Genomic DNA, 71,529 nt, shown 5'->3' on the forward strand with positions numbered 1-71,529 from the left:
GTTTAATGAGAAATTTTGTTGAATTTTTAATTTAAACTAGACCAAACTATGTAAGGTTTTAAATGGAGTGAACCCCAAATGAGATTCTAATTTTATAAAACTTAAATTCAGGTTTAAGAATATTTTATGGTAACAATATATCATTATATAACATTTGTTCAAAAAGGAAGAAAAACATACTCTATATTGTTATAAGACCTTCTCAAAAGTTATATTGTTATAGACATCGAAAAAATAGTAACACGCATTATTAGATACTCCCTCTGTTTTTTAAAGATGTATGTTTTAGAGTTTTCACACATATTAAGAAAACACATTAATCATGCATTGTTTTTAGAAAATATCAAATTTCAATGCATTTTAACCAATAGTCTTTCAATAAATTCAATTAATTTTATTGAAAATTGCAATTTTTATATAGAAAACATAAAAAATACATCTTTTTGAAACAAATATTTTTTCCAGAACATGCATCTTTTAAAAACAGAGGGAGTATAAAATAAATAATGATAATTCTAACTAGAAGGTAACAGTAGCATATTTATATATGAAATATTCACAAAACAAAAGCGATTGTTACCATCACTTGAAAAATGGTAACAAACACAGGTCAGCCTAATCAATTAACTGATCAAAATTGGATTGTAATAATTTAAAATTAATTCAAAAATGCAAATATAATTAAGATAATTTATTTTACAACTAAAAAGACAAATAATAGTTAACGCTTATATGTAAGAAAATATAAAATATGAATTTATGATATTTACAACAATGGGTTATTTATAGAAACATTTAAATTAGATTTTCAAATTGGAAAAATTATGCGCTGTGAAAGTGAGGGTTATTGTCTAGTAACATTCATTAAATAGAAAAATAAACTATCCTCAAATAATAAATTTAATCAATATATTTAAATTATCCTCAAATAATAAATTTAATCAATATATTTAAAATATTTACCAATATTCTATGGAAAATAAGATAATATTTATAGTTTTATTTTGTTTCTTAATTTAAAAATAAGTACTTCTCAATTTATTTTGATTCATAATTTTAAGATAACACTAATTGCTAAACTGGATTTGAGGTTGGTTCTGTAAAATGATAATTATGTATTAATTGAAATAAGTCTAAAACTAAGTTATTTAAGAATAATAAAGACTGATTACCTTAGCTATTTTTTGTTATCTTATATAAGTTTTGTGTAAAAGAATTATCCTATATCTATATGTCTTACAATTTTTTTCCTTAAGATGATTATTATTTTTACTAATTTACTATGATTCAATGACCATTCTTATAGGTCAAATAAAATGCATATATTTCATGATTCATGAATTTGCTTTTCAAAGAGATTGATACACATGTTATAATATTCAACTAGGTGATTACCCGCACCATGTGCGGAATGAATTTATAAAAATAATTATATTTGGTGATTATAAATTATACTATATATTTTTGAATTTTAATAATAATTAACAAATATATACATTCCGAATATTATACAAGATAAACGTTGTATATCCAAATTATTTTATATATTATTACTTATTTTACATTCTTTTACATTATATAATAATAAATATATTGAATAATTGAAAAACATTAATCATTAAGTATATAATTAAATTGGTGCAAACAAAAAAATTAGACAAATCACTTTTGTTTATTTACTATCGTTTTATGGTAAGTAAATCTAAATAAACATGTTTATTTATTTTGTATATAATTAAATTTAAATGATAATAACATAGATATATAGTATATTTTAATATGGCTATCTATTAAAACTGAGACTTCATAATCACGAGTTTGTGATCATTTGTATCTTTTTGATAAAATTTTAAATCATTTATACAACATTTTCAATGTGGGAATTTTAATAAGTTTATAATTTATAAATGTTGTTGAAATTCATTGCAAAGTTTGAAATTAAAATATTTATTTATTCTTATATGATATATATATATATATATATATATATATTACTCCCTCCGTTTCATATTAAGTGTCGTTATAGAGAAAAAAATTTGTTGCAAAATAAGTGTCGTTTTAGGATTTCAATAAATAATTTATTAACTTTATTCTCCTATTTATTTTTCTATTGGTTGAAATATGAGTAGGTATATGGGTAATGATGTTTTGTATTGAAAATATGAAAAATTAAATGATTTCTTAATACGTGTGCAGAAGTCTAAAATGACACTTAATATGAAACAGAGAGTTTTTAAATATCTATTAAATGAGACTTTTTTACTCATATGGTTTTAAGATCATGTGTATCTTGTTAAATAAAAATGTTAAACCATTGATCATAAATTTTTACATAATAATTTTAACAATTTTAGTAATTTATAGTTTTTTAAATTCAAAATATAATATATACAAAAAATCTAAATTTTAATTTTATAGTTAGTTTGATTGTTTAATTTATTTTAATAATATAAAATTAAAAAATGATGGAGGAGACACAAATTGTTATCAAATCTTTATTATTAAGATCATTAATTGTCATATATATATATATATATATATATATATATATATTTCATATTTGCTAATTCCATAGGTTTTATATAAGGAAAGAAAGGAAAATAGTAATTGTACACTTTTAATTAATTTTATGATTAGTTTAATGAAAAGTATAGTATATATTTAGATGGACCATCTTTGATAAAAAAAAAATTTAGATAGACTCTCATATTTTTTTAAGAATTTTGAAAATCATTATGTTGATGACACGTGACTACACTCAAAAGTTGTAATGCTCCTTAATTAATATATAAAAGATTTATCTTAAAGTATGATATAGAGTTACCATACATAGGAAAAAAACTAACAAAAGAAGAAGAAAAAAAGAATCCATTTGAAGAAAAGAGCATAACTGTCTTGAGAGTAATAACTTAGAATTTAGATCTCTATAATATTACTTGAGAAATCATTTTTCTACATGACCTGCTCACGTTAATTCTCACAATAGTCAATTACTTTGATAATGTAGTTACCTTTATCAAAATCTATATTTTTTTTTCTAAAATAACAAAAAAGGAAAATATCAAATTTTAATTTATTTGGTATTATCTTTTCATACCTTATTTTTTTCAAAAGTCAATAATATATGTATACTAGATTAATAAGAATTAGTTTAACAATATGTTATTTTATAATATTTTCGATTTTAATATGTAAATATGTACATATGTATATAAATAAATTATACATACAAAAATATATTAATTATTATTTCATTAATTATGATATTTTTATTTGTAAAATATTTACAGATCAAAAACATTTACTATTTTCTAGATAACATATTATCAAGTTATATAATTTTATAAATATACTTAAAATGTAAAATGAATAAAAAATAAATTGAAAGAACAAAAACTATTCACAACTTAGCCTAATTAGAAATAGGAAAACAGTTAATTTAATTTAGTTGGATTGTTACAATTAAATATTTTGAAAATAAATAATTAAATTGGTCAGAGTTTTATACAAAAAATTATATGTCAAACTAATTTAACAATAAAAATAAAATTTCTATTTAATTTTCAAATATATAAATTATAAACCAACTTAATTTTTTTAAGCCAGGGAAATCAAAACGTTAATCAGTTTTTAATGATTTAGTTACTTATAAATATTTAAATAAGTGTATGACACTTTATAATAGCAATGATCATATGAGTTAATGCAACTCTATTTAAATTAACACTTAATTTTTTATTTCTTATACTACTTCAAGAAACAAAAAATATAAATTATTAAGATTATTAAAAACTAATAAGATGAACTGAACTAATTATAATCTGATTTTAATATATCTAAAACCAAAATAAATTATAATTCAGTTAAAAATAGATATAATCTAATATACCGAAAAATTGAACCGGTAGAAACTGTTATATATGAAATCACATATTTAATTTGTATAGCAATATAATGTTCTTTAAACACAATATGTATTATATTTACTCTATATATATATATATATATATTGTAAAATGATTTAAAACTTATCAACAAGTACACGACACATTTATTAATTATAGTTTGATTATTTTGTAACCTTTTTGAAAATTTACTTAGTATTTACATATTCAATAAACGAAAAAAACATATTTGAATTCCTTCTTAGTTTGAGAAAAAGCATTTTCTACATCTTCAAAGAAGAAGAAAAGTCCATAAATAAATTGACCCACTTTAAGGCCAGTTCATCAGTCCCGGTTTAAACAAAAGTTGATTTTTAATTAGAATAGACAGAAAAGAAGGATGATTCTTTCTACTCTTTAAAATAAAGATTAGGGTTGCGACTCCGCTAATTAAAAGCCCAGGAGAGGTAAACACGAAGCTTTCTTGTTCATTGTTTCAAGATTTCACTTTCCATATATTCTTCTTTTGTCTGATTGCTTTTTCTTTACCTTCTTGGTGTAAAATATTCCTTATCCATCCTTGTTTTTCTTCTTTAGTTTTAGCGAATCTCGACAAAAGCAGCAACGGTCTTTGCGAGTTATCTAATTAGTTTACCAGATTTTCCAAAAGTTAATATATGACTAATTTCGGTGTTAGTTTTCCAAATCAAGAAACCATTTCTTGATTTTGACTTTTGGTTTCGTTTCAGTGATCTGTTTTTCTTGGTAGACAAAGCAAACTTTCAACTTTAGTTAGGGTTTTAATCCCTTAAAAGATCTCATTCTTGGGGTTCGATTTTGTAAGAACACATTAAAATGGTGAGAGGAAAGATCCAGATCAAGAAGATTGAGAACACCACAAGCAGACAAGTCACCTTCTCTAAGAGAAGGAAGGGCCTCTTTAAGAAGGCTCATGAGCTTTCTGTTCTTTGTGATTCTCAAGTCGCAGCAATAATCTTCTCTCAGAAGGGAAGATTATATGATTTCGCCAGCTCCGAGTAAGATTCTTGACTTCAGATTGATTAATTACGCCAGACTATGTACTATTCAATATACTTTTCTCATGTTAAGTTTGTTGTCAAAAAGAGTATACGTATGTACTTGAATATCTCTCTGACCAAATAGTACTAGAGATTTCTCAATATACAGGTAAAAGATTTTGCTCGATTTTTTTTTGTCAATAGCTTGTTGCAGTTGATAGATATGTTTTCCCAAAAATATGCCTCTTTAAAGTCCATATATAGTTCAACTTCAACGTGAGGTCCATCTTATGAATTAATTAGGGTTTTTCTAAATACGGTTTTTTGAATATTGAGCCTTTTATTTACGTTGAAACTCAAAGTGAAAACAATTTTATTTATCCAAAATGACTTTTAAAAATCAAGAACATAAGCCAAACCAAACCAAATTAATCATACATTACAAATCCTGTTGTTGTAAAACAAAAAAGACACCAAATGTTTTTCCCCTAAATTATAAATTTGTCTATATGATTTCTTTTTTGAAGTGTATTGTTGTTTCTGAGTCCAAGTTCGATATTTAATGCTTTCAGTGGTCTAATTTGTTAAGGTAGGACGACTCACTATGTATGCATACAGAGCCGTGCCTTATGCATATAAAATGAGGCAATTACTCCAGGCCCCCTCTAAATTTGTTAAATTTAAGGCCCTTCATTTTCCTATTATTTAGTTTAATTAGTTAAATAAATTACATCTAATTCTATAATTTAGTTACATTTTATACGACATGGTAGTTTGTACAAAAAAATCTTTAAGACAATCTTTTTACTTTTATTTGTCTTATTTATTATAAACTCATTTATATGCTAAAGTTATATATGTGCCTTTTTAGTTATTTTTGTTCATACTAATTTTATCTATTTATATTTGTGAGTTAACTATATAAATTTATAAACATATACATAGTTTTATTTATCATGTTTGTAGATAAATATAAATATTAAATATTACTATTTTATATTTATTTTATTTTATTTTTAATATATATTAAATTAAAATTATATATTTTATTTTATAAATAAATTTTTAAAATTTTTGAATCTAGATAAAACTATATTATTTGCCTCAGGCCCCCAAACTCCTTCGCACGGCACTGTATGCATAGGGTCGGTTGAGAATACTATAAGTCTATGACATATACATATATCAATTCATCGATTGTGGATAGCTGATTTATTTGTAGCTAGCTGACATATACATATAAGTCTATGACATATATATATTGTCCAACAAAAGCCTTGTTTTTCTAAAGAAAGATATAAGACATGTGTATGTACTTATAAAGAGCCGTAATGGAATATGATTAGCCATGGGAGAGAGTATTTCGCATATTTTCCAACTAAAGTTCACAAATTAACAGATGAACTGTTCATGTCTTGACTCTTGAGAATTCTCTTAGTATCCAGAAGACGATCAACCGATATGCCGAGTATAAGAGAGAGTATTTCGTTGCAGAAAGTCACCCCATTGAGCAATATGTGCAGGTTTCTTTCCGTGTACCTACTATATACTCACTAATTTTTCGTCCCATTACATACAAACCTTTTGTATTATGTCACTCAAGTTGAAAATACGGCGGTCATATTTCATTTGATTTTTCTGATATTGGACTTGGCACAACCACTTCGGGTTTACAGGGACTAAAGAATGACATGGTGACAATGGTGGAAAAGATTGAAATGCTTGAAGTGCATAACCGGTTTGTATCTCAGTTGCCATATATGTTTTCTACATTGTTTATTAACGGCATGGATTTTCAAGTGGTTCCTAAGGAATTGTGTTGATTTTGAAAATGTGGCTTTCATAGGAAGTTGATGGGGCAAAACCTGGCTTCTTGTTCGGTGAAAGAACTCCAGGAGATAGCCACACAGATAGAGAAAAGCCTTCATATTGTTAGATCAAGAAAGGTAAGAGACAAAAACATACACTAAAGGAAAAAAAATTCAAATATAAAATGAATGAAATATTTTTTCTTTGTATGATCAATTACTTTTGGATCCTATGTTGTACTATTTGTAGGCTAAGTTATATGAAGATGAAATAGAGAAACTAAAAGCCAAGGTTAGAATAATAACAATTTGATTTTGTTTGATTTTTTTTTTGTCCTTTGCCGAATGATATTTATTGAACTCCCTTCTTTGAAAATTAGGAGAGGGAGCTCAAGGACGAGAGAGTCAGGCTTTCTGGAAGGGTATGTACCCTATGGTCCATATCACTAAATTACCTATATGTGCATATATAGACATAGAGTCGTCAGTACGTACTTATTGATTTACGCATTGCAACTTGAACCCACTACAAAATCAATACTCCCTCCGTTTCATAATAGATGATGTTTTAGAAGGATAGTTTTGTTTCAAATTAGATGAAGTTTTGAGATTTTAAGATTACTTTAACTTTATTGGAAACTGTTCAACCAATTAGATTTCACAGTCTTTTTTATTATTGGCTAATTGATTTTGAATTATATCTTTAAAATATTTTTTTATTAAAGAAATATAATTTTCTTAATCTTTGTGCATTAAGGTAAAACATCAAGTATTATGAAACAGAAGGAGTATAACTTAAGAAGACTCAGTGGAATATGACATATTATGCATTTGCTATATCTTTTCACCAAAGAATGTTTTGTTTTATGGTTAGTTACTTAAATATGTACATGAGAATATTAGATAATTGTAAGTAATTATTTCTCTCTCTTTTTTTCCTTCCTTATTAACCCAAGTCAATGTAATAATTTATTCTTATGTCAGGTTGGAGAAATACCAATGGGGACGCCATCAAGTAGCAAAGAGAAAGAGGATGTGGAAACTGACCTAGTTATCGGATATCCGAAGAGCCGACCATAAGATCTTTCTTGTTCGTTTAACATGATTTTAGCTACTTATTATCTCAATTAATGTCTGTAAATTAATAATGTATCGATCACACTTATTAATGTTATATACCCAAAATAATGTGTCAGAGTGTACTAACTATATTTTTTTCTTTGTGGATGTAAGGTTTAATTACTTATTTCTTTATGAATATACTATATCCGGATTTTTGTTGAAGGTTTTGATTTTATGGTAGTTAAGCAGTTGACATATGGTTGTCAAAAAAAATCAGTTGACATATTATGGAACACACTAATTTAAAATTGTTCTTTGTGTGAAGAATAAATATAACAGCTCAGTGTTCTAATAGTGTTCTAATTGATGGACGTTCCATAGCTACTCCTTGCTACAGAACAAAAAAAATCACCTAAATTAGATCTTAGTTATTGTATAGCTCGGCACCAAATAACTCTTTTTATTAATAACGATTTCAGGCATTCTTCGTCAAAAAAAAAAACGATTTCAGACATTCAATTTATTTATAAAACATGTAAATGTTTTGTATGCATCTTAGTAATACTATATTCCTTTAGTTCATAATAAGTGTCATTCTAAGTTTTTTATTTTTTTGTGTAAATGTTTTGTGTATTACTAAGATACATACAAAACATTTACACGTTTTATAAATAAATCGAATGCCTGAAATCGTTTTTTTGACGAAGAATGCCTGAAATTATGTACCATATAACTCTTTTTATTTATTTCAGGCATTCGATTTATTTATGTTTTGTATGTACATTAGTAATACACAATGGTTTGTGTATAAATGAAAATAATCGTTAACGTTTTATACAAATTGGTAAATTTGTATGGTACTTTGGTTCATTAATGTGTGTGTTTTGAGTTCTTTCCCCCCTATATGCTACATATACAGAAACATAGTTATCATATAAAAGATTGTTCTTTTGCTACATCTTTCATAACATAACGATGAAACTATACACTTTTGGTTGAAATGTGCTTATCAATTAATCTTATTTTAAAGAGTCAAAGAGATTTTTGTTGAACCATAATTGTTAAAAGAGATTAGTGGTATCATCACGTAGAGTAAGGAACTAGGGTTTGAATTCAGTGATTTTTCATCATTTTAAATAATCCCCTTAAAAATCGGTGATGGTGGTCTAATGGCGCTTGAAGGATTTAAAAAGCCCAATAAGACGAGCCCGGATTCAAACCCCACCGACCACACGGATATGAGTTATTGCTTTCGGCTCATTTGAATGCTCAGGAAAAGGTCTATCCGTGGGCTGTACCTCCAGCCGGGGGTTAGACTTCTGTCATCAGTGACCCGGATTTAACCCTTTTATTTTCAAAAAAAAAAAAATCCCCTTAAAGAACCAAACGTACTACACTATTCCAAATATCGCCTCAGAAAATAGTATTCGTTTTGATTTGAGATATTGGCCATGCTCGTTTTCATGACGAAGCTACTTACAACTGCAATATGTGGCAAATTTTGTTCTCTTGATTGTCGCAAGTTCTTTCAACTTGTGATCTGAGATCATCGATAAAGTATTGTCCGTTTTGTTGTCACCAATTTGAAATAGTAACTTCTAACTGGTCACGTTATCAGTTATCAATCATGCAACAATAAAATCTCACTAATAATTAACCGAGAAGTCACTTAAGTGATTTTTGATTATGTGTCATGCATAAGGGTGGGCGTTCGGGTACCCGTTCGGATTCGGATCGGGTATTTCGGATTTTCGGGTATTTCAGTATAGGAATATAATACTCGTTCGGGTATTTCTGAACTTCGGATCGGGTTCGGGTATTTTTAGTTCGGGTTCGGTTATTTCGGATCGGGTTCGGATATTTAGATTTTAAAAGAAATAAAAATAAAATTTTCTTTTTTAAAGTTTTTTATATTTAAAAATATATATTTTACTTAACTGATTTTTTTCTTTTTATAGATTGAATGATTAATAGATTTGGAGATAACATTTCCAAAATAAAAATATTAATTTCGCTATTGTTTTTAAACTTTGGATGTAACTTTGGTTAATACATGAAATAAAAAGTTTAACATGCATTTTAAATGAATATCAAATTATTTTCTCCATAATTATATATATACTATATGATTTTAAAGTATGTCTAACATCAATATAAATATTTTAAATAAAATGAGAGATGTAGACTAGAAATATAAGGATAAGTATACACATGTTTGGTTATTTTCGGATATCCATTCGGGTTCGGGTATTACCCGTTCGGGTTCGGATATCCAATCTCTCCTAACTTAATACCCGTTCGGATATTTTACTACTTCGGTTCGGATTTCGGTTCGGGTTTTTCGGGTCGGGTTCGGGTGTCACTTCGGATATCGGATAAAGTGCCCACCCCTAGTCATGCATGTAGAGAATTTAAGAAAATTGTTATAATTTGATTGGTTGATGACTTTTTTTAATTATGTTTTAAATAGGAAAGTATAAAACTAATTAATGTTAGTGGCCAAATAACCCAATGATACTATACTTACTAATTTATATGTTGATAAAAAATCATGATAATCAATTAATTGTCTTAAACATCGTTATAGTTTGATTAATTGATTATCAAACCAAATAATATAAAGAATAAAAATTATATTCTGAAATTTATTATCAAACATATCAAATAATATGATTAAAAACTTGGTAATAGAACAATAATAGTGAAAAAATTGATTTAAAAACAAACTAAATTTAAAGAAAAGTAAATTATCTCCATCAAATATTTTATATCTTTCAACATTTAAAAAATAATCATCTTATTATTTTCTCGAAATAAAAATTTGATATAATAGAAATGAAAATAAAAACATTAATGTATCTGAAGAATTTACACTTATAAAAATTCATCAAAAATATAATATCAGTTATACAGTTTTAGATTGTAAATATTACTAAAAATATTAGAACTATGTGGTATGATTTCATGGCAAATATATAGGTATTTTCCGATAAAATATGTTGATTTTGAAAATAAACTTGTAATAAAAATGTTTTAAAATTATTTGATCTTTGGATTAAATAAAATTTAAATCCAAAATTATTTTTTGTAAAATTTAACGTTACTCAAATTCATAATATTTATACTTACAATGAACATGTAGAGTTGACGTATGTAATTAATAAAAAACAAATTGAAAAATCTGAAAATTGAAAATTATATTTAATATTTCAATTTAGATACAAAATATAACATCATATTTAAAAATTTCTAAATATATTTATATCCGCAAATTTGTGGGCGTCTACCTAGTAAACAATAATAGCGCGGCCAAGACAACAAAACAAACAAAATCTGCTATATGTGACTGGTCACAGCAACATGTAAGCGAGATAGGTTATTTTGGTTTATAAAAATTAAAGACTTGTAATATTTATTTACTCTTTTTGTTTCAAAATAATACTTTTCCAAAGAAAAAAAATACTTTATTTATTACCTTAAAAAGATAATACTTTTTGAACAAATTGTTTCAAAATAATACACATTTTAGGTTTTTTACACATATTAATAAAATATACTCATTTGTCTTAAATAATGCTTGTTATAAAAAGTTACATATAATAACTAAGAATATTAAATTTTAATTATTAATGCAAATTTGTTTTTGTGATATCTATTTCCTATAATTCTAAACCAATAAGAATTCAAAAAATGATACTAGTGTTTTTAAAGTTTACAATTAATTATTATTAATTTATAAGACTATCTCCAATATATTTTGTTATTTTTATCTCTAAAATAACAATCTCTAGTTATAGAGTAAAAATAGAGGATTGCTATAGTTCCCATATTTATCGAAGAAAAAATAGCAATTTTTATTTAGAGAAAAAAATAGAATTGAGTTAAAGTAGATTTGTGTCTAAATGCTATTATAAAAGAATATATATGGGTGGAATGGAGATACTCTGTAACATGCACTCAGAACACAAAAATGTACTTTAAAAAAAAAATCTAAAATATGCATCTTTATGAAATTGAAGAAGTAATAAATTTTATATTTTTTTGTCAACTCTTAAATTTTAGCTATAATGCATATTTTGTGGTTATCTATTTCCAATAATTCTAACCAATAAGAATTCACAAAATGCAATTTTTTTTAAAAAAAAATTACAATTAATTATTATTAATTCATAAAATATATTAAAATATAGATTTATTAACTTACATTTCTTCTTTCTAGAGAAAATATACTGATTCATTTTTGTAAAGAAGATATAAATAATTAATGGACTTGGCGAATTAAAAAATTTATATTATAATAGGAGAGCTTCCTATCTCCTAAGACTATCCACCTCAGCATCACGTGGATCCCACAATTTTATTTTTTTGGGTTACTGGATTAACATTTTCAGTGATTTATCAAATTGGCTACAGTAGTTTACTGGTTAAGGTTTAAAGGCTTCTACACTCAGTTTTGGGGTTCGAATCCCAAACATGGTCTCTTTGTAGACTTTTTTTTAAATCCCTATAGACTAATCTAAACACATACGACTGTTTGTGTTTCCATGAATCAATTTCTCTTGCTCTACCTCTACGTCTCCCATCTTTACTTCATTAATAAACTAGGGTAAACCCGCCCTACGGGCGGGCGAATAAATAAATTAATAATGCAAATTTATTTCAAATTTACTTTTAAAAAAAAATACCATTAAAGTTCACAATTTATGTTAAATTTTCTTTATCTATGTATTTTAAAATTCATTCTAAAAATTATTAACTTGTATAATTATAAATTTTAAAAATATATAATTATTTAATTTCTGTCAATGTTTATTATATTTTAATTATAGCATTAAGAACCATAGAATTTTTTTAATTACAAACACTATGAATCATTAGATTTTTTTTTAAACAATTATGTTCACTATTAGTTTTTTACTATATATTATTTTAAATAGTTATTTCTTCTATTTCTTTTTATGTTTATCAAGTTTTACGGTTAAAATTGTTTGATGGAATGATATCCAACCTCAGTGTTGTTGCGGTTAACTAAATTTCACGATATAATGTTAGAGTTTACTGGGCTGTTTATATTTTGGTGGTGTGAATATTTTGATATTATTATTTTATTTAGATCATCTAGTTTGATTTCTACTTTTATTGTCCTTATCATTGTTAGGTTATTTTGTTTCATTGTTTAAACAAATATATGTTTTGCTTTGTATATATCTTTCGTAGTTGTTTTCGCTTGTTTTTTAAATGTTATATATAATTATATTTTTATTGAGCTTGTCGTTGTTGGTTTTTTAAAAAAGGTCTTATGAGATATTGTGATTTCATCTCGACAACGTGATTTTGGAGAGTTTTGTTGATAAACTTAATAGATTTCATTGATTTCCCATTTCCAGACTGCTAATTGCAATTTCTAAATCTATTGATTTTGTTAGAAGTGTCACTAAAGTCATGAGAGCTATGTGCTGATATGTGTAAATGTCTATCTTTAAATTTTGTGTTTTCAAAATGCTTATTTGAAGTATAATAAAAATATATGAATCACTGGTTTTCTTTAAAAAAATGTTTAGACGAATGGGAGTAACATATCATTGTTCTATTGTAGCATGTTTGTTAAGGATCTTTTTCAAAAAAAAAATGTTTGTTAAGGATGTCTTGCTTCGAAGCCAAGCTCGAATATTTTCACTTCATTGTTTCAATTGGAATCAACTTTTTTATCTTTTTTTCTATCACAAATCAACTTTCTTCTAACCAACCATTGAAAACAAATGACATTTAAAATGTCTTGAATGCGTATGACGACTTTTATGTACTTGTAATATTTAATGCAAACATATATATATTCACTACAGTTTTCATCTATTCTCAAGTAACAGCTTCTATTCGAAAGAGAAGAAAACGCCATCTTTTCTTCCATGGATAAAAAAACAAAAACAAAAACATTCAATGAAAGCTTCATGTTCTAGACGGCTCCATCAACCTTCCGGATATAGCAATCGAAAGAGCAACAGAAAACTTTGAATCAGTAGGTAAAGAAGTCGCCAATTTCTGAACCAAAACCTCTTCGCATCATTCCCCTTTTGTTCTTCTCCAAAGCTAATACATGCCCACCATGAACCATATCCAAAGTCACAGTGCTTGATCCTAAGCGCTGCAATTCACCTGAACAACAACAACATAAGCCAAAGATTATCATAAGACAGCTGAAGAAGCAGAGATATACAAAATGAAAATCAAACCTTTCTTTTACTCTCTGTAAAGTAATTCGACAACATAACAACATTTACTGTCTGTCTTTGATAGTTGTTTGATCATATCTGTTTCATGGCTTCTTTGACTCTAAAGCTTCTCCAGATGATGATGTAATGCGTAGTAGTTGTCATAGACTGTTGCTAGCATTTTTATTAGCTTCTTACTCACTGAGTTCTCTGTTTAACTCCTCCCTTAACTCACTTGCGCTCATTAAGATTAGAAATCACCTACACTCACTGTAATCGGCTACCTCTGCTTATACTGCACCCCAAACCCCTGCAATAATGAAAGAAAAGGAAAGTCATATCAAATCGCATAATGTCTTATGTGCTTATTTTTCAGGAAGGTAGACCCTTTTGATAGTGAAACCTGGATTATTTATTGTGAATCATTGTTATGATCCGAACTCAGAACTCAAGATCAACAAAGTACTTTATTGATACTGTAATCGAAAATCTCCTGAAACGATTACAACTTGCTACTGATTAACTCCAGTTAATCAGAGCTCGACAATCACCAGATCATCGCCATTGAAGAGCCCAGCTCAATCAACCCCAAGGTTTTACAACAGAAAATGCATAAAAAACAAAAGAGAACAACTGATGCTATATAAAGCTCTTGCTTCCTCTAACTGAAGACCCTCCCGTTAAGTCAGGGTCTTTCTCTTCTTCGATAGTCTATAGGACATATCAATCATCCCAGCAAACAAAAATTCCAAGGAGGAATTGGAAAGGCGAAAGTTTTGGGCACACCGTGTAATGTCGAAATCAGACACGGAGTAGATCTTCCCGGCGGTGAGCTTATGTCGGAATCTGTTAAGGCGGCTAGCATTGATCGTCGCTTGCATGACCGTCGCCTGCAAAAAAAAATACAAAAAAAATCTCATCATCGACGGGAATAAGACTGAACGACGAACAAACACAAAGATAGAATCAGATTCAAGTGAAATAGACGAAGAATGAGTAGGTTATCGCCGGAATTATATGAATATGAAAATCAAATTAAAATGGTTCTTACGTTGACGTCAACCACATGTCGACCCACATAAGCTCGCCGCCCCGTTTCAGGTTCTTAGCCTCCCAAAACCTCAATAGTCTGGCCTCTACGGCGGAGGAGCACTTTCCGGCCTTCAGATGAGAGAAAAAAACGCTTCAGTGCCTGGAATCAGCAAGAGAAACCATTATCAGATAATCTGAAAAAAAAAATCAAATTGACAACACTGAACAGAGTAGCGGCGATATCATGAAAAAGGAACAAAAAAACTGCATACTCGACTTTAATACGGAAAAAAGTAATGAGGCTGCAGCGTTTTTGATTGAAACCGAATCGATCTGTTGATGATTTAAGACGAATAAAACACTTACAGAATCTGAATCGTCCCTCTACCGATCGAGGAAACGAAGAACACGAAGGAGAGCTTGTGGTTGATGGGCCAGACGAAGCAACACGAAGCCCAACGCCAAACCCAAAAAATAGAAAGCACACTTTAGTGAAACGGTGAGTTTCTGACGTGTCGACGCGAAAGGGCTTGAGTTTCCAGCCTGGCATCCTAGGTGGACACCCTAGGAGTGATTCAAACTCTACTTTATATATAAAGATAATGAAATGTTCATAGCACCTCATGCATTCCGCTTTATATATACTCTATCTAAACAAAGGAACCATTCATCTCTGATTCTCTTATAAATTCTTCTTCAAATAGAATTTTATTACATCTTCTCGAAAATTACCTCATCTGCTGCTTCAGTTGCTAAAGTCGTTGTCTGCCACTCAACTTTCGATTCTCTCCGCCTTGGTCGAACTGCTCGGTTCGTGGTTGCTCGCCTACTCCATTTCTGAGATTCCCAGAACATAAAAAATGGCGAGTTTATGGGAATCACGCTTATTTTTCTTGATGAAAAGGTAAATAATTTTTTTAATTTACCACAACCTGTCTACTAAATCTGTTTCCAATCGAATATCTAACATTTACTTCAAATATCTCATCTGATTGAATCTGCAAAATTATGTGATAGATGGGAGAGAAGAACAAGAAATGGATTAGTCCTGACAACACTTCCTACACGTTTTTGATCAGAGGGATTTTAGATGAATGGAAGTCGAGAGAGACATGTAGATACAAAGAGGAGATGCTTGACAAAGGAATAAAAAACCATTTGATTGATTAAAACAAGTTTTCTCAGGATTTTCGTATAGTAGGACAATTGAGATGTTTGAGGAATTGGCACAGAGAGCTAAGTTCACTGGTAAGTTTGATACTCCAGTCATACTTACAAGGAATTTCAGAGAACTAAGCTAAAAGGTCATTACGAGATATGCCTTTATACACAATATATTTCTTACGCATATCAGTATGAACTCTCAAAAAATAACATGTTACAATTTGTATTTTACTATTTTATTTTCGTGGTACATAGGAACCTTCCCCTTCGAAAAGTTCAACGGATTCTTCGAGAAGTAAAAATCTACAAGAAGGTAACACACATATACACAAACTCCATTTGCTTGGAATAAATTATAGCTTTGAAGTGATGCATTCTGCTTTCGGTGAGTCTTGCAGGCTTATACAGCAAACACACAGGTTTGTATACCGTGAACTAGCTGTGGCGGATGATGAATCACACTCCGGCTGCAACTAAGCCAACCGGATCATTCCGGTTATGAGACCCCACCAAGAGCAACCAATATCACCATATGGGAGGAAGGTATGAATGGAATGTAGGGCATCAAATCCACCTGAGATTGAGGACGTCGTAAACACCCGCACACACCTAAGTGAGTGATAGGAAATTATAATTCTCATCAGTCCGTCAACCGTAGTTTCAATTCGTAGTTTTTAAAGTTGCCATCATCTTTGTTTCTCACTTAAAACTTTAGTTTTTTTTCCTACCAAGTATTTATTTCTTATGAGGTTTTCTTTATCTTTTAAATTATTAATGAAGTGTTGACGGGTTTTCATAATTCATCATATTCTTAATCATTCCATTCGAACATGTTCATAAAGAAACACAAAATGCTTTACCATTAATAATGGAAAATGTTACTTATGCATCTTCATAAGATCACATTTTCTGAAAAAGATTGGCAAAAACTTTCGGCATTTTAAAAGACTGGATATTGCTTACCATATCGCTATTTTAGAGTAATGTATCTTTAATTGTTTCCTCTCACAACTCAAGTTAAAATAATAATAAAAACATTCATAAAATCGTCAATTAATAATTAACATTGACTCACAGCCAATATTTTGGAAAATAAATTTGAACATAAACAAAATATAACCTAATAAATTGCTAGAACTACCCCAAAACGATTGAATGATATAACTTACATATGTAAATTTAGTGTATCTAATAAAATATATACAATATAGTCAGCTTATTTTTTAATGAGTAAATAGATACGACAACATAAATCAAAATCTATATATTATTAACATTTTTAAAAAGTATACAGAATACATTAGCACATATAGGAAAACGAACGAGAGTACATATTAAATCCATTTTAAAACTTAAAAATATATCCATTTAAAACATGCCACCAATAAACTACAATTATTAGAAAGAAATGACATGCAATAACAAAAAAAAAGAAATGACATGAAAAAGTATAACATGTTTTTTGAAATAAATAATCTCCAACGACGTGCGCACGCACAATTTCCCACAAAGAATTTCGAAGTATAGAGAGTTCATTTTAAACAAGTTCGATCACAGACGTGTAAAATAATCTCAAAACTACGTTTGTATTTTTTTCTCCACAGTCTATTTTACTAGTTCAAATGATAGTAAAAGTCAAAAAAATAAGTAAAAACAAAAGCCAACATAAAAATTTACCATAACTCCTTATTCCACCATAAATCAACAGTAAATTTCAAATACTCACATTCCAAAGACCACTTAAAACACACCATCTTCGCACCTCTTCACACAAAGAAACAATTCCATCAACATCCCCGCCGAGATAGTTAATACAAATGAACAAGTATAAGAAACATCAACATCCCTACCTAACGACTAAGTCTTTTCTCCGACGTCGTTTCGCTTCGTCTCCGCTGAATATTCAATTCAGACACCGTTTCTTGCACGAGCGCTTCGACGATACCCCGCTCAATCTCCGCGACGATATCTTCTCCTTCTTCTTCTTCGAGCTTCTTCGTCTCCAGAAGACGATCAATCTCTCCGAGATTCGAACAACAACGCTTACTGCTATAACTAGCAACAAAGGAACAGAGTTCCGATCCATGATAGTTCCTCGCTGCTGCTTCAGTATCAGTCTCTTCAGTTTCATTCGCTTTTAGTCCTTCTCTTTCGTTTACCTGTTTCTGAGGAAGTTTTGTGACAAAGATGTTGTTGTCAACATCACTTGACTTTGGTATTTTCTTGAACTTCTTCTTGTGTAAGGGATTGGTAGCTTTAGCGTCTGTTGTAGATTCAGAGAAGAAACCCTTGTTTCGAGTATCTGGTGTCTGAGAAGGTTTTAAGGGACGTTGAGTGAACCTTGTTTCACTCTTTGTCTTCTTGCATTGGTTGACGGGTCTCAGCTCCGTATGTTTTACTCTGTTCTTGCTCTGTTCCTCCCCAGAGGCTTTTGACACGGAAACAAGGACCACCTTCGTTGTCTTTGGCCTCGGCTTCGGCTTAGGTGTGGTTTGTTCTGGTCTGAAAGAAGATGGTTTGTTTTCTTTATTTGAAAACCTGGTTCTTGGTGAGCAAGAAATCGTTGTGTCTCTTCTAAGCTCATTACTCTCTCGCAATGGTTTTGCTTCTCTGTTCTTCACTGAGTTTGCTATATCCATACCCACGACTCTTCTGGTGACGACTCTCTCTTTGATTTGTTTCAGAATCTGCCTTGGACTCTGAATCTCCTCTTGATCTTGCTGTTTCAGCCTTGAACAGCTATACTCTTCACGCTTGTTCTCTTTGTTCAGCTGGAGAGAGAGGCGATGGATGTCGAAATCAGATCTCCGAGCAGATGAGACTCTAGGGCTCTCCGGTAAAGATCTAGTACCGCCCAAGCGTGTGCCTTTCTTGGAAAGTATGTGGTTTGTGAGACGACTTGTTCCATGATGGGTCATTGTATGAAGACTTGAGAGTGACTTGTTAAGGTCTGTTTTCTCAGGAAGAAGATCAAGACCCATTAGCCTAGCCACCAAGCTCGGTGTTTTGCTGCCTGGTGAGCTGCACATTTCAGATGAAGAAGTGGAATTATCTGTCGCAATAGCTTTGAGTCTTAAACTCCTTGTCCCTGTCTCTGTTCTCACTAGCATGCTTACCTGTAATTTCCAAGGTCATTTATCAGATATACTAGTAAACTTAAATCCATTTAAAAAAAATAAAAAAAATTTACTTACGGGAATGTTCAAAATTTGTTTGTCCTTGTAGGTTGTTGGTGGGGGAGACTCTTCTGTTAACTTCAAGCCTGCAAATTTCAGAATAATAACAACTCCTTTCTTTATTATCTTCTGGTCTAACCATTTCTCTAGTGAACTTATGTTTGAGAGGGAGAAGGAACAAACACCTTTTGACCTTGAAGGAGAATCAATGGTGAGATCACGATGAGAAGGGAAGTAGAGATGTTGGAAATCAAACAAGTGATAAAAAGCAGCCATGCATCCATTTGATTTTCTCTTTGACTTAGTGGAAAAGATTGCTCCACCACCGTGGCCGCAGTCTCGTCCCATTTGCAGTAACGATAAAGCTTACTACAACCTTCAAAGCTTTAACCTTATTTCACCTCTTCACACAGTGAAAACTGACTTGTCAGAAAAAAAGTTTACAAAAGAATCAAGAGCTCTGCCTGAGCAAAGAATGGTTTTTGTATTTGTGCAAGCCTACCTCTTCCTTCTCTCTCTCTCTCTCTCTCTTGCATTGGGAATCGAACAGAAGAAGATGGTGAAGAATATTTAATGTGACAGAAATGTTAGTATTTCAAATAGTTACTGATAATGAAGTTGTAGATAGTTAAGAGTGTAGTGTATTTATTAGATAACGATGGCCACGCATCTCTCTATGAACAGACAGCTCGAGTATTTACATTATCATTATCCTCCCACATTTCATGTCTCTCTCTTCTAATTTTTGAACTTCAAATCTTTTTGACAAAAAATAATAAATATTTTTAATTATTCTTTGGGATTTTCAAACTCGTGAACCCTTTTTCTTTCTTAAACATTGCATATTGGACAAAAAGATTTTTTTGGCTTACGTAACAGAATATTCTCACTATATGTAAGCAGTTTGTTTCATGGTACCAAGATATGGTTAGTTAGGTTAATGTACAATACATCATCACTAAGTTTCAACTACTGTAGAGCTTCGATGATTTTATCCATATTCTGAGTGTTTTAGGGTGATCCTTTTGTTTTCTTTGGGACACAAGTTCTACTAACATTCATACCAAAAAGGTTATCTTAAAGATAGTTAGATTTAATTAAAGATGTTTTAAGGCTCCTTTGCTAGGTGTATATAAAAATCAAAATGATATCAGTTCGTCCCACTGTACCATTGAACTATTAATGATGGAATTGAGAGCGTTGACAATAGTTAAAGCTTTGTCTAAATCGTATCTAACCTTTTTTTTTTTTTTTTTTTGCTAAAAATCGTATCTAACCTTTGAATCTTGTTTCCACGCTTTTAGAAAATTTTATTATTTTTCTAGTTTTTTTTGTTCAAGTCATAAATTTACTGTCTCTTATTTGATGTTCTTATTTTTGGAAGTTGAACTATTTTTTTGTCTGATTTTAAAAAGTCATTTAGCACAAAGTTACCTGTTTTTTGGATCATTTATTTTTATTTTTTTTTATTTTGATTATGATGAAACAATGGTGCAACACGAGATCTTTTTGTTTCTTCCACAATTAATATTGTATCATAAAAAAAATATTGTATCATCCAGTTTGTATTAATACAAGTAGAGTAGCCCTACAATGGCTCTAATAGAAGAGAGCCAGCCAGCCAATGCTTTAATATAATGTAGTAAAAGAAGAATATAACTTTCGTTTTCGTAATTGCTAATCTTTTTATGATTAAAAATGAGAATTTTGAGAATTCTGCGTTACAAAAAGTTTAACAGAGGAAGTTTAACATTTTATATTTATATATATACAAAAATTAGACATATCATAAGATAATATTTCTTAACCAACGTTTAAATTAATTATGAATACATAATATATAGAACTTTAACAATTTTAATTAAGAACGTATACAATGTTTGAAACGGTCTAAGTATTACCCCATAGCAATACTTAAAAGTGCAGGAAAAATGTTTTTGGGGGTTATGTGGAAAGGACAATACGGCATAAAATGTCAGATTCAGTTTGTAGCATGGGTATGTATGTGGGAGGGTTTCACATGATGGATACTTATACATATAAAAAGATGGTACACAAAAATTGTTTAAGAATTAACCAGACTGATTTGCCTTCGTCAACTCTTGCCCTTTTTTCAATTAAAAAAAACAAAGATTCTTTTAGAAATCTATTTAGTGTATTGATAGGTCCAACTTTTAAGCTCTAAACAGTCAAATGTGAGTTCTGAAATATGATTGTTTTTATCTTTTAAAAGTGATCAAGAATGAGTTGATAATGATCCTATTTATACGAAATATGTCAGTGCCTAAATAATTAGAAACAAAAGGCAAGAAAACATGTTTTGGCACGTGAGCGGGAACCTCTACATAAAAACTGGCTCGTTCTGTCATGTGTTTTTTTCTTCTTCTTTCTTTTTCTTAAATTGTAAACATGTTAAATTTGATTACTATTAGTGACTAATTACTATAAATTACAGAGATTTACAGGTAGCGGAAACAAAATCTCTATCACAACAACGAAAAAAACTGAATGTAAAACACAACAACTAAACCTAAAGCTGAGAGTCCGCTAAAAAAGTAAAAGAACATCACAAAGTTACTAGGAGCGTGCGAAATGCGTAATGGAGAGAAAGTATTGAGATGACATTGAAACAATATGAGTTATGAGCCGGAAATTTTGGCATCCCCAAGCTTGCATTTTATAATATTGCTATTTAGACTACATTTGGTGTCCGTACTTAGTTCAAACCATTTCAACCAAAGGTCTACATGACTACATCAATGTTTAAATCCAAACAAGCTTTTATCCTTCATGTTTATAATACTTAAACATGTTCCGAACAGTTACCACTATTTGTTACAATCCGTCAATATTGTAACATAACCCACGTAAGACCATCTCCATCGCGGACTTATTTGAGCTCCTTAGCTCAATCTCTTAGGTGGGTTGGATTAAAAAACAATTTAAAGTTATTGGGCTGGGTAGAAGTGCCCCTTAATTAGGAGTTTTAAGAGGCAATCCTTAGTGACGTGGCACGTCCTGTGCGTCTGATTTTCGCCAAATCTCGTTAACCAAAAAAAAAAAAATTCATTTACGCGAGAGAGAGAAAAAGAAAACCACCGAAGGCGATTTTTGGCGATTCGAAATCGAAAGCTTTTCTTAGGTAAATCGATAGGAAAATCATATATTGGAGTTGTTTAGGGTTCGATTTAGTGATTACTCGTTGTTCCTTGATGTTTTCGTCTCAGTTGTGTTCGATTGTGGGTTTAAAATCGATTTTGGGATCAATTTGAAATTAGGGTTTTCGTCTGGGTTCGAAGCCGATTTGGGATACGAGTTTTGATTCGGATTTGGGGGTTTCTTCTTCGTTTGTGGTTGTACTCGAGATGGTTTCCAAATCGATTTATGGTTGGTTTTCAAAATAGGGTTTTCTTGAATCGATATATGGTATTGGTTACTTCTTGTTACTGATGCGAGTAATTGTTTTTGACACTATTGGAGGTTAGGTCATGGATCCTAGTGAAGAGATGAGAGCTATGAAGGCGCAGAAGGACCACTACGATTCCCTGCATTTTGTAACCGACTCGATGCAAGGAATTCAAGAACGCTGTGTTTGTGGGCAACGCTTAGTGCGCGAGAGAGCTCCAGCAGAAGTCTATGACTACCTACCAGGGAAGAGGTTCTTCACTTGCAAGGAGTACAAAGTAAGTGAACTGACTTTCTTGGTTCTTGATACATTTTTTGTGTCTGTCTAGTGGGTTCTTGATACATTTTATATTTGTGTAGGATGATGGGATGCATTACAGGCAGCCCTGGGTGTGTGCAGTCGAGGAAGAGATAGGGTTCTTGAAAACAAGGGTGGAAAAAAGTGAGGAGCATAAATCGCTGGTGATAAAGCTGGAAGTCGAGAATCTGGTGTTGAAGGTGAGCTGCCTTCTATATTTTCTTTATTATTTAGGTTATGTTTATGCCTTCAATTCGCTGTATAATATTTTTAACATTTGCAGGCAGAGGTGGAGAAGCTCATAGAACGAGTGTCTGAGCTTGAGAGGTGGAGAAGCTCATAAGCCGAGTGTCTGATGAGCTTGAGTATGGCAGCTCACAAGGTAACTTCGAGTTCATTTCAAACTTTAAAGTAGGTTGAGTGTCTTGTGAAAAATAGGATAGCTTGAGTGTCATTTATTTTAATTGTTTCTGAAAAAATTAATGAAAAACTTCCTAACTGTATTGAGTTGATTGGTCTTTAAAGTTAATTAAAGTATCTAGCTTGTTTAAATGTGAACTATCCTAGAGTGGTGGTTAGAATTAGGTTAGATAGTAAATACATCATTAAACCAAGAACACTACTTTAAAACCACCATAAAACACACGCTTACCACAGCCACAGAAAGTAACCAAAACCCACAAACTTAGAAAATGGCATCGTATCCTGGAGATGAAAGACAAACTGAACAAGCAGAAGTTGCTGGAGAAGTTGTTTGACAAGCGTGACCCTCTTTCAGAAATGGAAGAGTCACTTAAACTTAAACTGATGTCTGAAATGTTAGGATAAGTTTGTCTTTCCAGTGAGGTATTAGTTAGGATAAGCTTTTAGTTGTTTGAGTTAGTTGTCTTTGTTGTCTCTTGCCTAACTAATGAGTTGTCTTTGTTGTCTTTCTGTCACAGGTGGAATAGAAGAGCACGGGAGCAGAGAGGAATCTGCTATCTTTTGTTGTTTTATGTCATGTGAACCTATCTATCTCTTGTTGTTTTATGTCATGTGAACCTATCTTTTTATTTCTGTTGTCATGTGAACTTGTATTTCTCTATTTAAAACCTATGTAAACTTCTGTTTGTTTATCTCTATTAAAACATCTTTGTATTTCTTTCTGTCTCTTCTTTACTTTCTCTCTGCATCTTGTAAGTTTGGTTTATGCTTCTATGCTTCTTTCTTCTTGTTCTTGTTTACTTGCATATCACAAACGAGTGGAAGAAATAGCATGTCAACCTATCTTTGTATTTCTTTATTTGATACCTCAAAAATATGCTGCAAAGCCCATGTGAACCTATCTATATATGCATGTAATATTGCAAGGAAAATCTTTATCACAAGCGACTGATTGATATAATAATTGATATTTCATAACTTTCTTGATAATATTTGAACAGAATTTATAATTCTTTTATTACAGGAAACATGGCATCCTCATCCAACGATGATGAACGGAATTTAGAAAACAGGTTTGAAGATTATTTCGAAGAACAAATCGAAGAAATGTACAACACCATGATGGACAATCAACCACCAGTACCGAGGAGACGAGCATACATAGAAAGAAACCGCGAGGATGGGCACAACCGTTTATGGAATGACTATTTCAGTGCGGAGCCGACTTATCCACCTGAGTATTTTAGGCGCCGTTTCCGAATGAACCGGTCATTATTCACGGGGATTGTTAATCGCTTCTCCAATGAAGTTCCTTATTTTCAGCATAGAAGAGATGCAGTAGGACGGTTCGGGCTAACTCCACTACAAAAGTGTACTGCGGCAATTCATATGTTAGCCTATGGTTGTGCGGGTGACATGGTGGACGAATATCTCCGCATGGGTGAGTCCACTGCCTTATTGTGTTTGGAAAAATTTACTCAAGGAATCATTGATTTATATGGAGAGAAGTATCTACGAAAACCCACACCTGAAGATCTTCAACGACTACTTGATATCGGAGAGGTACGCGGTTTCCCGGGGATGATAGGAAGCATTGACTGTATGCATTGGGAGTGGAAAAATTGTCCACACTCTTGGAAAGGTCTATATACACGTGGTGCAGGAAAGCCAACTATTGTTCTAGAGGCGGTAGCTTCACAAGACCTTTGGATATGGCACGCGTTTTTTGGACCACCAGGTACCTTAAACGATATTAACGTCCTTGATCGGTCTCCGGTTTTTGATGACATAATCTATGGTCGAGCTCCAAGACTTAAGTTCACCGTCAACGGTCACACCTACCATAGGGCCTACTACCTCACCGACGGTATATATCCAAAGTGGCCTACCTTTATCCAATCCATCTCTCTTCCTCAAGGTCCTGAGGCGAAGTTATTTGCCGAACGTCAAGAAAGCGCCAGAAAAGATGTCGAGCGTGCATTTGGAGTCTTGCAAGCTCGTTTTGCAATTGTTAGAAACCCGGCGCTTCTTTGGGACAAGGAGAAAATCAGCAACATTATCAGAGCATGTATCATACTACACAATATGATAGTAGAAGACGAACGAGATGGATACACTTATGAATACGATACAAATATGTGGTTAGAAGGAGAAATAAGCAGAAGTTCAGAGGTGGATTTATCGTTCTCTACCGACATGCCTACGAATCTCGGTAATATAATTCCCACTCGGGAGGATCTTCGCGACCAAAGCATACATGAACGTTTGAAGACCGATTTAATTGCAAATATATTTGCAAAATTTGGAAACCAATAATCCTAATAAGTGTATGATCCTAATTATTGTATGTTTGATATTTGTTTTTTCAATAATCATAATTTTATTTTTCATAATTTATAATATTATTTTATTCCAATGAGTTGCAAAAAAAAAAAAAATTTCATAAGAACCTCATTTTGAGATTCACCAATGGATTTACAAATGCTTCAAACTCCTTAACTTTTGATAATTAATTAAAATTAATTAATTTAATTCTGGAAAATTGCTTAGAACCTAGGTTCAGCAATGGAGTTGCTCTAAGGGAGTTACTTAAGAAAAAGCAGTTACGAATATATAAAATACAATTTGGCAAAATAAAATATAACGAATACATGTAGAGCAAGAGCCCTATGTTAATAATATGAGGTTAAACAAAATCTATCGACCTCAGACAAGAAAGGTTTGAAAACGATACTGATAGAAGCTGCCGATTGCTACATTTCAAAAAAAAATATATGAAAATATCCCACTTGGAGGAGAAGGAGATGTATCAGAGTCCTTCTGGTCAGAGCCCATAAGTGAAGACCCATGAGTCATTAAACAATTAATGGGACCACTCTAACTTAAACAAATCAGTGACTAATTAATTGTATAATATACTATAGTTTAGGAGGTCATGGGGGCAAAGCATGATTTATCTCGTTGCTCAAACCGTGTCCCAATAGTAGAAGGGTTGTTTTGTAGGAAAGTCAGTGTTTAGAGTATTGTCGAGGGCAAATCAAGATAAAAACTCCGTCACTGTACTGCAGGTTTCGCGATGGTCCTATATATTTCATCCCGCCATATTCGCGTTTCAGTAACTTTTGAACAGATTCCATTCCTCGTGTTTTATATTACAAAAACAAAAAACAATTGAGAGAATGGAGGACATCATCATTATTATTTATTTTGTTTTCTTCTAAATATTAATTGTTTCATATTCCACATTTGGAACCATATACTTCATTTCTCGTCAGAAAAATAAAACATTAGGGTAACCAATCATACATCTAAGTAGTGCCTGCCCTAAAACATATGGTATTCTAAAGCTAACTAATAAAATAATGCCACATATTTGAAGGGGATGAGGTCTAAAGGAGCTAAATTTGGCCTCCAAAACTTTTGATTCATGGGTTTTATTTAGCTCATGACCGGTTATGTATCTTAAATTTTTTTTTTTTTCTGAAAACATCTTAAACTTTTTTAAAAACAGCAAATTAATACTTTTAGACTGGACAGTTTGACCTGTATAATCGAGACATAACCTGGTCTGGACGGATCCATTACTAACGCTTACGACTTGCACAGCCAGTTAAATCCGAAAAAGACTGCGAATAACCAATACAATTCACAGGAACACTTACATATATTTAGATGAGTTTGATTACGAAACCTTTAATGCACCTAGGTTGCGTGTGTTGGAACTTTGGGGATTAAGACAATAGGCTTTTCTTAACTCTCTTCTAACTTTTTCTATAAATAAAAAGAAGATTGGGATCAATTTTAAGACGAACCATTTCAGAGTTTGGACGAGTTCGGTTAGGTGAGCCCCATCAACATTCGGGAAGCTTACCATCTGGTTTGGATTCATAACCATTGCATCAAATCCACAAAAATCCATCGTACTTTCTCATGAGATTTAAAAAAGCATGCAATGGAATAAAAAGGTAGTAGTTATAGAAGATCAGACATATTATAAATGAAACCATTATTGCATATGAGATGAAGACATGAGTAGAAGAACTTATAGAAGATCAGACATATTATAAATGAAACCATTATTGCATATGAGATGAAGACATGAGTAGAAGAAATTAATAGAGACAAAGACACATTCATGTTTTTTAACAACAAAACAAAAACTTGTTAATACTAGAAAACAAAGTTTTTGAGTGGACTGGGTCTCACTTATGGACTCCCCTGACACAGATCGGTCACAGTTTCCCTTATTCCTAGAGAAAACACTATTATTTGATAATTGATATACAGAGGAAGAGAAGGAACGCATTTAAGTAGTATTCACTGTTACTCTTTTGACCCATTTTATTCATCAATCTAACATCAGTTCCAGCAGTTATCTCTGTCAGGTTTCTATTCATATCTACACAACTTCATTTAAATTCAAATATTATGGCTACTAGTCATATGAAACATACCATTAGGTTCACCATCAATCAAACCCCAGTCTAAACATTTTAGACTGTTCTCAAATCAACAACAGAACATTAGAGACCTAAAATCAAGATGATGATTAAAGAAGCCAAGTATGATTGAATGACTTTTTCCTTTCAGTAACACATGAGTAAATGAGAAAGGTCTCAGTAGCTACAGGAAGCTACATGTCCATGGATGGTAAAAGAAGAATGAGAAATTACATGGTAACAATATATGCGATAGGAAAAGGCACCTTTTCGGATGTATATAATATTTCAACGTTTTAAGTTCTACCATCGACATCGAGTCCAGCACCTGTCCAACCTCCTCTGCCTTTGTTCATGATTCCAATTCCTCTTCCCCTACCTTGAATCTGCGGTTTCTTTCTCGATTTTGATTCTCCTTCAACTGTTGCTGGTCTATGTTCTTTACCTCCCTCCTCTTCCTTCGCTTCAGTTTTTTCCGGGGGAGTCTGATTAGCATTGGCTGCTGGTGGAGAGCTGTCTAGTACAGATTTAGGCTCTGGTTCATGGGCCTAATATGATGGAACACAGTCAGAAATATTTAACATCTTTCATGCATCTACCTATAGCCAAGCAATTCGAACTGATACGCATGCACCGTTTGCGAAGAAGTAGCCAAGGTTAGCAACATATTCATACAGGAACTGGCCAGTTCTTCTATTCTAAGAATAAGTTGCATTATGAGAAACAAATGGGATGTAAACTAGAAGGAGAGATTGCTGCTAACTTGCTGAATAGAAGTAGATGATCGATTCGGATTCAGTGCCTCTAGTCTTCTTTTCAGTTCCTCTAAGTCTGGCGTACTGCGTATTGCTGCTTTCTTGTACCTGTGATTACAATTTATTTACAGAAGGACAGAAAACCGGTTATTTTCGGAAGTAAGCATGATTTACGAGGCCTATGATAACTGAAATATCAATTCATATAACTTGGGTTTATTACTATAGAGCATCATCAAAGCTATGACTGTTAAATATCTATTTCTACTATAGAGCACACAAAGAGGCAACAGAAAAGCTCGCAGCAACCTAAAACAAACTCCATTATGTCAAGATATAAAACGTTGAGAAACATAAATGAAAAGAAGAGAAAAACCTTTCTGGCTTCATCTTCTCTCAACTTTGCAGCATGGATCCTCTCAGTAGAGAGTTCAATTTTCTTTCTCAAGTGTTCCAGTGCTTAAGATGATCCAACGACAACAAAAAAAAAAAAGGAAAAACGAAGAAATCAACCAGGTGTTCCATCCAAGATGCAAAGGAATAAGAAGTGAAACTTGGGGGTAGAGCTGCTTTCTTAGGAGCAGCAGTGAGTTTCATTTCCAAATTCCCTTTCCACATCTCTTATCTTTGACTAATTCTCCTCAATGTATCTAAAGTATCAAAGAAAGCAAACTAACAGTAAGTTTCATCTTCTCAATGAGCTGAATAAACAACAAGTAGTACATTCAGCATCCATGTTCCAAAGAAGAGATTTTAAGAGGCGAGGCTATCATCATTTCACTCTCTAACCAAATCAATCAAACATATTAGAGAAACAAACAACTGCTTACTTCTTCAGCTGAAGCTGCTCTTCCTCGATTATCTGGTTTCCAAAGGAAAAGAAAAATCATCAGATCGAGAGTAAATGGTAGGATCACCTTCTCTGTGTAGGCAATAACAGGAGCTTCTCTTGCAAGTCCATCGAGACCTATCTCTACCTTCAGTTTTGGATCCCAAGCCATCCTTCTTCTTCTTCCTCGTAATCAATTTCATTCACATTATTCGCTCTCCGGCGAGACAAGTTCGTTAAGTTTTAACCCAAGACTCAACGTTCCGTTTTTAACGCCGTTATAAATGATATACCCCAGCTTCATTCCCACTTCCCGAAATATCAAATTTTGACTTCAATATATTTATTTTTACGGGGGGGGGGGGCTACTCACGTTCTGACTAGTAGTTCGCTTAGGTATATACGCCAATGAGTTATGTTCAGAAAACGAAACGGCAAGCAGTTTAAAACTAAAATATCCTTACTCCGCAACAATAAACGACAAGCAGTTTAAAACCAAATCAAAACTCCAGAAGATCAACACACACACACACACAACATTCTCGAGTTCCTACAAATTGGGAAAAAAGAGAGAAAAAACAAACAAAGAAAGATACAGGGAATGGAACTGAGTTCACTCAAAAAGAGACTTTATGAGCATTTTCAGGAGCGAGAAGATTTGACAAGTTCTTGAACAGCATCCATGGTGGGCATCGCTGGAATCGCTCCTCTCTCTGTTACAGTAATGGCTCCACAAGCGTTTGCGAATAGAAGCGCCTCTCTTAGCTTCTTCTCATCCTGCACCATTTCCCAAACGTGTTACCTACCTTAGTTTACAAGCCATAGAAGGAAAAAAATGAAAGAGATACGTACAGTGAGAAGAGTGAGATCAGAAGCTAAGCTGTTCAAAAGACCGCTCACGAATGCATCTCCTGCACCTGTTGTGTCAACCGCTTTCACTTTCACTCCACCAACTCTACCTTTAAACGCCTACAAGATCACAAAAGCTACACCATAATAATAATATCTACAGCCTGAGTGTGTTATGTAAATGATTAGACAAGCAAACCTTAGTGTAGTATCTACACCCATTAGGTCCTTCTGAAACAACAAGAAGCTTAAGGTTTGGATGAAACAGCTTTTGCAACACAACTTCATCACTGTAAGGATCATCTCCACCAGTCAGGAATGTAATCTCATCCTCACTGATCTGAAAAAAATTCCCAGACAAAGACTTAGTAATGATGATCTGAACTTGGGAGGGAGAGCATCATCATACCTTTATAACATCTGCTAGATGCCAGATACTCATGATCTCTTTCCTTGCAGCTTCCTCTGATGGCCACAATGGTAACCTCAAGTTTGGGTCATACGACAAGAGACTCCCTGCGGCTTTAGCGATTTTCATGGCTGCGAGATGAGTCGATCGGCAAGGTTCCTTGATCAAACTGATTGATCCGTAATGAAAGATCTTGGCCTGTGAGAAGCCACTGGAGTTAGTGTGTCCCCCTCATCGTTACAAAAAAAGAGAAACATTAAATGAATCTTTAATTACCTTTTGGATTAAGTTCTTGTCAAGCTCAGACTCCGTGAGAAGCATATCAGCACTCGGGTGTCTGAAGAACAGAAACTCCCTCTCTCCATCACCTCTTAGCGTAACAAAGGCGAGAGCAGTACGTGCTTTGTGGTCGAATCTCATCCCAGAGTTATCCACGTTGTTCAGCCTTAGAATCTCAGCTAACATTTTTCCAAACTCATCATCACCAACCTACAACGAAGATTTAGAAGTTTAAACAACGAGAGAAGCCATTTGGTTGATGGATTAATCATCAAACCTTTCCAATGAAAGCAGAGGAGCCACCGAGTCTAGAGACACCAACAGCAACATTAGCAGGTGCACCTCCTGGAGCTTTCTTGAAAGCTGGTGCTTCAGCGAGCGAAACACCTCCCACCGTTGGCACAAAATCGATCAACATTTCACCGAAACAGACCACGAGAGTCTCTGAACGTCCTGTGTCGATCGTTAGTTTCTTGAGATGACCTGTTATCAGAAACAATGCATAGTTCAAATTCTATAGATCAAATGAAACACAAGGCAAGATTACAGAGACATAACCCAAGAAAACAGAGATCTATAGAAGCATAACCCAAGAACAGAGATTTCATCAAAGATCAAAGCTTTATGGAGACACAATCAAACCCAGAAACTTAAAATGAAAACCCAGTTCGAATCCAGCTGGATAAAGATCATTCGACGGCGTTAGATCAAGAATGGTGCATGAACAAAAAAGATCTCAAACGAACCTGACATGGCGTTCTCACACATGATCTTCAGATTCGAAAGACAGAAAGGGAAACAGAGGGATCTACGAGGAAAACAGAGAGAGAGAGGAGGAGATTTGAAAATTCGTGTGCTTTTGTTTCCGGTAATTGTTAGTAGAGATGAAGAGACGAAGTTGGTTATGTATTAGTATATAATAATGACGTCACCACATTTGTGAATATTCCTGTCTAATAACCAAAAATATATTTTTTATACAGAAAATCACTTTTACAGTCCGTGTGACGACGGTGTGTATGTGTGTGAGTGAGTGAGAAAATTAATGTGGACCGACAAAAATAGATTTAAAAAGTTAAATCCTTTTCGTAAATAGAAAGGACATGAATGTTAATTATTTGCTGCGTGTTCTCCAAGTGAAACTTAAAATTCTTAATAGCCTGCCTAATGCGGTATTATTTCTATATTTAAATTATAAGATAGATGTTTTAACCTTTTGTATTTAAATGATTAACTTATAAAATTTCAATTAATATTAATCTATATGCATTTTATAAAGTGAGTCTATAATAAATATTTAGATGATAAATAATTAAATTATGTATTAATAATATGTGTAAACAGATAATGGTGTTTATGTATTTATTGAAAAAAAAAAAATTAGTAAATAGATAATTATCATAATTTGATATGTATGAAATAGTCAAACCATCAATTTTAAAAAAATATAGATGGAGTATATTTTATTGATTTGAATATTTTATAAGACGGTTATGTTAATAGGCTATAATTATAGGGAAAATTGCTAAAAACAACCTAAATATTGAAGTCAAATGCATTAGTGTACCTCAATTTCAGTCAAATGCAGAACCAACCTAAATGGAAGATGAAAATACCATTTAGTCCTTATGAACAAACAAAAAAACGGAGGGGTATTTACGTTTCTATTCTTTTGGAAGTCTACATGTAGAAGAATGAAGTCTACATATTTTTAGACCTCCAGCGAAGTCTAATTTGTAGACTTGATGTGTAGTCTACACCAAAATTTTATCTAATATTTTATTTTAAAATTGTTTAAAAATAATTATTGTGATAGATTTTAACTAATCATTAATATAATGGATAGTATGAAGTAAATATATTAAAATTTTATATAACTGAACAATTTTAAAGAATATATACTAAATTGGTAACCATATGTTAAACAATGTTCATAGTTTAGAAACAAAAGGTTCTAACATGTTATGTCTCTTAGTGGTAGATTTTTAGGGTTAGACTTTAGATTTTGATTTTTTTTTGTTTTATTGACTTAAATGTGCTTATTAATGTTTTGTAGTTTATATTTTGTGTAATTTTGATATTTGATACAGTAAAGGAAACTTTTTGATTATCAAACAAACTATTTAGGGTTTGAGATTTGTGGTTTAGGGTTTCGTAGATCTACAATAAAGTCTATAATGCTAGAGACGTCGTTTTCAGTCTACATTTTTAAATTTTGTTAACAAAATTTTATTATTTTAAATTAAATTGAGTTTTAAGAATAAAATGTGAAATCACATACTATAACTATTAAATAAAAAATAAAATTAAAGTTCAGTAAATTTTATGTTAAAATTATTAAAACAATAATGAATTAACAACAATAATAAAATTATCATTGTAGACATTCAATAAGGTCTACTACGTTACAATAAAACCTACTTTTAATTTTTAATTTTAGTAGACTTCAAAAGAAGTCTACAATGTCGGCAATCTTTTAACCTAGTTACATTTATGTCTCCATATATAAATGAAATTTACACAATCTCTCTCTAAAATGGCTGCAAAACTCTCTTACTTCTCTCTAAAACTCTCTCCCTTCTCTCTAAACTCTCTCATTTCTCTCTAAAATCCTCTCATGTTTTTCTCACAAAGTTATGTTGTCATTTTAGGTATTATGATTCATGGTTTTCATATTCTCCTTTAAAAATGTAAGTTTTAGATCTATAGACTTTAAATGTGTATTTTTTATGTTATTTATTTCTCACATATCTTTTTGCAGGTATTACCATTGATGGTTTTCATCTCCTCCTCTAAAATGTAAGTTTAGATCTATAGATTTTAAATGTGTATTTATAAGTTTATAATCAAATAAAGTTATAGATCAAACTCTGTGCATTTACTTTTATACTATTTTATCTGATAAATTTTATTTTAAATTATTTTCAGATTTAAAACTGTTTTTCATATTTCAAAATGTATAGATTTTTTCAGATCTGAAAATTATCTGACAGTGTAGACTTTAAATGAAGTCTGCTTATAAAGTTAACTAAACCACACATTTTAAGTAGACTTCACGGGAAGTCTACCAAAATATGACTTTAGTCTTTTTTCTTATGCTTTTTTAATATTTATCTTATTTTGCAGGTATTTTCTTCCATGGTTGTTATCTCCTCCTCCAAAAGATGTAAGAATTACATTTATAGATTTTAAATATTTATTTCTGTAATTATATTTAAATAAAGTTACATATTAAAACTCTATGTCTTTAGTCTATTACTATTTTCATATAAATTATATTTTCTAAAGCTTTTAGATTTAAACTTATTTGATATTTTTAATATATACATTTTTCAGATTTAGATTTTTTTCTATATGGTAGACTTCAAATGAAGTCTATCTAAAAGTCAGGGCTAGTAGACTTCACTTGAAGTCTAATAGCCTTGATTTTTAAGTAGATTTCATTAAAAACTCACTCAAATATTATTTTAATTTTATTTTATTTCTCATAAAGTTATTTTATTTTGCAAATATTCTCTTCCAAAATTTTCAAATCATCTTCCTAAAAATGTAAGATTTACATTTATTCATTATAAATATATTTTGTGTTTATATTGAACTAAATTTATAGATTCATATTTTATTTTTTTTCTTTGATACAAGGTTGACAAAAAAATAGTTTTTGAAATATCTTTAGAAAAAAAAAATCAAATTTCTAAATGTACAATTTTGGATCTGAAAGTTTTCCGTTAGTGTAGACTTCAACTAAAGTCTACTGAACAATAAACTTTAAGTAGATTTAATAAAAAGTCTACTAAAATATGATTTATTTTTGTATCTTATTTTTTCTCATAATTTTATCTTACTTTGCAGGTACTTTTTCCAAGATTTTATTTGAGGCATCAAGATTATGAAAAATCAAACACAGTCAAATAAATTCCTTTGTAATATTTTCTCATAATAAAATATTCATTTTTTAATAATTTTGGATGCATAATCAATAAAAATTGTATTCACTTTTAGTTTTGTTTCACTTGTATGATAGTATTAATTTGTTGTTAGATATTGGTTTTTTACAAGAACTAATCAACCAAACAAGTGAAACCACCATGAGGTAAAACAATAACTAACACACATGTGAGTAGAAGAAAATCTAAACAAAAATTTCAAGAAATTTTAAGAGTAAAACTAATCACAAATTTTTGCAAAAAAAATTCAAGTGTATAATTATAACACATTAACTTTTGAAATTCATCCAAAACCATTAAAATTTACTAACACACACTGTAACATAACTATATAATAAAAATATATGATGATTAATACACAAATGCACTTCTAATAGAATTTATGACGTAGACTTCAAATTGTAATCTACATTCTTAAATTTAGAAAGACGTCTACACTTGTTATCTAACATATATCCAAACCAAAAATTTGTAGTGTACTTAGTTTTGACTTGATACACAAAGGCGTACAAAGTGTGTATTAGATAACTCAATCAAATTCTGCACTTTTCGATCATTCGTGACATGCATAAGTTCACCATGTGTATAACCATCATATATACAGAACATTCTCCCAACTCCAACAAAGAGCCTTTCTCCACTCATTCTCTGTATACTGCCGGTAATTGAGTCATTGTCTCCAAAAAAATACAAGTTTACATAATTAACGAATAAATATTTCATGTTTCATAAAACTATAAACGTAGACATACAAATATGTCTACAATTAACACCTAACAACATTGTAAAATCAAAAGTACTATAATTTCATAATTACAACTGTTTTTCTTTTTAAAATCACTCAAACCCATTAGGGTTAACTAACACACATTTTCAAACAAATGTCTTAGTTTGTAACATATTGTAACACACACTTTCAACGATTATTAAAGAAAACTTCAAACCCACGCTGCATATGTTTGAAAGAAAAAAAACATTGTTACCCAATAATCGTTGAAAGTGTGTGTTACAAATCACTCAACACACTTAACCAATATGTTTTTAGTCTAGATCATAATCTTCTTGTACCATTTGAAGAAGTTCAACATGTGTACAACCATCTTTCAAAGGGAACATTCTCCGTCCCTTCTTTTTATTGACCACAAACTCCCACAATGAGCCTTTCTCCACCCATTCTCCGTATACGGCCGGTAATTGAGTCATTTCCTGCAAAAGAATATAAATTTACGCAATTAGCGAATAAATATTAATGTAGACTTACAATTATGTCTACAGTTAACACCTAACAACATTGTGAAATCAAAAGTATTATAATTTCATAACTACAACAGTTTTTCTTTTCAAAATCACTCCAACCTATTAGGATTAACTAACACACACTTTCAAACAAAAAAATCTAGAATAAACTTTATGAATAATACATAAATTCAGTTTTAATTTTTTTTCCTACGTAGACTTTTCAATCAGTCTACGACAGTGTAGATGTTCGTGTCAGTCTACAACAACGTAGACGTCCCTGTCAGTCTACAACAATGTAGACGTCCCTGTCAGTCTACTTTTGGGTTAGTTTTTGCAATTGAAAATTTTACGGGTTACTTTTTTTATTTGACCAGAAACTCATCCAAGTTTTGACTTTATACATTTAGACTTCCGTTTTAGTCTACCACATTGAAAATGTTAGTTTGACCAGAATTCACCTAAGTTTTGACTTTCGAAGGTAGATTTCATATGTAGTCTACATGTTTCGTAGACTTCGAATAAGATCTAGCTTCAAAACCCATAGGTTGGTTTTGCAATTGACCATTGTTTGACTTTCGAATGTAGATTTCATATGTAGTCTACAGATTTGTAGACTTCGCATAAGTTCTAACTCTAAAACCCATGAGTTGGTTTTGCATTTGACCAAAATAAATATGTAGACTTCAAGAACAGTCTATATTTTTTTGTGAAAAATGCGTAGACTGCATTGGAAGTCTACAATTTAAAAAATATTTATTTTGTTTAAAAACATTTTAGTCAAATACAATACTAACCTATTCAACGAAGTCAATGTTTTGGTCAAATGCAAAACTGACCTTAAGTAGACTTCATTGGCAGACTACATTTCGTAGACTTCCTTTGAAGTCTACTTAAGAAAGTCAAAAGTTCGGTCAAATGTAAAACCAACCTCTTTTTCGTAGCCGTCTTGGTAGGTCTACGTAGATTTTTGTTTTTGTAGTCAAAGGTAAGGATGTAGACTGCTGGGGAAGTCTGCGTTCTAAAAAAAAGTTAAAAAAGTCAATTGCGAAACTGACTTGTTCGTTGACAAATAGACGGAATCGTACGTCTACACATTGGTGTAGACATATAAAGCAGTCTACCATCGCGACACAGACTGAAAAAGTGGTGAAAACCATGTAAACAGTTACCTTTTTCCGGTGTGAACCTCGATTCCGACCCTTTCAACCGTCCAAACTCATAAACCGAGCAAAAGAAAGCATCTTTGACGATTTACTAATGAAGAAACTCGAAAATGTGAAATTTGTGGGATGAAAATGAAAGTTGTGAGAGTTTTTTAGATAGAAATGTAGAAGAAATGAAAGATTTGTTGAGTTAGAGAAAGGAAAAAGTGGTTAAAATTGAGTTATTGAGCTTTTATGAGCTCAAACATGGTGGTTCAATGGTGGTTGCAAAATTGAAGATGATGGCATTGTTGTAAATAAGAAAAGATGCTTAGGGTGTAGTTGGTTTTTACTCATTTTCGATTTAAAAAAAAAAAAAAAAATAATGGCAGTTTTGTAAATATTTTGAAAACATAAGGATGGTTTGGAAAATTCATAGGTGAATAGTAATGAGAAAAAAAAAGGGGTTGGTTTTGCATTTGACTTCAATTCTTAGGTCTATCCTGAAAAAAAACCCATAATTATAGGACAATTCTATTAAATAACCATTTTTAAGTATTTATCACAAAATAGTCCTCAAAAATAAAATGACTCATTTTTGTTTTGAAAAATTTAATTTTAATTTTTTATTTTTAAAAATTTGAAAACATTCCTAAAACCTCACTCCCCTTTAACTTTAAACTCTAAATCTTAGATTAATTAACCCAAGGATAATAAATTCATATTTAATTTTCAATAAAATCTTTTTTGATCATTTTTTTCTTTAGAAAATAATTTTTTTGAAAATAAACTAAAAAGATTATCTAAGGGAATTTCTCATAAAAATTATATACACTGAAAGGGTGAAAAGTGCGTGTTTAATGTGGCATGAAACATGTTTTGGATGTTTTTCTATTTTCCCGCGAACTCCGATCATAAAGGAGTAAACCTCGATCTTTGAATGATATAATACAAACTTACGTTCCTGATTTCTCTTTGTAGTTGTTGTCATGTCTTTTGTGTTAATTGGGTATGTTTCTTATTAACTTTCATGAAATCGTATGAGTGGACAATTTTGCAACATATAGTTACATGTTGATGGTTGTTTTATTAAACTAATAGCAACGAAAGCAATTGAAGGGGACAATACCTTTATTTCTTAAACTTGAAAAACGCCTGCCAGAGTTGACTTGCTGCAAAGAGGCGAAGTAGGTGTGACTGGGTGAGTGTAAGCTTGATTCCGGTTTATCTCTGTCTAATACGGTTTACTTACCTGTAATTAACCGGTTGCGATAGAAAAAACAATTTTGCAGGATATAATTACGTTGATGATAGTTGTTCTATTGAATTAAAGGAAATTTTCCAAAGTAGAATTAAATTCACCATCTTTGTCCCTATATTATAAAATCAACATTATTTTGTATCTATAGTATAAATTTTTCCATAATACAAAACTGACATTTGATTAACCAAATAAATACATTTTAAAAGTGTTTAAATATTAGAAATTAATTAAAAATTAATTAAAAGTATATATAAAATATAATTTTAATTCGATATTTTAGAATATATGAATAAAAATAATATATTCAATATTTTTAATTAATATAAAATTTTTTGATATAAAAATTATATAAATAAATACATTAATAAAATAAATAAACATATTAATAAAAATTTAAGTAACATAAAGAGTACACAAAAAGTTAAATGTTTTTATATAAATTTTACATTTAAATTTACAAACAGATATTTCAAAATATATAGACTAAAAATTTTTAGTCGATATTCAACAATTTTAATGTATATTAACTATTGGGGGATTTGCCAAATATGACTCAAAACTTGAGCCTAAATGTAAAACTATACCCAAACAGCGATGGCAACTCATCTGACGGCGATGGCGACTCATCTGACGGCGAATCGAGAGGCTCCCCCACGGCGGATCCGGCTCAGTCAGGAGGGGAAATCGGAAGGGAGAATCTATCTCTGAGCGCAGAGAAGGCGCTGGTGGAAGGAACTTCTGGTGATGGTGAAGGGCAATCGAGTGGTATTGTGGATGCTGTTCAGGTCGCGAATGGTGGAGGGCAATCGAGTGGCGTTGTGGAAGATGCTCAGGTCGCAAATGGTAGCTCCGTCTGGGCAAGGAAGAAGCAGATTGCGAGTAACCCCGAGGCAACCTTTGACGTTGTTGACGGTATCGCTAATCTGAAGATTCCAGATGAGATCTTTGACGAGGCAGAGCTCCTTTGGAAAAGTTTCGTTGTGGGCTATTTTATTGGAGATGCACCTCACATCGGACCGGTTCACGCTACTGTCAACCGTATCTGGTCTTCTCCGAAGGCGGGCACAAAAATCGATGTTCAGTTCATTGAAAAAAACACAGTTTTGTTTCGGATTGAGAATCCTTAGATGAGAGAGTGGGTGCTCAAGAGAAAGTATTGGCACATTGCGGACACTCCTCTCGTGGTTAATGTCTGGTCTCCGGAATCTGCACACTGCAGCCGCCGGACCTTACTGCTATGCCGTTGTGGGTGGACTTGAAGGGTGTCCCCAACAATCTCTACTCACATAAGGGTTTGAAGTGTCTGTCGAAAGCAGTGGGTACTTTTGTCAAGCTTCACCCCAGTACGGAGAAATGTGTGAGACTTGACATGGCTCGAGCTCTGATTGAAGTTAATCTGCATAAGCCTCTGGTAGAAAAAATTTCTTTCCTCAAAAAGGTGGGCGTTCTTCAGGAGGTTGAAGTCAGTTTCCCTTGGCTGCCTCCACGCTGCAACATATGTCGCAAATGGGGTCAGAAGGGGCAGGAATGCTTGAGTAAAGAGATACAGATTTTGCAGAATAAGGAAGGGGAAGTGGAGCCTGCGAACTTCGCAGCCATGCCTTGTGCTGCAGAAGGAACTTCATCAAAGAAAGGAACCGAGAAACAAGTTGGTAATGTGATAGAGAATCTCATCAAGGAGTTAGAAATTCTATCTCCTACTATAGCAGCAAGAGAAGAGGTCAACATGAGCTCTGTCTCTGAAGGTATCAAGCTCAGCGAGCCCACCTCAAAGGCGTTCCACACTGATCTCAGTGGAGAATGGGAAAATGGAACATGAAGAATGCAACTGGCTAATGCTGGTGATAAGGATCAAATAGTTGTATCTCCTTCCCGGTTCAGTCCACTTCAAATAATTGATGAAGAGGAGGAGGAAGAAATTGAGGAGGAGACAGGAAAAGAAATTGAGGAGGGAGAGATACAAGAGAGTAAGACAGAAGGAAAGAAGAAGCAGTCAGAGGCAGGGACAAACAGAGGTAATAAGCAGTCTAGCTCAGCTATGAAACAGACGCGTGGGAAAGCTGTGCGAGCTAAAGACCTGATTTTTAGTGGTAAGCAGGGAACCTCGAAAAAGACTTCCGTTAGGAAGTTATGACGAACTTCTTTGCATGGAACATACGTGGCTTCAACCTACCACGCAAGCACTGAACACTTAGAAACTGGATCCAAGCTGAGAAGCCCCTATTCGGGTGTCTTTTGGAAACAAGAGTGCAAGAAGGAAATCATCATCGGTGTATGATTTCAGCTATGCCAAACTGGAACTCCCTTACGAACTATGCTTGTCATCCCTTGGGCAGGATATGGGTCTGTTGGAGTGATCAGGTTATAGTAACTCAGCTGCATATGAGTGCACATGTAATAACATGTGCTATTCAGATTCCAATCACTGGCGAACAGTTCATATGCTCGGCGGTCTACGCTTTCAACACAGCAGCAGACAGAACTCAGTTGTGGGAAGAATTGAAAGGTGCGCAAGCGGCTTATGACCATCTAAACCTACCGTGGATCTGGATAGGAGACTTCAACGAAACTCTGGCTTCGACTGAACACTCCCGGGCTCTTGACTATAGAAGTGATCAATCAGGTATGAGAAGCTTTCAGCAAGCTGTCACCGACTGTTCAGTACTGGATATGCCTTACACAGGCGCCTTCTTTACATGGTGGAACAAAAGAGTGGAGGATCCTATAGGCAAGAAGCTGGACAGGGCACTAATCAATCAGAGTTGGCTGAATCGATACCTTCAATCATCAGCACACTTTGAGGCAGGTGGAATATCTGACCACGCACGCTGTCATATTCGTCTGGCGGGTGTTCTGAATGAAGCAAGGAAGCCTTTTCGATTCTTCAACTACTTAGCAGAACACAAAGATTTCCTACCTACCATAAAGGAAGTTTGGGATACTACTGATGTTCTTTTTTATTCCAGGTCAGCGCTATCAAAGCTTCATCAGAAGTTGAAGCTTCTCAAATTCCCGCTAAGAGCTCTGAACAAAACACATTATGGTGATTTGCCTGGTCGAACCAAGCAGGCTTATGAAGAGATGTATGCTTGTCAGAATAGAGCAATGCAGGACCCAACGTCTGATAACTTTGCTACAGCAGCAGAGGCGGAAGCAAGATGGAATAATCTGGCTCGAATAGAGGAGAAATTCTACAAACAAAAGTCTGGTGTAAGATGGCTGCAAGTAGGAGATCAGTGCACGAAATTCTTTCACAGTGTAGTTCAGTCTCAGGCAGCTAGAAATACCATCAGAAGCTTGGTGAACTCACAAGGCACAGTCCTCACAGCCCTTTCTGACATCAAACATGAGGCGGTGACACATTTCCAAAATTTCTTGCAAGGACAGGATCCCTCAACGGTGGATATTCCCGTCTCCGAGCTTCAAGAATTGTTGACTTATCGATGTTCTAACGAAGAAGCAGCAGTCCTGGCAGGTCCTGTATCAGTGGAAGAAATATTAAAGGCCCTGCGATCCTTACCGAATGATAAAGTGTCAGGACCTGACGGTTTTACGAAAGAATTTTTCATTGCAGCCTGGCCAGTGGTAGGAAGAGACTTTGTTGTAGCAGTGCAATCTTTCTTCCTCTTCGGTTTCATGCCTACAGGAGTAAATGCAACCATCCTTACATTGGTTCCTAAGTTTCCAGCTGCTCAATCTATGAAGGACTACAGGCCCATTGCCTGCTGTAACTTTATCTACAAGGTGATATCAAAAGTGCTAGCTAACATGCTACATATTATCTTTCCTGCTGCAGTGGAACCAAATCAGTGTGCCTTCATCACAGAGAAACTGCTCCTAGAGAATGTTTTGTTGGCATCTGAGCTAGTGAATGGGTATCACAAGCACAACGGTAAGGAGAAATGTGCAATCAAATTTGATATATCCAAGGCCTTCGACACTGTAAAGTGGTCCTTCATCATCTCTGTCCTACAATCCATGGGTCTTCCTGCTCAGTTTATTCACTGGATTAGAATCTGCATCTCAACTGCTGCTTTCTCGGTGTCTGTAAATGGTAGTCTGGAAGGGTTCTTCACCAGTGCCAGAGGCATTCGTCAAGGCTGCTCCTTATCCCCGTATCTCTATGTCATCCTCAACAATGTTCTCTCCAAGCTCTTGAACAAAGCTGCAGAGCTAGGAGAATTTGGCTACCACCCTCAGTGCCAAGAGGTCAAGCTTACTCATCTGAGTTTCGCAGATGATATCCTGGTCTTTACAAATGGTTCATCTGGTTCGCTTCTAGGAGTCTTGGAAGTTATGCGCAGGTTTGCTGCCATGTCGGGCCTTCACATCAACGCAGCTAAGTCAAATATATACACTTCGGGCAGTAATGTAGGAGACCTCCTGAATACAGCGTCGGATCTGAATATTGTAGTGGGAACGCTACTTATCCGATATCTAGGTATGCCTCTCACTACTAAGACTCTTACTAGCCACGACTACGAACCACTAATAGATAAGATCAGGACCAGAATGTTAAGCTGGACCAACAGGACCCTCTCCTTTGCTGGCAGGCTTCAGTTAATTAAATCGGTCATCACCAGTATAGTTAACTTCTGGAGCTCTGCCTTTATTCTTCATGCGAAGTGTCTGGATGCTATCGAGAGCATGTGCAGTGCGTTCTTGTGGTCAGGATCACCGACGCAAACAACTAAAGCCAAGGTCAGTTGGGATGATCTTTGCATACCGAAGGATGAGGGTGGTTTTGGATTGAGAAAGCTCAGGGATTCATCGAAAGCTTTTGCTCTGAAACTTGTATGGAGGCTGTTCACTCAACAATCATCTCTATGGGTGAACTGGGTAAAGCACTATCTTCTTAAATACAACTCTTTCTGGGATGTGCACGATGACCAGAAGGGCTCTTGGATATGGAGAAAACTTTTAAAATTAAGAGATGTGGCTTATGGTTTTCTCAAAGTGGAGGTTGGAGATGGGAGAACTTGTCACTTTTGGTTTGATAATTGGATGGGTATGGGGCGGCTGATTGACATTACAGGAGCAACTGGTGTTACATATTTGGGCATAAGGTGTGGGGCTAAAGTTTGTGATGCTGTAACAGGGGATGAGTGGAGCATAAGAGGGCGTAGAAGCAGACACTATCACGATTTGCACAACAGCATTCTCGCCACTGCGCCCCCGCGGTTACAGAATTGCTGTGACACCTATTTGTGGAAGCATGGGGATGATGATTACAGAGCAGTCTTCTCCTCAAATAGAACCTGGGATCAACTAAGAATCAAGAGAAGTAAAGTAGAGTGGAGCAGAGTTGTGTGGTTTACCCAGGAGGTCCCGCGATTCTCTTTCATCACCTGGTTGGCTATTAAAAACAGGTTAGCCACTGGAGATCGAATGAAACAATGGGGCATGATTCAAGGCTGTATGTTATGTGGGGAGAGAGATAAGACTCGAGATCATCTATTTTTCGCCTGTCCATATCCTTACACGGTATGGGAAAGGCTTGCGAGGCAGCTGATGGGAAATTCCATAAACCCGGATTGGCAATGGACCGTAAGAAGACTGCAGCAACTGAAAAATGCAGAGATGGATACTGTCCTTGCAAAGATGCTGTTCCAGACCACAGTTTATCACCTCTGGAGAGAGAGGAATGCTCGACGTCACAACCAAAACTGGGCTTCAACTGATACCACTCGGAAAAAGATTGACAGGGCGATTAGAAATCATATTTACTCCCTCAGGTACAGAGCCAATCACAAGCTTACCGGCCTAATGCAACGATGGTTTGAAGTCACAAATTAGGATCATTCTTTGTAGAGTTTTCATTACAATAGAGGGTTTCATTTCAGTGTAAATAACATTTTTTGATAGATCAATAAATTTGAACTTTCATCAAAAAAAAAAACAAACTATACCCAAACTTGAATCAAATGTAAAACTAACATAAAAACTTTGTGAAATTACAGTCAGCCGCTTGTGACCAACCGGGAAAGCCTTGTGAGTTTTCTAAGATACTCTAAGTCGTCATGATGACTTTCATGGAAGTCGTCTGGTATGGTTGATCTTAAAAATAATTTATAAATTTTGTAAAAAATATTTTGATAAGTGAAAAATAAAAATCATGTAATTATAAACAATTTAAAGTGATATAAATTAAGATATAAAATAATTGAATTGTTTTCAACATAAATGAATGAAAGTAGTGAATCATGATATTCTTTGGTTTAGGGTCTGACAAACATATGTTGTAGTGTTGTAGTATTCTATGTATTCTTAGGGTTAGATTTTGTAAAGCTTAATTGTTTTTTTGAAAAATATTGTTTTTTTACTTATATGTGTTTATTTATATATATAATTAACATTTTTTTAAGTTTAATTTGATTTTATGAAGTGTTTAATTAGTTTAATTAGTTTAGTGGTTGTGTTTAGGGTCTCGACGACTTACATGGAAGTCGTCTACAAGACTTTCTAACTCCCGTTAAAAATATTTTAGTTTCCCGCTAAAAATATTGAAATCTTCTCGACTTACTTAGTAAGTCGTCTAGGAAGTCTTCTATTAGAAAACTTTGAAAGTCGTCTGAATCGAAATTATTTAACCTAGTTGGATTTTTTGTCTCCCTATATAAAAAAAATTACACATTCTCTCTCCTCCTCTCAAATGGCTGCAACAAAAGTGTAATGTTTCTCATTCTAAAACTCTCCAACCTCTCTCTAATCTCTTTGAACTTATAAACCCCAATTTTTATATCAATTTATTGTTTTTGTCTCATGTCTTTCTCATTAATTTATCTTGTTTTTGCAGGTTTTTCATCACATGGTTCTTATCTTCCACTCATTTAAAGGTATATCTATTAATTTTAGATATGTATTTTTATGTGTTCTATAAAGGTAGATCTATATAATTTTCCACTCATTTTCTCTGTTTTTAAGTCATTTGAATGTTTCTGGATATGTAGATTTTTCAAATTTGGAAGTCTTCTCATGGAGTCTCCCATGTCTCCCTTTCAAAACAGATCTGAGTGTTTTGGTAAGTTCTTATGTCTAATTTTTCTTTATTTGGTGATCTTCTGTTACATAAAGTTCTTAGATTTTTCCCAAACTAAAACTCTCTAAACCCATTCTAATTTTTTTGACTTGAAAATACCAAACTTTATATGAATTTTTCATTTTTTCTCATGTCTTTTTCACTAATATATCTTTTTATTGCAGGTATTTAATCATATGCTTCTCATCTTCCACTTGGATATGTACGTTGTGCGTTCTATATATATATATATAATCTTCGATTCATTTTCTTTGTTTTAAGTCATTTGAACGTTTTTTGATATGCAAGTTTTTTAGATCTGGATTTGGATATACAAGTTTTTAGATTTCGAAGACTTTCCATAAGTCTTCTTGGAAGTCTTCTGACATAGCCTTCTTCCATATCAAGTGGAGTCCAAGCTTGTCTTTATAAGAAAATGATCTATAATAGTTTTGCTTATGGTCTGTTTTGTGATTTGCATGTGTACTTTTTTAGTTGTGATTTTTCTTTTTGAAAATATGAAGTGATATTAATGAAAAAATTTGGTAAATATGTTCATTTTCCAAAATATTATCTTAGCAAAATTACTTGACATAATTGAACATGAGCAAAAGGCTTTTGTTGAGCTGATTATTAAACTTGGTGTATGTGATGTAGATACAACTTGATGTTGAGAGGTCTAAGAAGTGAAATCAAATGATAATTAAACTTTGTTTATGGTCAAATGCTTTTGCCTGATTGTAACAAGCAAAAATCTATACTCATATAAAAAAAATATTTTCATCACTCTATCCAATCAAAAAGACTTAGGCCTTGATTGGTACAGCAAATGAAGAAGAAGTAGCAGAATGCTGTAGAAGCAGTATGCTGCAGAAGTTGTATGCTCTCATTAAAATTTTTAAAAAGTGATTGGTAGAGCATTAGCATTATACAATTTTAAAATTATCATAAAATTTATTATATAATATATTTATTTGAAACTAATATATATTAAATTATAATATATATTAATAATATATTTGTTATTAAAAATAATGAATCTTATTTAATTTATAAATTAAATTAATTTTTAAATGTGAAATAATATTATTAAAAATAAAATTTATTTAAAAATAAAATTTATTTTTGGATATAAAATAATTTGATATAATTAAATAAAATAAATAAATTAAAAATAATTTATATAAAATCATCATTATTTATTTATTGGTTGAGCAATAAATGATCCATATATAATATTATCATAAAAATAATCTATGACATATAATTTATTTCTTTAAAAATAATATAAATGTTTTTATTTTATAATATATAAATATATATTATGTTATGTTTTTTATTAAAAATAATGAATGATATGTGTAATTATATAAATTTTATTATATTTTAAATGTGAAATATTGTTATTTAAAAAATAATAATAATTAATCACAACTTTTAGTTTTTTTGAAAATATAATTTTTTATTATAAACATAACTTTAATATTATTAAACATATATAAATTAATTATATAATTTTTTTTTGAATTTATATATATTCTAAATGCAAATGCTCTTCCAAAAGCTTCATATGAGAGCATTGAGCAGATAGTATTTGGAGAGCATTAGCATCATGTAAATGCTTTTGTTATCAATGTTGATTGGATAATAATGAGCATAATGCTAATGCTAATGCTCTACCAATCAAGCCCTAAGATCAAATACAACACAAATTCAAAAACTAACATAGAAGACATTAAATCATAAAACTTGATATTTTTGAAGTTATTTAACATTTTTAAAAAGTTAAAAAATACATATTTGATACTTAAAACTCTTGAAATGCAAATTTTACAATAACTAACGTAGAAGACTTCTTATCTCATTAGCTATAAACTTTAATAAACAAGAATGCTGGTAACCTCATAATTATCACCAATTAAGTTATGAATTTTATTCAGTAGCCCCAACATTGACTAATATACTTGAATTAACAAGAAAATGCTAAAAAAATTTAGTTTAAGAGAAAATAAAAGTTTATTAAACATTGACGTAGATGACTTCCAAGGAAGTCGTACGGTAGACGACTTCCACGACTTTCGTGGAAGTCGTCCATGATGTAATTTTTTCAATTAACTTTTAAATGTGTTTTCTAGAGACGACGTATCTGGAAGTCGTCCAACTTTTTTTGTAAACAAAAAATCTCGAAAATACCTGAGACGACTTTCCCGTAAGTCGTCTAGGAAAAACATGTTAGTTTTGCATTTGATCGGACTGTGTCAAAAAATTGACTTTTCCTGGATGACTTACTCGTAAGTCGTCCAGAAGAAAATTAAAAAAATCAATATTTTGTTATACCTAAACGACTTCCATGTAAGTCGACTTCCTTGATCTCTTGTTCTCCATGAATGACCAGTCCTTTATAGCTTGCACTTCTGTCTTCTCTCCTTCCAGCGAAGGCATAATTATCATCTCTTTTCTCTTCCAGACGGTCAGTTCTTGAGGACGGTGGTATTAATCGTGACAAAGATCTGAGCAGATTCTAGTATCCAAATAGCCTTTCATAACGAAGAGATATCATGATCTCCTCGCCTCCACGAAATACCACCAAGGTCTCAAAGCACAAGTTCTGGAAACCATCAACCGTAACCTGGATCTTATTCTCATCCAAATCGATCTCTATGACCTCTTTTATGGCCTACCCAATACACTCAAAAGTGGGAGAAGCCCAAAAATGCAATGGGACACCAAGAACTCGTACCCAAAATGTTATAGTTGTAGGATAGTTCATGTCAACTACAGGTTCCCAACGGAAAAGAGAGAGCATCCAATAGTCAAGATGGTACAATTTCATTCTCAGAACCTCAACAATGTCCTCCTCTTGCTGGAAATAGAACTGGAACCTCCCCAATCCCAAGTCTACACACACCATTTTGTCTTCAGCTTTCCAAATCTCTGACAAGCATAATCAGAAGACCTTTCATATTATGATGTATTGGGTTCATGCACCTGCCAATCAAAAGTGTTGGCATAACCCTCGATCAGCTCTGAGTCACCAAACTGAGGAACATAAATCCTCATGATTTTCAAATCCTCCTTCTTCACCTTGTTCCCCCTTTCTTTCCCATAATTCTACCTTGCGTCATCGTTATATAACAAATAGAACCTGAGAACGAATAATGAAAAAAACAGAAAATAAAAATGATATTGTTTGATTTGGTAAGGTTCTCAACTCCTTATATTGGTCCACTCGAATCCCTCCTCTTTGAAAACACCATCCCTCTGTGATTGTGATTGAGATCTCTGATTAAACCTTCTTGAAGTATTTCCTAATTGGTTTTTCATTAACTTTAATGAACTGATCTTTCTTATTAAACAACCACATCTTCGTGCCCATTCCCAAAGATTCATCGTTACAAATGATTAGATACTGTTGTGATTTCCTTCCAAAACTCCCAAAGACTCAATAATACACTTAAGTATAGTTCTTCTCTGATTCTTCCTTCCCTATTGTCGTTAATGTGATGTATCATACACAATCGATTGATTTCCTTAACAAAATAGATACTCCATATCTCCCTTTTATTTAACTAGAAAATCATCATCCAGCTATATTACCCTTTCCGGATCCTAATTCCAGCTTCAATCTTTTTTTTTAAGTCATAATCTGAATCTCCAATCAGATCTCGTAATTACACCCTTAACACTAGAATAAGATCGCAAACCTTGATGATTTGAAAAAAGGATCCATTTAAGATCGCAAACCTTGATGATTTGAAAAAAGGATCCATTTTCCATCAAGTCACCAAGGAGAATCGAATATCTCCGATACTCTGATATCTTTTATCATATTCGCATCAATGCCTGTCAATTTTCCATGACAGTCTTTGGTTTCTTTCTATATCTCCTTTTCCTGCCAAATCTCTGATTTTGACCATACTGCTCATGATTTCTGCTTTCCCCAGTTAACTACATAACCCTAGACCATACTTCTCATGATTTGAGTTTTGTTCTCTAATTTCACTATTTTTATTTTCTAATTGTACTTATCGAAAACTACAAAAGAACTAAAAAGAATTGTGACAAGAGCATTCCTCATTTATAATTTGGGTCTTTATTTCACTGGATCTTTATTTGATTTTCAGGTTTAGTTAAGTACGTAACAATATTTTAAAATCAAAAATTCGATTAAGATCTGAAATTTGAATTTATAGTGGGTTCAATCGGCTTTTAGAAATATTTCAAACCTGAACCAAACTCAAACAAGACTTTTATAATATGTGAATGATGTTAAAATCCATAAACTAAACACGATTGAATCCGAACTGAAACACGATTGGTCCACCGAATGTCCAATCCTAACAGATATAGTTAAAAAACAATGGTACTTTCAGTAAATTATACAAAAATACAATGTTAGTTTCAAACAATATTCGGGTTTTAAATAAGAGTAGATATCAATAATTGGCAGTATACCTCTGAATTAGAGAAGACGGATGTATGTTTAACCCCTTGTTTTGATTGCCATTCCACAAGTCACAAAATAATCTCAGAGATAAAAATGATTTGTTGCAGAAGATCATGGCAGTCCAAAAATAAATAAATACTACTCTCTCCATTTCATATTAAGTGTCATTGTAGAGAAATTTTTTCGTTGCAAAATAAGTGTCGTTTTCGCATTTTAATGTATAATTTATTAACTTTATTCTCTATTTTATTTTTCTATTGGTTAAGATTTATGGGTAATGGTGTTTTTATATAGGAAATATGTAAAATTAAATGATTTTTTAATCTGTGTGCACTAGCTTAAAATGACACTTATAATGAAAGAGAGGGAGTTATATACCATCGAATAAGTGGATGACGTGGATCCTTCCTTGAAACTTGAAACACAGAAGAAAAAAAGAAGAAAAAGAAAATAGTGTCTCTAGATAAGTGAAGCAAGTACATGTGGCAATCCTACACTTGCTCTCTCTCTCTCTCTTCCTTAGATCTTCCCTCTCTCTCACTCTTTAACGCACACTTTCCCGTGTATCCACTCTCCCCCCCAAGCCAATCTCAACAATGTCGTCGACCTATGCGAGATTCGACACCGTTTTTCTCCTTTCTAGGTTAGCCGGCGCTAAGTACTCGCCGTTGTGGCCCTCTTCTTCTTCATCGTCGTCTCTCTTATCTTCCGGCATTCACCTTAGAGCCAAGCCGAATTCGCCTTTGCGATCGGTTACAGCATCTTCTTCATCGTCTGGTGCTATCGTCTCCGGAAGTGAAAGCATCGAGGTTTTATCTCTTCTTCCCATATGAATCCCATCCGAATAAGTAGCTATCTAAATTTGTTTATGGATTCGTTTTTTTTTACAGATCAAATCGGTGCCGACGAAGCCTATCGAGGGGCAGAAGACTGGTACTAGCGGCCTCCGCAAGAAGGTCCTACTTACTCACTCACTGATTGTTATCATACTATGTTACTGCTACTACTCGTACAGAGCTGAAAAGCCTAGTAGTGTTTCTATTAAGTTAATCTTTATATACGATTACTAAATCTCGAATTTTCACTCAAAAGGAATAGTTGCTGACTGTTTGAGTTACACTCCTTTGGACATTTTTATTATGAATTTCAGGTGAAAGTTTTCATGCAAGATAATTATCTAGCCAACTGGATCCAGGTGCTTGCTTCCTAACCTCCACTTCTGATTGCAATTCTTGAAAGGGTGACTTTTACTAAATAGATTTAATTTTTTTGTGGTCTAGGCATTGTTTAATTCATTGCCGCTGGAGGACTATAAGGACGCCACTTTGGTTTTAGGAGGTGATGGTCGTTACTTCAACAAAGAGGCTTCTCAGGTTATTTTCAGTGCCTCCTTGTAACTTCACAAGTTATTTTTACTCACATCATTTGGTTCTTCAAGCCGCATGCTTTTCTTGCAGATAATAATCAAAATTGCGGCTGGGAATGGAGTTGGGAATATTTTAGTTGGGCAGTAAGTTTCCTTAGCCATTTTAAAGATTCTTGCATGAATTACAATTTACAATGTTGAAAGATTTGGGATCAAATTAACCTTAAACTTAATACTTGTAGGGAAGGCATTTTGTCAACCCCAGCGGTTTCCGCTGTCATCAGGAAACGGAAGGTAATCGTCTCTGTTTATCTCTTCTTAGAAAGCTCAACATCATCTTTTTTCTACAACTCATATTGATAATTATTCTCACAGGCAAATGGAGGATTTATTATGAGTGCAAGTCATAATCCTGGTGGACCTGATTATGACTGGGGTATTAAGGTCTAATATCTGTGGCATGCCCTTGCATATCTTTATCTCTATCCTTATTATCTGTGAAAAGTACTTAGTTTTCGTTATAGTTCAACATGTGTGGAGGAGATTTGGCTCTTGAGCAACAATGAATTATACTTTATAATCAGCTTTACTTGCAATTTGTGTAGAGGTTAGATGATAATGAGTCACCTTATCTGATCTTTTTGAATTTTCAGTTCAATTACAGCAGTGGTCAGCCAGCTCCCGAATCCATTACTGACAAAATTTATGGAAATACACTTTCAGTAAGTATCTGCTCAAGTTTGATTGAGCTCTCTAGCCAAGTTTTCCCTTGATGATCACTGATTTTTTTATTTTTTATTTTTTTGCATCCTGTCAATTTTTATATATGTAGTGATCTAGTCTTTGGTATACATTCTAGATCTCTGAGATTAAGGTGGCAGAGATTCCCGATATTGATCTGTCTCATGTTGGAGTTACCAAATATGGAAATTTCAGTGTGGAAGTTATAGATCCTGTTTCAGACTACTTGGAGCTCATGGAGGTAAGAATATACTCACATGCTTCTTCTGTTCGTTTGTAATGATATTGGGTATGTTTTGACATTAAATAGATCCATGGTGTTTTATGCAGGATGTGTTTGACTTTGATCTCATCAGAGGTCTTCTTTCGAGATCAGATTTTGGGTATGTTCTTACATCTAGAGCAAACAGGGTAGAAGCTTTCAACGTACTCTTTTTGTGTGTTGATCTTTCTGTTATTTGTGCCTTTGCTTGCAGTGTACTTCAACGTGATAAGATCGGAAACTAGGCTATGATTTGATGTTTTTGTTGTTGTTTCTTTGCTTTGCCTTTAGGTTCATGTTTGATGCCATGCATGCTGTTACTGGTGCTTATGCGAAACCAATTTTTGTTGATAATCTTGGAGCCAAACCGGTATGCCTTGGTCATTAAGATAAATGTTACGTTTAGTTTTTGATATTTTAGGCTTTTCAGATGTTTATGTTGATTTTATTTTGTAGGATTCAATTTCCAACGGAGTTCCCCTGGAAGATTTTGGGCATGGCCATCCAGATCCTAATTTGACGTAAGAAACAAACGTCTGGGATTTTTGACAACACTTGGTATATAACCTCTATAAACCTTCTTACATATAGATACGCAAAGGATTTGGTTGATGTCATGTATCGTGACGACGGGCCTGATTTTGGAGCAGCAAGTGATGGTATGATTCTGGACAGATATCTTTCAAATATTCTTGTTCTTTTAGCTTAGTAACTAACGTGTTTTTTCTGACAGGTGATGGTGACAGAAATATGGTTCTCGGAAATAAATTCTTTGTCACGCCTTCAGATTCTGTTGCTATCATTGCAGCCAATGCACAAGAAGCAATTCCCTATTTCCGTGCTGGTCCTAAGGTGGGATTGCTTTGCATAAGCTTTTATTTCATCATTTTTTTAAAAGATATATTTCCATTTAAAGTTAATGGACGTCAATCTTATTCTCAGGGTCTAGCACGTTCTATGCCAACTAGTGGTGCCCTGGATCGTGTTGCCGAGAAGTTGAAGCTTCCTTTCTTCGAGGTCAATCAGCTTTAGCCAAAGATGTAATTTTTTTCAGGATACACTTCTTTGACATTGTAACTTGTACTTTCTAGGTTCCCACCGGATGGAAATTTTTTGGAAATCTTATGGATGCTGGAAAATTGTCAATCTGTGGAGAGGAGAGCTTTGGAACAGGTTCTGATCACATCCGTGAGAAGGATGGCATATGGTACGCTCTTTTTTAAACTTGGTGAATTTGCAACGTACCAATTTTTTGACATGAATTCATGACAATCTTGATGCAATGTATAAATATTATTTGGATAATAGTCGTCTTCGTGGCTTTCTCTCTAAGTACTCTACTCTAGTGACTAAGATCCCAAAATTCCGACCTTAATTAACAAATAATTTTGGTTTTGGATAGCAGGAGTCTCCCATGACTACTTCATCATTTAGATACTAAGATTAATGTGTCATTTGAAACTGTTCCCTACTCTCATTTCTTTATAAACTATGTTTGTTTCCACTGAAGTGGGGTTTGTGAAGCTTTCTGTGTATCTGGGTCTTTAATCCCATTCCGTAGCCTTGGGATATACTACTTTGTTTTCACATTATAAAATGACTCTAACCGTAAATGACAGGGCTGTGTTAGCGTGGCTTTCGATCCTAGCTCATCGCAATAAGGACAAGAAATCAGGGGAGAAGTTGGTTTCTGTTGCAGATGTAGTGAAAGAGTACTGGGCGACATATGGAAGGAACTTTTTTTCTAGATACGACTACGAGGTAAGATTGTGCTTGATTTTTGTAATAGGTCTCAGAATAATTTACTTTATTGGCCCTCAAGTTTTATTTTTTTCATGCGGTAATCAGGAATGTGAATCTGAAGGAGCCAATAAAATGATGGAGTATCTTCGAGATATCGTGTCTAAGAGCAAGGGCGGGGAAAATTATGGTTAGGTTCATCCTTGTTCATGTCTTTTTCAGTACTGAATCGCTTATTTTAATTCTTCATAACAACTTTCATCTCTCAGGAAACTATGTCCTCCAGTTTGCAGATGACTTTTCATACACGGACCCTGTGAGTCTGATAATAAACAACGTTAGGATTCAACCATGCCTTTACATACCTCTGATGAGCAAGTTTATGTAATTGTGGACAGGTTGATGGAAGTGTTGCATCCAAGCAAGGTGTTCGGTTTGTCTTCACGGATGGATCCAGAATCATATTTCGTTTATCCGTATGTGTTAGATTCTTTTTCCTCATGAATAGAGAGACTCATTGTCCCCTATCAGAGTAACCTAACTTAGATTTTATTATTTTTTTCCAGGGAACTGGTTCAGCTGGTGCTACAGTTCGAATATACATTGAACAGTTTGAGCCAGACGTTTCAAAGCATGATGTGGATGCACAGATAGCTCTAAAACCTTTGATTGGTTCGTTCTTGTTTTTTTCGGGTAGACTTAAAGAAGTTTGAGTCGTGACTTTTAATAATGATTTATCTCGTTGTCATGCTACAGATCTTGCATTGTCTGTATCAAAGCTGAAGGAATTCACAGGGAGGGAGAAGCCCACTGTCATTACATGAGAAATGACAGGAAAAAGACAATTATCTGTTACTACATGGTCCTAATGAAAGGCAAGTTGGGCTTCTGACTTCAGTTTTGTCTGCCATGTTTATTCAAAAATTCCAGAGCAATGAAATGCTTATCTATGTAACGTATATATAACTTGAAACATCCTCTGTATACATAATAAATAAAACGATATATTTTCTTTCACTTGTCGAGTTATGTTACATGATTCATGACACTGTCTCGGAATAAACTGCTTATTAGAATGTATTTAGCATGAGAATCAAAGTTCTTTTTTAATATTTATTTTCTCGGTCCGTCATGAATCATTTGCAACCATCCGGACCATTTAACTTTATAGTATGCGCTCGGCCTAGTACCTTTGCGATGAGAACAGTCGTCTTTTAGGCTACTTGTAATTGGACGTTTCAACTCAAATTTTTATATCTCGCATATAGGCCTGGGCATCCGGGTCTTCGGGTCGGGTCTTGTCGGGTCCGGGTCTTTCGGGTCCTCGGAAATTAGACCCATATGGGTATTTATAATTTTCGGGTCGGTTCCGGGTCGGGTCTTGTCGGGTCCGGATTGGTTCGGGTCTAGAATTTTAGTACCCGTAAAACACATATAATATTCGGGTATTGTTCGGATCCGGGTTGGTTCGGGTATATAAAACCCCAAAACACTCGAAATACCCAAACTGGACCCGAAAACTCGAAAAATACCCAAAAAACCGTAAAAGTACCCTAATATTTACCTAAAATCAGATCTGAAAACTCAAAAAATATCTGAATACCCAAATTATATTTTCTGAAAATCTAAAATTACACTCAATTTGAAATTATACCCGAAAATACGAACCTAAAACTTAGAAAAGATTAGAAATACCAAAAATATACCCAATCATCCTAATATACCTAATATATAAAATAAATCTCGGGTATTTCGGGTACCCGATCGGGTCTCGGGTCGGGTCCGGGTCTTACCCAAGACCCGCAGGTCCAAAATAAAAAGACACATATGAGTACTTATAATTTTTCAGGTCGGTTCCGGATCGGGTATTTTCGGGTCGGTTCCGGGTCAGGTCTTCGGGTCCGGGTAAAATGCCCAGGCCTACTCGCATACATCCTCTTCATTGGTTTGTACTTTTCCTCCTCGTAGGAGACCTAGTGAATATTGGGTTACACTACAAGGATCAAGTGAATGTAGATAAGAAAGCAGAGAAGCTGCACTTGTTTATTTCGTCTATGTACTTGGAGGCTCCTTTAGCTGACAAATTTTCATGATAGAGACTTGGGTCGTGAGATCTGCGACTGGTTGTTGTTTTTTTTTTTGTTATCGTGCGATCTGCGACCTGTAATTAATCACGTCTCGCAGGTTATTATTCGTTTTGGCGTTGTGCGACCATTCGCAGGTTGTTAAAAATTGCTGAAAAAAATACCAACTAGAAATTAAAATTTTTGAGTCGCATGACTGGTCTTAGGTCGTGCAGATCGCATATCACACCATATACAAACGAACATAATAATCTTATAATCTTATATCGCGTGACACTTAAATGAACATGACCACTATCTATTTATCGCCCTTCAAAGACCAGTCGATTTGCTGTACAAGTAAGACTTCTACTCACATATACACGCACACAATTATCAACTCTTGGATATTTTATTTTGACTAAAACTAATATAGGGGTTAGAGCATCTTCTTTAAGGATATCTCACTTGAGATACTTTGGATTACGCTTCCAGTAAAACTTAGAATTCCGTAACTACATACACATATATAAAATAAACATACATTTACTTGTATTTTTAGATACTCTTAGATAGATACTCCGATGGGGTGCTCTTATAGTCTAGTATTTTGCTTACAGAACGATGTACATAGGTACAAATGAAATCATGTCTGCGTCTTTCCCACATATCTATACAGATTCTTGGCAATCAAGCATCTTTGTTTTTTCTTTCTCATCTTGTCTTATTCTAAATTTCTGTTCTGAGCACAAACGCTTGGTCGAGCCGTGCGAAGAACTTCTTATGCCATAAGCAAGAAAAAGTTTATTCAATATTATATTAAATTAATAAAATAAATTTATTTTATAAATAAAAGGAATGTTAAAAACTAGAAAATAATAGTAATCTTCAATAAAACCTAATAATGTAATTAGTAAGCTGGAAGAAAAGAAATATTTTCACTCAAAGAAAAAACTAAAATGTAAAATCATAAGGTTAAATAATAAAAATAAATAAATTGGTTCAAAGTAATAGTAAAATATTTGTAAAACAGATATGGATGTTGAAAGAATTTTGCATAAATAGAGAAGAGTTTAACACATTGGCGGTTTTGGAATTTTGGACAAAATCTTTGACAGAAAAACATATTATCAATAGACGACATATCAAACGTAATTTACATATTTGTTAAGTAGGCACGGCTCTGGTCGTATTCATATATCATAAACAGAGAGACATGTTTTTGGCGTTATTTGGTGATTAAGTCGTCTTTTTCTAGAGAAATCAAGAACCAAAGATCTATAAAGAGATCATTTCTGTTCCGTGATGTCTAGTGTCATCAGTTAAGACATACACTCTCTCTCTCTCTCTGTCCACTCAAATAATGCCACAGATGAAAAAAAGGTAATCTTTTCAAAGTGGAAAAACAAGAGAATGAAACGGAACTATGTTGTGTGTCCTTATTTGTGGACGGGTGACGAACCATATGCTGAAACGTAGTCCGGTCGAGCATTGTTGTGGCTCTATCAATACCGTAGTGATTTTTTTTTTGTTTGACTAAATTTTAATATCGTAGTGATTTCTTCTCTTTTTAAAATTAGAATGACATATTTCCTCTGTTCCCCAGCTTCTTTTTATCTGTTATGTCGTATACCGTTTTGTTCGTATTTTACATTGGTATTCAATGTGTGAGCGACGAGTTCTCAACATATTTAAAATTAAAAAAAAAATATAGAATGAATATCTCGAAAGTATTTCAAGTTTTCAGACACTGATTCTGTATTTTATTTTTAGTTCTTATTATATATTTGTTGAGATACCTTCTCTCACACTTCCAACTAGAATGTTCATAGATTCTTTAAGCGTAACTTTGACCTACATCAGATCAATTTGTTTTTTTTTGTTTTTGTAAGAAATCAGATCAGTTTGTTCTCCCTCTGAGATAGCGTTTTTTTCCCAGCTGACCTGTTGGGATCTGATCATAGATCACCAGAACATCACTTGTACGGGACTCTTAAGAGGCCCCCCTCCCTCCCCACCCTCCTTTTCTTTTGTTTGTTTTCACTTTTGGAGATACCTACACTTACCTGCAATTTTCCTGTTATGTGTGACAAGAATATGAGAAAGTTATGGTTTGATAGTGAGATTGTCATGTCTCGAGCACCGTTTTTTGTCGATTAGTGAAGAGGAGGGACCCCTCTTAGTGGTTTTATAAAGTAGAAACGCCAAGTGACAAGAAAGGATTGGTTTTGTTTGATTCTTCTAGTTTTCACTCGTAAATATTTTTCTCTCTTTTTCTTTCATTTGTGCATGGAAAGTTAGATAGAAAAAAAAATGGGGTGCTTTACTTCTCTTTGACCTAGCTTTTTCTTCGCATTCTACATCATTTTTTTTCCTCTCTATGTCAATTGTTTTGTAATCATTTCGATTTGAACTCCAAAAATAGAAATTGTCATTAACAAAGTGTACCAGTATCTTTTTTTTTCTTTTGAAACACAGTACCAGTATCTTTTAAATACATCTTTCTATGACTGGATATGAGTTTGTGACTGAATTCAAAATTTGCACATAATCAGTAACCAATGTAAAATTATCCAACCGGATCATGTAAGGATGTATTTTTGGTTTCACATACTATCCAAACTTCAATCGAATCAAAACGGATATCTTAAAATCTCAAATTATTTTTTTGATAAAACTGAACTGAAAAACTGAATTAATATTCAAATCAATATAATTAAATCAGAATCCCTTTTATGGATTTGCCCCTGATTTTCCTTAGCATATTACTTTTTGTGCCATCAGATTTGTTTTAAAAATAAAAATTCATTAAGGATAAAAGAGGAAATGAAATATAGACCACATAAACAACCAACTAACTCACGTTACATTTTTATTTATGACCTGTATTATCGCATTTGAACCAATTAAACCAGTATTAATTGGATAATAAATATGTCTTCGTGTTCTCATGAACCAAATGATATACGATTGTTCAGGGGTGGGCACTTCGGTTATCAATATAATTAAATCAGAATCCCTTTTATGGATTTGCCCCTGATTTTCCTTGGCATATTACTTTTTGTGCCATCAGATTTGTTTTAAAAATAAAAATTCATTAAGAATAAAAGAGGAAATGAAATATAGACCACATAAACAACCAACTAACTCACGTAACATTTTTATTTATGACCTGTATTATCGCATTTGAACCAATTAAACCAGTATTAATTGGATAATAAATATGTCTTCGTGTTCTCATGAACCAAATGATATACGATTGTTTAGGGGTGGGCACTTCAGTTATTTTTGATTCGGTTCGGGTTCGGTTCGGTTTGGTTAATTCGGTTCAACAATTTGTCCAACCAAAGTAAACCATAATTAGTTCGGTTTGGATCGGTTTCGGTTCGGTTTGAGTTCGGTTCGGTTTGAGTTCGGTTTGGTTTTAGTTCGGTTCAATTTTAAAACAAAAATGCATTGTCACAAAATCATCACGTTGGCAACTATGAAAAATTAAATTATGTTGACTAACTCCAATATAAAACCAAAACAAAAAACTTTCAAAAGCCCAAAACATTTACAATCAAATCAAAGTTAACTATAGTAAATAAAAAATTTAAAAAAACATGGTAAATAATGCTTCTTAAAAATAAATATGTAAATTAAATCTAATATAAAACTGAAACAAAAAAACCCTTAATAAACTACAAAAAATTTTATAAGAACACAATTAAACAAAAATTAACTAAAGTAAATAAAAAGATTAAGATAATTTTTAATAAAGTTAACAATGACTTTAGAGCTAGGATTTAAGTATTATATATTGCTGGTACGTTTTATTCAAATAATAAAAAAGTACATTGGTTACGGGTTCGTATTAATTTGGTTTTGTTCGGTTTTGGTTCGGTTCGGTTTCGGTTCGGTTTGTTCGGGTTGGAAAAATCTTAAACCTAACTAGTTGATAATAGACTTTGGTTCGGTTCGGATCGGTTTCGGTTCAATCGATTCGGTTCGATCGGTTCGGTTCGGTTTTTTTGCCCACCCCTACGATTGTTGGGGGGGGTTTTAATGTTCTCATGTTCTCATCCATTATTAGATTAGATACCAACAAATTGACTTTTCCACATGTAAGGCCAATGCACACAAATGAAAATTAAAGAATCTGCAAATTTATCATTTTATTATGTTTTGTTAATGACATCATAGAACGAAATATATAGGAATTCAAACATATATGCCCATTGGTAAAATTTGTTGATAAAGAGAAAGAACAAAACAATGATGTTCGTTCTTAATATATGTCATGTAAATTGATGCGTAGAACATTTAACCCTAAAGCTTACCACTCGAATACCAAAAACTAATATACCCACTTAAAAAAGTATATATATATATATATATATACCCACTTAGTGTATATCATATAATATCATTTTACAACCAATAAATCTCTATCATTAGAATCAAACTCTTAAATGAAATGCAAAATCACCCCATTCAAAATTCAAAATAAAAAATCATCAAATCCAAAATTTTGTTAAACTCGAATAATATTTTATTTTTGTCAAGAACTCGAATAATATTATTTTCTGTTTCGAAAATAGTGTTTTAAACAATAACGAGGTATAACGCCAAGTAATATTCGTTATTCACCAATTATCAATTAGTAACAAAACCTTATTATACATCATACCGAAATTTCCTCCCAACAAACCAGAATTTCTTTAATTTTTTTGGTAACTATTATCTAACCACTAAGTTAGAATAACCTATGTTATATAATGATATATAAATTAAATTTATTTAACTTCTTAAAAAAATACAGAAAATGTTATATATTTACAAAAAAAAATACAAACCCACAAACCCACATTATATATGCGGGTCAAGATCTAGAATGAAAAAAAATGATTACAAAGATACGGGCATGTGATTACAAAGAACCGAGCGTATACCAGATCGACTTTTAAATTGATATTATTTTATAAAATAGATTTTGATTAAAATTTATACACAAATATGATTACAAAGAAAAACAAAAATATGAACATTATTATTTTTTTCTAAAAAGAAAACAAAAAATATATCCGTCCTTCGAAAGGGCGGATCAAAATCTAGTGAGTATTTTAAATCTAGATAAATACTTTTAATGCTCAATTTTATGTATTTTGGTCTCATCTAAAATTACCTGACCTTAAAGCAAATATTATAACCAAATTCAAAATGAGTTTTGATCGAAACCGAATCTAAGAATAGTCATAAAATTACTCGAAATTGAACTCAAACCCGAGAACCCCATTCAGAGTCCAAGCCACGAATCTTATTCTCTGTTTTAAAGAAAACTCTATAATTAGTTTCAAAAAAAAAAAAAAACTCTATAATTTAACAACCGAACTTAGAAGTACATTGTTTTTCTTTATTGAAAATTGTACACAATGTGACATACGAACATAAGAAACTAAAAATAATGATACTATATGTCTAGTAAACTAATTCTGCTATCCACTCAAAGTCAGATACATTGCTATGGTAAGTAAAAAATTGAGAATATCATTCTACGAGAGCATTAAATTTATATCAACTAACTTGACATAACATAGATATAAGTGATAATTTTGTAATAAAAATAGACTGTGATGTAAATGAATTGACACGACAATCTGAGTCAATGTGACCAATTATTTTAGAGAAAATTAAAAAAAAAGAGACACTTTCAATTTAGATTTGTCTCGATAAGATTTTTAGAGGATTATTTAGGTAAATATGATTTATATTTCTTTTAATACCAATTATACCTTTTAATTAACCAAATTATTTTTAACTAAAAATTATAATATTTTGATTTAAGTTTTTATTGAAAAGAAAGAAGTATAAAACAGAAAAAAAATCCACGTAAATCTTTTTACCAAAATTTATTTTTCTCTTTACGCATCTTCTCCCCCATACCTTCAACCTGTTATTAATGATGATTTAGAATGAATAGAGAATCCTTGTTCTGACTGTCGGTATCAATCCTATCTAGCTCGTGGTGGTGCCTAAATAGATGGGTGTCATCGTTATCTCTTTGGTTATTAAATTCAATGAAGAATAGTGAAACGAAGAAGCCAGACGCATCCTCTGAGCTGCAGATTGGAAAAAAATGAATCATTGGTTAGATTCAAGAACCAATCAAATGCGGAAGCTTATAACTATTAATTATAAAAGTGTTATAAACGTGCATGAAACAAATGTCAAAAATGACAGCACCGAATTACCCAAGCTTCGTGTAAATGTAACAAGTGTGGAGCCCATTATCACTGTGCATGCATAGTAATTTACTTTTCTTACTTCTATATATACGATCGACTTCGATCATTGTAAGACACACAATTCTCTCCTCCTCCTCTATATAATAAACTTTCTCTCGTTTACTCTCTTGTATCAGTATTATCTCTCTTCTGCGGGTATAAAATTTCACTCTTATTTAAAATTCTCGATACTATAAAATTATAACTTATTTTATAACACGTTATCAGCACGATCACTCTGCAATTCGGTAAAGTTTATATGTATCATATTTACCCTGCTATAATGGCCGGTATACCGCCTATATTATTATTTATTATTTTATAGTGGTTGTTTTAATTCACCATTATTTACCTATATTAATGCGGGCGGTATGTCGCCTCGTTAATAAACCTTGATTATTAATTACATTATAATCGTTTGGCTCGGCTGTGCCGCCGCAAAATTTATTTAAAAATGAAAATTAGACTATCACTATACTACGATTAATATTTACATGTTTATTATAATATGGCTATTATATAAATGCTTAGTGGTCTATATAAATTATTTATGAAATTTATGGAATCTGATTGACTACTTATTACAATATTTTCGGATTAATTTTCGATTTAACGATTTAACCCCAACGGTCACAAAGAAAAATTTTCAAAAATTTTACCTTTTTACAACGGCTATGAACAGTATTTTTACATCTATAAATACACTCATACTTCACTCATTTTCTTCATCAAAAATTACTCATCTTCTCTCAAATATTTTCAAATCGCTCTCCTCCGGTTTTTTTTTTTCAAGAAAGATGATTCGCGCGTTTTTGATTTTAGTTGCAATTCTAATTTGTATTTCTATTTACGGTTTATTTGTTGGAGAATTTGCTCCGGGGGAATTTACGATGAATATCGGTTTACTTTTCTATACACTATTTCTATTTGTAATTGCTTGCATGATTAATGTAAACGGTTCATTTTAAATATTATAAAATTCTAATAAAATTTACTATTTTGTGTCTTGGAAATTCAGAAATGGCAAATATCGAGAAACTTCAGTTTCCGGCCTTAGAAATAACTGGGGCAAATTACACGGCGTGGATAACTAATATGGAGCTTCATCTAGATTCAGAGAAAATACTCGACACAATAAAAGAAGGAAACAAAACGGCATCTCATGAAAAGGCTAAGGCCGTAATATTTCTGAGAAAGCACCTAGATGAAAACCTTACGCATGACTATGCAAGGATAAAAGATCCTCTAGATCTTTGGAAAGCCCTAAAGGAGAGGTTTGATAACCAGAAGAAAATAACTCTTCCCCATGCACTCGATGAATGGGCGAACCTGCGGTTTCAAGATTTTGAAAAGGTGGAAACGTACAATTCCGCTATATTAAGGATAGCGGCGCAATTAGAATATTGCGGTAAGCCCGTGACGGAAGCAGAAATGCTTGAGAAAACTTACCAAACGTTCCACAAAAACCATTATGTTCTACAAGAACAATACAGAAACCGTGGATACACGAGGTTCTCTGAACTCGCTGTAGCGCTCATGATAGCGGAGAAAAATAATGAACTCCTTATCAAAAACCACAATATCCGACCCACAGGAACCAAAGCATTTCCTGAGGTGAATGCAACGGATGTAAAAAATCCGGAAAGAGGAAATGTTTCCTATCGTGGTCGTGGTCGTGGTCGTGGTTACGGTCGTGGTCGTGGCCATCGATTTAATCGTGGTAATGAAAGGAGTTACAACCCAAAAGGAAGGGGATCCAACACGTGGAATCGATCCGATCGTGGAAAAGGGAATGAAGCCCAAGAAAACCCTACTCGTAAAAACGAGAACGTCTGTTACAGATGTGGATCGAAGGGGCATTGGTCTCAAGTATGCCGAACTCCTCAGCATCTATGTAAGTTGTACCAAGAAACCATCAGAGGCAAAGCAAAGGAAGTTAATCTTAATGAGCACTTTGAGGGTACAACATCTACATACCTTGAGTCTTCTGACTTTATGGACGATGTCGACGAGGCCACTCATCAAGATAATTAAAATGCTTATAGTAATCAAGCCCAATAATGCCAGTGATGCCATAAATTATTATTACTATTATGTATTTTCAGTTCTAGAATAAAATTGTTTTTCGAAACAACTAATGTATAATTATAGTTTAATGTATAAGTGAGTGTGTGCTTATAATCAATGTATAATTATATAATGTTTACTTATGAAATTTTATTTTCTTTATTAATATTAATTGTGTGTTACAGAAATGGATAATGGAACAACAACTAAGCAAATTGGTAGAGAAGTTTGCATTCCAGATAGTGGTACAACACATACTATACTGAAAGATAAGAGATATTTCTCTAACTTAAAGTCAGCAAAAATGACTGTAAACACAATATCAGGTCCTACGGATTTGATTGAAGGAATTGGCAAAGCAAACTTTATGTTACCTAATGGAACAAAGTTTTCCATAAAAAATGCTTTATATTCTCCAAATTCAAAGAGAAATTTGCTGAGTTTCAAGGATATATACCTTCAAGGATATGAAACTCAGTCTGCAACTGAGAATGGAAAGAAGTATATGTATATAACTTCTGAAAAGTCAGGCAAAAATCTTGTACTGGAAAAGTTTCCAAAACTTCCTTCTGGATTACATCAGACTTATATTAATGCGATAGAATCAAACCTTGTGGTCAAAAGAAATCCAGAAGATGTTACATTATGGCATGACCGTCTTGGTCACCCAGGCACTACAATGATGCGAAAAATCATTGAAAGTTCACATGGCCATTCAATGAAGACCCAAGATCTATATCAGAGTAATAAAATGACATGTGTTGCATGTGCTCTTGGGAAATTAATCATAAGACCATCACCAACCAAAATCGATAAAGAATCACCAAAGTTCTTGGAAAGAATCCAAGGTGACATTTGTGGACCTATACATCCGCCATGTGGACCATTCTACTACTTTATGGTATTAATCGATGCGTCAAGTAGATGGTCACATGTTTGCCTATTATCATCTCGAAATATGGCATTTGCGAGATTTCTAACTCAAATAATCAAATTAAGAGCTCAGTTCTCTGATCATCCAATTAAAAGAGTTAGATTAGATAATGCTGGTGAATTCACATCCCAAGCATTTAATAATTACTGTATGGTATCAGGGATTGAAGTAGAACACTCAGTTGCTCATGTTCATACCCAAAACGGTTTGGCAGAATCATTAATTAAACGATTGCAATTGATTGCAAGGCCATTGATCATGAGATCAAAACTTCCAACCTCCGTATGGGGACATGCCATTTTGCATGCAGAAGCACTCATTCGGATAAGACCCAGTGCGTACCATAGATATTCCCCATTACAATTAGCATTTGGTAGAGAACCAAATATTTCTCATCTAAAAGTCTTTGGTTGTGCGGTTTATATTCCAATAGCACCACCGCAACGTACAAAGATGGGACCGCAAAGACGGTTAGGAATATATATTGGTTATGATTCTCCATCAATAATAAGATACCTAGAACCACAAACTGGTGATGTGTTTACGGCACGATTTGCCGATTGTCATTTCAATGAGAAAGAGTTCCCAACTCTAGGGGGAGACAATAATCAAGTAGGAAAGGAAATCAAATGGAATGTGCCATCTTTATTACACCTTGATCCTCCTACGAAACAGTCAGAACTAGAAGTTCGACGTATCATGCAGTTACAAAATATAGCAAATCAATTACCTGATGCATTTGCCGATACCAAAATGGTAACTAAATCACACATACCAGCTGCGAATACTCCTGCTCGTATTGAAATACCACAAAAATATGGAGCGGCAGTTGATACACGTGAATCAGGAACACGTTTGAAGCGCGGTAGACCTATTGGTTCGAAAGATAAAGTTCCTAGAAAACGTAAGGAAAGTGAAAAGCATGATACTCCCAAAATAACAGAAAATATTTTGGAAGAAGAAAATTGTGAATCTAACGATAATATAGAGCATCTTGAATCTGAAGAAAATCACGAGATTTCTATCAATTACATCCATAATGGAAAAATATGGAAACGAAGTGAGATGGATGGTATTGATGATGTTTTCTCATATCTTTTAGCAAAGGAAATAAATGAAGAAAACGAAGATCCAGAACCGAAGTCTGTATATGAATGTCAAAAGAGACATGACTGGATAAAATGGAAAGATGCAATTCAAGTCGAACTAGATTCCCTTAACAAACGAAATGTATTCGGACCTATTGTGCTCACACCCAAAGATGTGAAACCTGTTGGATACAAATGGGTGTTCGTCCGAAAACGAAATGAGAAAAATGAGATTACAAGATACAAAGCTCGTCTCGTAGCCCAAGGTTTTTCTCAAAGGCCTGGAATTGATTATGAGGAAACATATTCTCCTGTTATGGATGCAATCACTTTTAGATTCTTGATGAGTCTAGCAGCTGATAAAAATCTCGAAATGCGTCTCATGGATGTTGTTACAGCATATTTATATGGATCATTAGATACTGATATCTATATGAGAATCCCAGATGGATTTAAAATTCCAGAAATGTTGAGTTCCAAACCTAAAGAGTTATGTGCAATAAAACTGCAAAGATCATTATACGGCTTAAAGCAATCAGGACGTATGTGGTATAATCGTCTAAGTGAACATTTAACAAAAGAAGGATACACAAATGATCCAATATGCCCTTGTGTTTTTATAAAGAAAAATACAATCGGATTTGTGATAATCGCGGTGTACGTTGATGATCTTAATATTATCGGAACTCAAGAAGAAATACAAAAAGCATCAGATTATTTAAAAGGAGAATTCGAGATGAAAGATCTCGGACAGACAAAATATTGTCTAGGTTTACAGATTGAGCATTCTCAAAAGGGTATATTTCTACATCAATCTACATATACCAAAAGAGTACTGAAACGCTTTAACATGGATAAAGCAACTCCTCTTAGCACTCCGATGGTAGTTAGATCACTTAATGTTGAAAATGATCCATTCCGACCATCCGAGGAAAATGAAGAAATACTTGGTCCTGAAGTTCCATATCTAAGTGCAATTGGAGCTCTTATGTATCTTGCAAATTGTACTCGACCAGATATATCTTTTGCCATCAATCTTTTAGCAAGATTCAGTTCATCCCCTACACGAAGACATTGGAATGGAATTAAACATGTCTTTCGTTACCTTCAAGGAACTATTGATTTAGGTCTATTTTACCCTAAAAATTCAAAGGGTCGAATGATTGGTTTTGCAGATGCAGGTTACTTGTCAGATCCACACAAAGCTAGATCACAAACGGGATACATTTTTACAATTGGAGGTACCGCCATATCTTGGCGTTCTCAAAAGCAGACACTCGTGGCTACTTCTTCAAATCATGCTGAGATCATCGCACTCCATGAAACAAGTCGAGAATGTATATGGCTAAGATCAATAAGCCGACATATCTGTTCAAGCAGTGGAATTGACGAAAATATGGAGCCAACTATTCTATATGAAGATAATGCGGCATGTGTTGCTCAAACAAAGGAAGGATATATCAAAAGCGATAGGACGAAGCATATTCATCCGAAATTCTTCTCATACACACAAGAACTCGAGAAGAAGAAAGAGATTGAAGTAAGATATGTTCGATCAAGCGACAATGCAGCTGACCTCTTCACTAAATCACTTCCTACCTCGGTGTTCAGAAAACATGTTCATAACATTGGAATGCGTCATCAGAATGATTTATGACTGCTCATTCGAGGGGGAGCTTACGTGGTTGTACTCTTTTTACCTTACTATGGTTTTTCCCATTGGGTTTTCCTGGAAAGGTTTTTAACGAGGCAACAAAAGATGTTAAGCAAAAGATGATAGTGACACTGGTCTCCAAGGGGGAGTGTTATAAACGTGCATGAAACAAATGTCAAAAATGACAGCACCGAATTACCCAAGCTTCGTGTAAATGTAACAAGTGTGGAGCCCATTATCACTGTGCATGCATAGTAATTTACTTTTCTTACTTCTATATATACGATCGACTTCGATCATTGTAAGACACACAATTCTCTCCTCCTCCTCTATATAATAAACTTTCTCTCGTTTACTCTCTTGTATCAGTATTATCTCTCTTCTGCGGGTATAAAATTTCACTCTTATTTAAAATTCTCGATACTATAAAATTATAACTTATTTTATAACAAAAAGTGATTTTTTCAATTCTGAGATTCGAGTTGAAAATGATAAACACAGTTGGTGGCTTTTTTTTTTTGTTACAGAGGAGGCAAGGAAGAAGATGAAAGCAAGATTACAATTATATCCTTTATTAAAACCAAATATAAAGTTGTATAAGTATAAAGGTAATGTGAATCTTGTATAGTCTAGTGGCTAGCAGGTACAGTTTAGTTTTGAACAACCTGGGTTCGATTGAAAGAAAGAGCAATTTTGATTATTTTTTGACCTTGAAAAAAAAAATTATACGAAATTTAAGATATACTTTGTGTAAATTCACAAATTTAGGAAATTTCTATAACCGAAAATGGAAATTTCTATATTTTCGGATTTGGATAGAATACGTATCCTATCTCACCCAAAATACAATACAACACATAGGAAGCTTATTCTTCCTTAGACGTCACATAAGGTAAAAGGTAGATGACTCTATCACACAACAACTACGTAAAGTACAACATAGAGTTGAAGCTATATATCGTTATATAGCTGCAGGTAGATTGAAGACATATTGCTAGATTATAACGTAATAAATTCTAACTCAGATATAAAGTAAAAGAAAATTTAGTTTACGGTATATACCCAAGATAGATCTATGTATAAGATCTAGTATACGATTTCTAGATGAAGTAGACTACCAGAATGTGTATTCTAACCTAGGTTAGAAGACAAAATAAAATATGATTCTCCATTTTTAAAAAATAAATTTAAACATATAAATTGTCATACCTATATTTTCAATAGTTTACATATTTTTTTACATTTTTAAAGTAATGTTTACTATTTTTCTCATGAACAAAGGGTAAAACATGTCTAGAATTGCCAAAAGTTTCAAAAGTCCTAAATACACAAACAAAAATTTAAAATGTCTCTTTTTCCAATTCTCCCATTATTTTATGGGAAAATTGAAAATATAGACTAAAAGTTAATTATCATTATGTTAGTGGGATAATACCAATCTAATGTTGTCTTATTAGTCTAACATTTTATGAAAATTCAACTAAACCCTTAGGCTTAGATTGGTGATTGATGTATCATTGATTTAGTTTGAGTTAGAAGGATAACTCAAAAAATGTTACCAATCATGAATTAGTTTTAGATTTTTGAGTTACTGGCTTTGATTGGTGACATGTGATATAGCTGATTTACATCGAGTTAGGAGTAAAAATCATTGGTAACTCAAAATTGTTACCAATCATGCATAAAATTAATTTTTTGATTTTAAATTTGATTTATCAAGTGTTGTAGTTGAGTTACAAATTTGACTTAGATCCTTTGTAAAATTGTTAATTCAAAACTTAAACCAACAGCAACCAAAATTCTATGTTTTAGAAGTTGAGTTACAACACTAATTGATTTTTCCGTCTGAAAATAAAAAGAAAAATAATAAGTTTACAAAACGGATCACAATAATTACAAACGTACGATTGTATATAATTTCTTTTCGCTTTGTTAAATTGTAAATATTATTATTTATGGTTCCAATTCTAAAATTATAATAATATCTAAGTTTATTTTTGTTTGAGATTGCAAAATGATTTAGAATGAAGATTTATAATTTCTTTTTATTTTATTAGATTTTTAGTTTAAAGTTCATGATATTATTATTATTTTATTAATTTATTCTACTATTGATATGAGAATAAATATTATTAATAGTGATAATAATATTTAGAAATAAAATATAGTTAAAATTATTTTTCAAAATTTTTATTCTAATTTAAAATTTATTCTAAAATTTTTTTATTTTGAAAATAGTTTAACAGTTCATTTGTTTTTAAGAATATTTTTCATTATTTATATTTTTATATATTCAGTTATTTAAATTAAAAATCCATACTTCAACTTATACATTAAAATTTTATCAGTCATCAAAATGTTATAGTTTCTACCACATAATTTTTACTGCAAATTACATCGAATTATAAATCATATTGCAACTCAACTTTAACATTATATACCAATCTAATGTTGTCCTATTAGTCTAACATTTTAAAGAAAGTCATTAAAAAAAAACTATTATAGATTCGGGAATTCGGCCAAAAAAATCATGAACTTTGCACGAATTGCCATAATAAACACGAACATATTGGCTGGCCAAAAAAACACCGAACTATATTTGATTTTAAACTTTAATCAGTAAGTTATCGCTGACTCGCCAAATTAAACACAAAGTTATCGCTGACTCGCCAAATTAAACACACCGTTACAGAATGGTTAAACGACGTTTGCAAAGATCGTTAAGTAAAACGACGTCGTTTTGAGATACAATGAAACGACGTCGTTTTTACCTATTTTTATTATCAAAAATATGTTGTTCGCGTGGATCGAACCTGAGAACTCATGGCCAAATAACGAGGTCTCTTGCCACTAGACTACTGTCACTTTTTAGAATATCCATAACATGTTTTCTTTTATTGAGTATCAAACAAATCTCAAAAATCTAAATTCTTTTCAAAAAAAATCCAAAAAATCTTAAAAATTCAAGAAAATTCTGAAAAGTAAAATTATAATTGAAATTACAAATAAGTTTTTTTAAAAAAAATATCAATACACTAAAAATTTCAAAAAAAAATCTAAAATAATTCAAAAATGCAACGAATTAAATTTAATGATTAAAAAAACTTGAAACATATTTTTAAATAAATTAACTTATGTAATATAAAGTAAAATGATATTTATCACACTATAGATTTTAATATGAATAATATATTTAAGATAAAATAGACAAATGATAATTAAGATACAATAAACAATTGGTATTATCACTA

General features: G+C 32.7%; 7 protein-coding genes and 1 long non-coding RNA gene across 13 annotated transcripts; 5 read left to right on the plus strand and 3 right to left on the minus strand.

Moving 5' to 3' along the window:
• Positions 1-4,161: 4,161 nt before the first annotated feature.
• Positions 4,162-7,979, plus strand: LOC108825538 (MADS-box protein AGL72). 3 transcript variants are annotated; one of them, XM_056993721.1, is made up of 8 exons: positions 4,162-4,351; positions 4,634-4,921; positions 6,342-6,426; positions 6,580-6,641; positions 6,750-6,849; positions 6,962-7,003; positions 7,092-7,133; positions 7,696-7,979. In XM_056993721.1, exons 2-8 carry the CDS (start codon positions 4,740-4,742, stop codon positions 7,789-7,791), a joined length of 609 nt encoding a protein of 202 aa, XP_056849701.1. In that variant the 5' UTR covers positions 4,162-4,351; positions 4,634-4,739; the 3' UTR covers positions 7,792-7,979. The 3 variants fall into 3 exon arrangements, with proteins under 3 accessions (XP_056849701.1, XP_018454349.1, XP_018454348.1); XM_018598847.2 differs by having other exon boundaries at positions 4,729-4,921; XM_018598846.2 differs by having other exon boundaries at positions 4,162-4,921.
• Positions 7,980-17,836: 9,857 nt separating this feature from the next.
• On the minus strand, positions 17,837-20,010 carry LOC108826071 (uncharacterized). Of its 2 annotated transcripts, none has more exons than XM_056993989.1 (3): positions 19,857-20,010; positions 19,373-19,757; positions 17,837-19,294 (listed from the first exon to the last, which is right to left on the minus strand). In XM_056993989.1, the coding sequence occupies exons 2-3, from the start codon at positions 19,700-19,702 to the stop codon at positions 18,029-18,031; spliced, it is 1,596 nt and encodes a 531-aa protein (XP_056849969.1). In that variant the 5' UTR covers positions 19,703-19,757; positions 19,857-20,010; the 3' UTR covers positions 17,837-18,028. The 2 variants fall into 2 exon arrangements, with proteins under 2 accessions (XP_056849969.1, XP_018454950.1); XM_018599448.2 differs by having other exon boundaries at positions 19,373-19,440; positions 19,540-20,005.
• Positions 20,011-24,100: 4,090 nt separating this feature from the next.
• On the plus strand, positions 24,101-25,896 carry LOC108824260 (uncharacterized). 2 transcript variants are annotated; one of them, XM_018597650.2, is made up of 2 exons: positions 24,101-24,232; positions 24,505-25,896. In XM_018597650.2, exon 2 carries the CDS (start codon positions 24,510-24,512, stop codon positions 25,794-25,796), a length of 1,287 nt encoding a protein of 428 aa, XP_018453152.2. In that variant the 5' UTR covers positions 24,101-24,232; positions 24,505-24,509; the 3' UTR covers positions 25,797-25,896. The 2 variants fall into 2 exon arrangements, with proteins under 2 accessions (XP_018453152.2, XP_056849730.1); XM_056993750.1 differs by having other exon boundaries at positions 24,177-24,394.
• A 2,149-nt stretch (positions 25,897-28,045) lies between these two features.
• LOC108828409 (uncharacterized) lies at positions 28,046-29,805 on the minus strand. 2 transcript variants are annotated; one of them, XM_018602097.2, is made up of 4 exons: positions 29,505-29,805; positions 29,051-29,324; positions 28,683-28,782; positions 28,046-28,467 (listed from the first exon to the last, which is right to left on the minus strand). In XM_018602097.2, the coding sequence occupies exons 2-4, from the start codon at positions 29,062-29,064 to the stop codon at positions 28,216-28,218; spliced, it is 366 nt and encodes a 121-aa protein (XP_018457599.1). In that variant the 5' UTR covers positions 29,065-29,324; positions 29,505-29,805; the 3' UTR covers positions 28,046-28,215. The 2 variants fall into 2 exon arrangements, with proteins under 2 accessions (XP_018457599.1, XP_056850598.1); XM_056994618.1 differs by lacking the exon at positions 29,505-29,805 and having other exon boundaries at positions 29,051-29,491.
• Positions 29,806-29,945: 140 nt separating this feature from the next.
• Positions 29,946-31,945, minus strand: LOC108828408 (probable fructokinase-7). The gene is made up of 7 exons (XM_018602096.2): positions 31,787-31,945; positions 31,318-31,523; positions 31,038-31,250; positions 30,762-30,959; positions 30,552-30,692; positions 30,356-30,472; positions 29,946-30,280 (listed from the first exon to the last, which is right to left on the minus strand). Exons 1-7 carry the CDS (start codon positions 31,806-31,808, stop codon positions 30,146-30,148), a joined length of 1,032 nt encoding a protein of 343 aa, XP_018457598.2. The 5' UTR covers positions 31,809-31,945; the 3' UTR covers positions 29,946-30,145.
• A 1,651-nt stretch (positions 31,946-33,596) lies between these two features.
• Positions 33,597-35,046, plus strand: LOC130499973 (uncharacterized). The gene is made up of 4 exons (XR_008938839.1): positions 33,597-33,730; positions 33,802-33,839; positions 34,167-34,206; positions 34,893-35,046. It is a non-coding gene; the product is annotated as an uncharacterized LOC130499973 (long non-coding RNA).
• A 15,527-nt stretch (positions 35,047-50,573) lies between these two features.
• On the plus strand, positions 50,574-55,223 carry LOC108828634 (phosphoglucomutase, chloroplastic). The gene is made up of 22 exons (XM_018602381.2): positions 50,574-50,906; positions 50,988-51,053; positions 51,248-51,292; positions 51,378-51,470; positions 51,555-51,607; positions 51,706-51,757; positions 51,839-51,907; positions 52,117-52,185; positions 52,323-52,445; positions 52,535-52,587; positions 52,758-52,836; positions 52,923-52,987; positions 53,058-53,125; positions 53,200-53,318; positions 53,409-53,483; positions 53,558-53,673; positions 54,086-54,227; positions 54,315-54,396; positions 54,476-54,522; positions 54,605-54,682; positions 54,773-54,878; positions 54,963-55,223. Exons 1-22 carry the CDS (start codon positions 50,694-50,696, stop codon positions 55,028-55,030), a joined length of 1,881 nt encoding a protein of 626 aa, XP_018457883.1. The 5' UTR covers positions 50,574-50,693; the 3' UTR covers positions 55,031-55,223.
• Positions 55,224-62,502: 7,279 nt separating this feature from the next.
• LOC108851284 (uncharacterized) lies at positions 62,503-64,703 on the plus strand. The gene has a single exon (XM_056994478.1). It carries the CDS (start codon positions 63,556-63,558, stop codon positions 64,567-64,569), a length of 1,014 nt encoding a protein of 337 aa, XP_056850458.1. The 5' UTR covers positions 62,503-63,555; the 3' UTR covers positions 64,570-64,703.
• The last annotated feature ends 6,826 nt before the right edge of the window (positions 64,704-71,529 follow it).

The sequence above is a fragment of the Raphanus sativus genome, chromosome 9, assembly GCF_000801105.2.
Source record: "Raphanus sativus cultivar WK10039 chromosome 9, ASM80110v3, whole genome shotgun sequence".
Taxonomy (NCBI): domain Eukaryota; kingdom Viridiplantae; phylum Streptophyta; class Magnoliopsida; order Brassicales; family Brassicaceae; genus Raphanus; species Raphanus sativus.

Coding starts and splice junctions, on each gene's coding strand:
- LOC108825538 (XM_018598846.2), top strand. CDS start 4,740: ATGGTGAGAGGAAAGATCCAGATCAAGAAGATTGAGAACACCACAAGC. Junction 6,427..6,579: donor CCATTGAGCAATATGTGCAG/GTTTCTTTCCGT, acceptor TCGGGTTTACAG/GGACTAAAGAATGACATGGT. Junction 6,642..6,749: donor ATGCTTGAAGTGCATAACCG/GTTTGTATCTCA, acceptor TGGCTTTCATAG/GAAGTTGATGGGGCAAAACC.
- LOC108826071 (XM_056993989.1), bottom strand. CDS start 19,702: ATGGGACGAGACTGCGGCCACGGTGGTGGAGCAATCTTTTCCACTAAG. Junction 19,295..19,372: donor AACAAATTTTGAACATTCCC/GTAAGTAAATTT, acceptor TGGAAATTACAG/GTAAGCATGCTAGTGAGAAC.
- LOC108824260 (XM_018597650.2), top strand. CDS start 24,510: ATGGCATCCTCATCCAACGATGATGAACGGAATTTAGAAAACAGGTTT.
- LOC108828409 (XM_018602097.2), bottom strand. Junction 28,468..28,682: donor CATCTACTTCTATTCAGCAA/GTTAGCAGCAAT, acceptor CCATCATATTAG/GCCCATGAACCAGAGCCTAA.
- LOC108828408 (XM_018602096.2), bottom strand. CDS start 31,808: ATGTGTGAGAACGCCATGTCAG. Junction 31,524..31,786: donor GTGTGAGAACGCCATGTCAG/GTTCGTTTGAGA, acceptor TTCTGATAACAG/GTCATCTCAAGAAACTAACG. Junction 30,960..31,037: donor ACAAGAACTTAATCCAAAAG/GTAATTAAAGAT, acceptor GGCTTCTCACAG/GCCAAGATCTTTCATTACGG.
- LOC108828634 (XM_018602381.2), top strand. CDS start 50,694: ATGTCGTCGACCTATGCGAGATTCGACACCGTTTTTCTCCTTTCTAGG. Junction 50,907..50,987: donor CCGGAAGTGAAAGCATCGAG/GTTTTATCTCTT, acceptor TTTTTTTTACAG/ATCAAATCGGTGCCGACGAA. Junction 52,446..52,534: donor ACTACTTGGAGCTCATGGAG/GTAAGAATATAC, acceptor TGTTTTATGCAG/GATGTGTTTGACTTTGATCT.
- LOC108851284 (XM_056994478.1), top strand. CDS start 63,556: ATGGCAAATATCGAGAAACTTCAGTTTCCGGCCTTAGAAATAACTGGG.